This window comes from Dermacentor silvarum, chromosome 5, assembly GCF_013339745.2.
Source record: "Dermacentor silvarum isolate Dsil-2018 chromosome 5, BIME_Dsil_1.4, whole genome shotgun sequence".
NCBI classification, from domain to species: domain Eukaryota; kingdom Metazoa; phylum Arthropoda; class Arachnida; order Ixodida; family Ixodidae; genus Dermacentor; species Dermacentor silvarum.
The window spans coordinates 110,386,485-110,448,750 of NC_051158.1; the positions used below are offsets into that span (position 1 = coordinate 110,386,485).

The 62,266-nt window shown below is 44.6% G+C and overlaps 1 protein-coding gene and 1 pseudogene across 1 annotated transcript; one reads left to right on the forward strand and one right to left on the reverse strand.

The window, feature by feature from the left end:
• The first annotated feature begins 18,810 nt into the window (after window positions 1-18,810).
• Window positions 18,811-20,063, forward strand: LOC119454328 (uncharacterized; annotated as a pseudogene).
• A 17,322-nt stretch (window positions 20,064-37,385) lies between these two features.
• On the reverse strand, window positions 37,386-60,548 carry LOC119453715 (pseudouridine-5'-phosphatase). Its single transcript, XM_037715748.2, has 4 exons — window positions 60,324-60,548; window positions 55,243-55,461; window positions 45,596-45,828; window positions 37,386-37,628 (listed from the first exon to the last, which is right to left on the reverse strand). Exons 1-4 carry the CDS (start codon window positions 60,394-60,396, stop codon window positions 37,443-37,445), a joined length of 711 nt encoding a protein of 236 aa, XP_037571676.1. The 5' UTR covers window positions 60,397-60,548; the 3' UTR covers window positions 37,386-37,442.
• Window positions 60,549-62,266: the final 1,718 nt, after the last annotated feature.

Below are 62,266 nucleotides of genomic sequence, written 5' to 3' on the forward strand. Positions count from 1 at the left end.
GGCATTTGCTCCTGTCCACAGGTATACAAAGCCAAGGAGTGTCTGCTCTCCTGCAACTTTCCCTTTTAGCCATAAATGCTCCTTGCATTCCTGTTTGACCCTTTGCCAGTTCATACTTTTATGAATGAATGCACCAATTCCACCCCCTTTTCTGCTGCCTTCTGTTCTATTGCAATATTCCCATGCATAGTCAGGATTACAGGGAGGTTGCTCCATGTCCCTAAGATGTGTCTCCACAAACCTGTATACCATGAGCTTTTCTTGCCTTAGTTGCTCGTCTATCTCCTCCCACTTCAGCCTATTCCTGCCACCTTGCATGTTAATGTACCCTATGTCAGAATGACCTTGCCCCTGGTGCTTACGTCTATTTCTTCTACCGATTCTACGTTTCTTGAATCTTGCAGCCTCTCTGGGTCCGTCTTCGTCTACACTGGTGGTCTTAGGGCTCTGGGTCCCCCAAAAAAGCCGTAGCTTGGCGCCCTATCCTACTACCTACGCTCCCGCCCGTGGCACCACTGTAGTGAATGCCATCCTGTGCAAAAGGGTGGGAGCCAGACTCGTACACTTCCCGGTTTACCTCCATTGTGCCGTACCCAAGTGGTCTGCTCAGACCCCTAATGACCCGGTTAGCCTCAAGCACCTTCCATTCCATCTCGCTAGCCTGGCCCCGGACATGTGGTATTGTGCATATGGTCACATGCACATTCGCAGAGGTTTCTCTGAGTTTACGCAACCCAACCTCTAACTGTCCGTTTAGGTTCTGGCTCCTTCCCTTCAGCACATCGTTGAGACCAGCATGGATAACGACCAGATGTTCATGCTCGAGGTTGTCTGATACCACCTTCTGAGCTTTTGCCATTGCGTCAACCATGCACTTCCCTGACTGGGCCTCCACCCTCACCCGCCCGTCTGCCTTCACTGTTGTAAGGACGCCCTCCTTAACTCTAGCTACGTTGGAGTCCCCCACCACTAGGACCCTTCGCTCTACACGTTTGCCTCCCGCCTGCGATTGTCGTCCTCCAGTTCGCGCTAGCTGGTTCTCCACCCGCCGTGCGCACTGACACGTGACGATGTGCTCCCCTGCCGTTCGTCCCTTCCCACCCGTAGCCTGCCGCACTACCTCGCTGTAGAGTTGTGGAACCGCCGTGTTTACCCGCTGGCTTCTCGCCTGCTGTTCACGGCCCCTAGGCGTCCCTCCCTGCTCTCATGGCCATGCCCTCTGCCTGAGTCTCCGCGCTGTCCCCGCCGCCCGCCTGAGCTGACCCGGGATTACGCGCCGCCTGTACCATTAGCGCCTCCACCCGCTCTCCATTCAGCACGGCCCGCTTTTTCCCGTTCTTTTTGTAGCTCGCCAGCTATTCGCTTACCAGGACGGCCTCGGACCCCCTCCCTGTGAAGCAACTCGCCGATCCGAGTTTCGAGCTCAATTCGCCGCTCTCGCTCACCTTCAGCTCCCCTTTGAGCTCTTCCACACTGGCTGCCCATTCCCCTTCCATCCGCCGCACAGCTCCCTTAAATCCTTCACACGACCTGCACAGCGAAGCTAGCCTCCTCAGCGTCGGCTAAACTGGTGAAGTGCGTCTCGTCCAAATACACCAACGTTTGCACTCCTCGCACTGCACCAGCTCGTCATCACCCCTGTCCTTCCTAGCCTGCCGCACCATTGTCCACCCGTCCACCTAACGAGAAAAGCCCACCAAATATCTGAACAAAGCCCCACGGTAAGCCGTACGGCAACTCGCTATCCGGCTACTCCGCTAGCTTCCCTAACGCGGTTTAAAACTGCCGCTTAAACACTGCTTTCACCATGCAACACGTGCGCCACAACCCGCTTCCAAAAAAAAATTAAAAAAAAATTGAACTATTCGCTGCCTACTAACGTCCTACCAAACTAACCAAAGAAACTAAAGAAGCATGAAAAACAATATATATATAGATAGCTCGGGTACATCTAACACTTCTATCAACCAAATAAGAATAAACAAAAATTGAACTTATTCACTGCTCCTGCTGTGCTGAGCTCCACTCGGCCACGACCGTCCTGTTTGGCTTCACTCGAGAGAGTGAAGCCAAACTTGTGTTGACGCCAACTTGTGTTGACGCTTCGGCGCCATCTGTCGCTGAAAGCAGGATCGTGAGTGTGCCTGGTGGTGTAGAATATGTCTGGCAGGCCTGCAAAAAAAATGCGAGAACTGAATTGCCTCACTGTATAAACTTTGGCAGAGAAGATTAGCCAGCAGTAGAACACACACCACTTTGATTTATGTAGCTAGGCATAACCACAATCACAGATGCCTGACAACGTTGCAGCAATGTAGATGAGTGGGCTAGAGCTTCTTTTAATGAAAAATCTATTCTCAGAGGCCAATAGCAATTAAATTCAATCATGGCTAAAGTGGTTATCAGTGAGTGGTACGCACAGTCGAAGCAACGTTGAAAAACCTGCCGGGACTAGTAACTGCCTAATTTCTTAATTAGCAGCCTCCAATTACTACCTGGGCTGAAGTAGCAAGCAGTGGTAAGCGGTCAAGATGCAGGACCCAGAACGGCACATGTGCGGTGTTCTTGTGTTGTTCATGTGTTGTGTTGTGTGTTGTAATATCGCAGTCATGCCTGGCTGCCAAGGCAGGTGCAGCTTCTCAATGTTCTGGCTTTTGCATCGCTTCTGGTCAGTGTTGCCTACTAGAAATAAAAAAGCCCGCTAGTTGAGACCCCCCCCAAAAAACTCTAAAAGCCGCGATACGAGCACCGAAAGTCTTCTAAAAACCCGCTAAATGCAGACAACTATCATAATCATGTTCTATTGCATCAAATTGTTTTAATTAGAGTTAAAAACAAAACTACACTGAACAGCAAAGTCTGTTTGTTCTCATCCATAATGGAATAAAATATTACATTACCAATACTATTGGTAATTTAATTGGAATCAATTGGAATTATGCAAGTTGGAATCGGCTAGCACAAGAGGGGCTTTATGCTGCAGTGGACATAAAAATAGGAGGATGATGATGATTATTCATAAGCGCTTTTTTGCACAACTGTGAAGTTCAGAAATGTACAGCGAAACGAAATCTAAAAAACAGACGCTTCCGTGAACTAAAATCACTGGCCTTTCAGGTTGAAGTGCTTGGTAGCGATTAAAATTTCAGAACAATGTCATCTTGGTATGGTTGCATGTCCTCTGTGCGTATTTGTTCTCTGGTGTGGCTGGATATAGGGTCGGTTACCACAGACTTCTATCATGCCAATCTTACAAACAAAGTGCTTGTGCAGCATGTAACTGAAGCAGCATTTCTCTTTTCTTCGGAGACCAGCCGGCACAGTAAGGATGGGAGCAATGCAAAAATAGAAATGTGATGCACACTGTTTGTGCATGATGATTACAATCCCTTCTTACTTGCACAGGCACATGGATAAGCTGCGTGTTTGCGACACACGAAGCACAAATTACTGTCCAAAAATTAAGTTCTTGTACTCCCAAAAAAGAAGCCAACATCACAAGAAAACCGCAAAAAAAAACCCGCTGCCCGCAAGAGAACACATTTTCCACCTAGGCAGTACAAAAAACACAAAATTTAGCGGGAGAACTCCTAAATTGGCAACGCTATTTCTGGCGAGTGGTAATGCCAGTGTTTCTTTGAGTTTCATTACAGAAATGTTGATTTTTGCTAGCTTTCTCTGATGCACCTGCTTGGATTTCAAACAAAATTTTGCATGGAGGTAGCTTCGTGTATACACTATAGAAATGTAAGCTTTTTATGCAGTTTCAAATATCTTGCCCTTCAAAGGCTTCCAACACATTCACCATCGCCTTTTCACATCCCTGCAACAACACACACCATGGAGAGTTGGGTGAATTCACACACTGTTATTATTTGCATAAAATTAATGTATTGAGAAAGGTAAACAAGTGCCAAGTTGATGTCTTGTCCTATGTTCTTGTTAGTGTTTGTGTCTTCTGCTGGTTCTTATTGTGCAGAGGAGAGCAGAGTGCCATTAGCAACGATAACTGATAATTTGAGACACCTCTTCTATCTTTCACCCCTCAATTCCTGTCAGACATACCAGAATAAAAGTCCTATACTCATGAACATGTCTGGATCACAGAAGCTTTTGCTTTGGTCCCATCTTACGTGCATGCAAAGTACTTAAGCTAATAAGAGATTGTTCGTCTGGATTACAGCCAAAGTTGTGAAACAGGCATGCTTATTAATGAATGGACACCAGAATGAACAGCAGATTGCTCCAAAAGATGCCTCATGCTTGTAATACGTAGTTTGTAGAAGTCACCCTTGTAATGAGTGTCATGTCATGACAGCAATGAGTATTACAATTAGCTTACTGAAATATTAATGTGATATATAGACGCCTTCTGAATTATCACTGCTCACATTCATGATCAATGAGTGAGTGAAATTCATTCTGGTATTCCTGCTAAAGTGTTTGAAACAAATTTGCTAAGATATTACATTTTTTCTTGCCCTTTAATCTTTTAAATGTGTTGATGGATGTTGTTGAATTTCTATAAGCTGTATCCGCGTCCGTGTAATGGACCCTGGGCCTTCATCAAGCTGCTAGGACAGCATTGGGGCCTAGGAGTGCTTCAACATATGTACTGGTTAAAAAGGTGAAATTAAAGAGTTGATGTGCTAACATTCTCAGGGAATACAAATATAAGAAGCTGTTAAAAGTGGAGACACACTGTTGTTTAAAGAACCCTTTGTTCATACTGAGGTCTCGGAAAAAAACATGAAGATCCAATGCAACGTTGGAACTTGAGTGATGCGAAGCTTGTCTGAGTGAGCATGCCGTAGCGGCAGTAGCGGATGACTCAGGCACAGCCTTGCTGCCTGCAGCAGTTAGCTGCCTGTATGACAGGGATGAAGGTAATGTACAATACCTTTAGAGGGAAAACTGTCAATGACAGTAGTATGCAGAGAGAAGCGCATACTACTCTACAACACAAGTGCAGCACATATCTAAACACATTGAAGGCCTCATACCCACTGCATCACAGTGGTACATCTATTCTGGAGGCTTGGCCAGGAATGGGGACGTATCCACTGCCGAAGTTTTCTGTTCGGGCACATACCCAGTGATTCAACTTGCTTACTATGCGAGACAGTAGTCGGCAGCAAGTTGTCTATTCGGACAAATTCACAGTGACTCATGTGGGCTATATAGTATCATCATCATCATCAGCCTATATTTTATGTCCACTGCAGGACGAAGGCCTCTCGCTGTGATCTCCAATTACCCCCCGCTTTGCGCTAGCTGATTACAACTTGCGCCTGCAAATTTCCTAACTTCATCACCCCACCTAGTTTTCTGCCGTCCTCGACTGCGCTTCCCTTCTCTTTGTATCCATTCTGTAACTCTAATGGTCCACTAGTTATCCATCCTACGCATTACATGGCCTGCCCAACTCCATTTTTGTTCTCTTAAATTCAATTAGAATATCGGCTATCCCCGTTCGCTCTCTGATCCACACCGCTCTCTTCCCGTCTCTTAACGTTTTTCATTTCACCGTTCTTTGTGCGGTCCTTTACTTGTTCTCCAGCTTCTTTGTTGATCCCCAAGTTTCTGGGCTACATATATACCCACAAATATATCCGTCGAGGAAACGAAGATGAATGACAAACCTAGTAGAAGAAGCAGAGAAGGCTTGGCTTCATGAAAAGTGCACACTTACGACATCAACCAGTGCCGTGAGAGGAACCGTCAGCTTGGTCGTCACCGTGCACTTTGCAGGCTGCTGGCCAACCGAGTTACTGGGCAAAAGCGCTCCAGGCACTTTTGGAAATTTGCGAACGATGCTGAAGTACTCCCGGCAGATGTGCTGCTGCTCGAGGCCACCATTACTGCGGGCCTGTAACGCCCATCCCACTGGTTTTTCACTACCACAGTGCTGGGAATGCGGCTGATTTGCCGGAGATTGCTCCCACCTGCACTGCACAAGTGATAAAAATAAAGACTAGCACACACAGTTACTTGTGAAAAGACTATTTTGGGTAGCTATGCAACATGATTAACCACATGCCTCGCACGCTACTCCAGATGGAACCAACAATAAATGATAATGACATGCCAAGGGCACATGTCAGGCACGTTATATACGCACAAAACACTCCACAACGCAGAATATAAGGTATTTAGGGATTTCACTCATACGTTAGACAGAAAGGCTAGAAGAGCCCTTGAAACGGCAGATGAACCTCAGATCCGAGCGCATGTTATAGCTCAAAGCAGCATTTCTGATGTACATTCGCCGTGGGCACCGAAGTGGTGCTTTGGTGTGTGAAAAACGCTGCAATAGCAAATTAAGAGGACGCTTTCCCTCAGAAGCTGCTGTCTAAATACGTGCGAATGAAGAAATTGTTTTGCTCTAGTTTCACTGCACCGAATTCGACGAGGCTTGTTGCATTAAAAAAAAAGAAAAATGATTCTACTGACTGTAGGAAGCAGATCTTTCAATTTAGGCTGTCAATGCTTTTACAAAAATTCTTGAAAATAGGAAAGTTACGAAAAAAATTAAAGCATCATGTTTACAAATTTTCAACTCGGCAATAAACTACAATGTCACAATTCCGTAAATTGCACTCTAAGGTGGACAATATTGATGTATCATACACCACTCTGAAATATACCACTTATCTGTGAGTAGGGCTTTTGCAAAAGCCTAATAAACACTAACCATTCTGTGAAAGCTGTCGCCTCGTATTTATCTACTTATTTTGTAGTGGGGATGATCGAAGCAATGCACACGGCAGTGGGACACTGTTTTGGCTGGAGGTACGAGCGCAGAATGCGAGCTGTTACGCCGGCTGAGACTGTTTTTGTGCCCGTCATGCAATCCTTCCGCCTGCTTCTAATTTATTTGTTTATTCATTCAAAGTACCTTACAGGCCCAAAGACTGGGCATTGGGTCAGGGGAGCTTCAAAATTTTACATGGTATTGACCATTTTCGCGGTGCGCTGTATGTCACCTCAGCGACCACGCACGAATGCGAAACCATTACCACTTCTACTAGAACACGAAACCATTACCACTTCTACCTTACTTCTGTGCGATCAGCTGTCGGAAATGCAACTGAGTTTTCGCTAACGCACTGTGCTCCAATCATGCTAGATTGAAGACATGTGCAGAAGTTGGCTGCAAAAATAGTGACTACCATATTAAGGAATGTAATGAATATGTGTTGCCAAGTTCATGGACCGCTGCTGCAACTGTCCGTATGTGTTTCTGGCACTTTGAGATGTACGGCTTTCCTCGAGGACACAGAAATTTGCTCATCCACCACCGTTGTGTCGTCAACCTTCAAACAAAGGGCTTCAGCCCCGGTATGTCGGCAAGAGTGAGTACCGCTCGTTAAACAATGATAAAGGGAGTAGCACCGCTTCCTGTCATAGAAGGTTTCGCGCACAATATATATACACCCATCTACCCCAACTGGCATGGAAACTTACGCCCACTCTTTCTCCAACATGTTAAGAATAAGTGATTGGGCGCACACTTGAATATATGCGCACTATAAATGATGGTACTACACCAATAGCGCACGAATGGTCGAAGTTGAATGTTTCGTGATGGTCCACAAGAGTAAGCGCATTACTAGCGATAATACGTCTTTGCTACAAGGTATCACAATGTACAGAACAGCTATGTTTCAAGCGTTGTGCGCAGCAAGGACAAATATAATGAAACTGAGCACACCCGTGAGCGATTAGGCAGAAAATAAACAGATAGTGACTGCACCGAGGAACATTACCGAGTCAGAAACATGGCAAGCTGCTGCTTCAAAATATTTGCCAAATAAAGAATGAAGAGCAAAACATGCAAATCCTGACTGAATTCATAATCGGAAAGCTTGAATAGCTTGGAATACATATTTATCCCCGCTTTTAGAACAAGCACCATATATGCTGCTTGTGCCGTTTGGACATAGCTTAATTAATCAGCTCCGAAAGCGCTTTTGCATGTTCTCTGAAGCTGTGATCAAAGCTTCGTGTCGTCCACCCAGTCACCGTCTACGATATCTCCCCAGGAAGAGGTCTACTAAGCCGCATTGGTGCCTTATACACATTTTTTGTAAACACGGAGGCAGTTGAGGCAAGCAATGGACGCGTCACCACGTGATCAAACATGGCAGCGCCCACGGGATCGCCACGAAAAGGGTCAATAAGCGACAGCCGCGCAGTCATTCACAGCTACAGCAGGTCTAGGGCAGAAGACGCGTGCTCTCCTTCCCATTTGCTGTTCTCTGAAGCTGTGGCCAAAGCTTCATGTCGTCCACCCAGTCACCGTCTACGATATCTCCCCAGGAAGAGGTCTACTAAGCCGCATTGGTGCCTTATACACATTGTTTGTAAACACGGAGGCAGTTGAGGCAAGCAATGGACGCGTCACCACGTGATCAAACATGGCAGCGGCCATGGGATCGCCACGAAAAGGGTCAAGAGAGAGCATACAATTGAATTACACAAATCATAAGAACACTTTCTTAACAATTATACAATGAAGAATCAAGTGTACACAAAGCAGAAAATCCTCAGAGCAAGAGACAAAAAATACAGACACTAAGTATATTGAATTTGCCGAGTTTAGATGCTCTAATAGATGCAATTACAGAACTGCAATATGTTATCTGTTTTTGGTGCAGTAATACGAATCTGTCAACTTTCTGCTTCATTTTTGAACTTACTAATTCTGCAAATTTTTCTAAATACTACGAAGCCCTAGATCCACAGTCTGCTTCCTACCGACAGTAAAATTTAAACTTCTTATTGCTTAATGCATGCAAACAAATTATGTAATTCAAATCAGTCCAGCAGGTATTTAATGACAGCATTCCTGCATTTCACAAGTTTTCTAACACGAAAATCAGAGTTGGCCCAAACCTAAAGCTTCCTCTTAACTGGACTACGTCTTCCTGTACATTGCACCCAAGGGACATTGGTGACCTGCCTGCTTAATTCTAAACTAGAACTATATTGTGCTAGCAACATTCACACCGTGCGGACAAGCTGATTGCATTTGTGGAGGCAGCTGTATCAGGTATCAGTGTTATCACATTTTCTTAACAGAAGCAGTTGGAAAAGAATGCACACTTTCTCTGCTCTCAGTGTTCAAACTCACACTAATGAAGAGTGATCTGTGATGTTGTCCTCACTTGTCATCATGCCATAGTCATTATTGCATTTATCACAACTACAAGGCGAGTAGCTTAAATCATCAGCTTTCTTGTACTATAGCAACAACTGTTTTTTCATGTCTGTAAATCACCCCTCATTAATATCCCTCAAGGGTCTTTTTGAAGATATAAAAATGAAATGAAATAAATGTGCTCTATAAATGGTTTCAAAGGCATGTTGCCCCTTTTTTGAATTTTATCTGCAATCTTTATACAGAGTCATCATTAGGTTCTGAAAATGACCCACTGCCTTTGCTCAGTGGCTATGGTGTTGGCTGCTGAGCACGAGGTCGCGGGATTGAATCCCGACCACGGCGGCCGCATTTCAATGGGGGCGAAATGCAAAAACACCCGTGTACTTAGATTTAGGCTCAGGTTAAAGAACCCCAGGTGGTCGAAATTTTTGGAGTCCCCCACTACGGCGTGCCTCATAATCATATCGTGGTTTTGGCACGTAAAACCCCATAATTAAATTATTTTTTTTTTAGGTTCTAAAAATGACCTCGCTATGTCGAGAGACAACATTGACATGCTGAACACCAGAACTACCAGAAGGAGGAAGCAGGACAAAGCACAAATCGTTACAAGAAAGTTGCAGATCATGTCACCAATTTTGTATTTAGTTTTACCTAACCATTAACCATAAAGATTCAATTGATTTATGGAAGTACTGATGGGTGGGTACAAAACACTGAAGATAAAAATACAAGGAACAAAGTAAAATAAAGAAACCATGCTCCTACGAGCCAGATATTGTTTTGCACTAGATAAGCACATCAAACCTCGCGAGAAAAGGTGAAAAATTTGTAACGGACAACATTGGCTGCATACAGAAGTCAATGCCTGGTGTGCTGTACATCCATCAGTTACACATCTTTTTTTTTTAATTTTGGGATGATTTGTTACAAGGCATATGAGGAACAAATTAAAATCAAGTAAGAGCTTCCATCTCTGCATCGTGTAGAAAATGCAGTAATTTCTTGGCAAACTTATTGCCCGTCACCCAATGGGCAGTTTTCGGGCACCTCTTTGCTTCAGTCCAATCTTTCTCAAATTCTTAAGTCTGATCGCCCATGTTCCAGGGTATAGCCAAAGCAGATCTCGAACAACCGATGTCGCCAAAAGAGCCGAACACATTGGACAAGTTTCTTGGTCAACGTTCATCAATTTACAAGCCCAGGCAAGGATCACTTAATCCCAAAACCTCCGAAGACATACTCCTTGCACCCAGGTAAGGTTACAGGGAAGGAAGCAGACACACGGGGGAATAAGGCGCAGGTGGGTGTCCCATGGGAAGTTAGATGTCAGCGCTTTTTGGAAATCGTGGGGATCGCACGATATTATACATTGTCAATGGTGCCAGTGTGCATGTTCAATGTACTACATACATTCTCGCATTGTGGAATCGCACTGCCAGAATAATAATAATAATAATAATAATATTTATTGCATTCATTTACATCCTAGTTACAGATCCAGCCCGCATAAGCAACATTGCTTGTGTGCAGGCTGGGCAGTCGGCAGGTAGTACTAATACGTGTATACTAAACGGATTACAAAGCACAAAAAATAATGTTGAAAAGATAGGGGGAAAACACTGGGTACATAATATTGAAAACGTATACCATTTATGCCAGGTAGAAGAATAAATAAAGAAAAAACAGTGACATCAGAGGTTAAAACAGTACGCTCAACAGGTTCCGACAGGTACAAAAAAGAAAAAGTACATTGTATGATGCCTTCTTCTGCATGTGAACCGTGATTGTAGCGTGCTTACAAATCCTGCAGGAAATTTAACAGTTTTGGGCTTCATGTGTCGCCCATGACCTTAAGAATGCTTTTATTTCTTTAAATGACCCTGTGGTCTCATTATCATTCAGATTGTTAAAATTAGCCGGCACGTAGAAAGCACGGGTCCTCTTGCCATAGTTTGTGTACACACGAGGAACAATATATTTTTCTAAGTGACGTAAGCAGCGAGATTTCACGTTCAAGTTTTTGAATATAGGAGAAAAATAATTCTTACACATGATGTCAAACAGAACTTGTTGTTCGACAAACAACATGTCTGACTGGCGCATGCTCAACGAGACATCGTCCCCCTGACTAACTGTGCCATAAGAGAGGGTATAGGCAATTTTTTTTAGGATACGGTTAATTATCTTTAGTCTACTAGAAGAAGCAAAGCCGTAGATTGTTATTCCGTACCTTATGATGATTCACCTAGAGATTTGTAAACCATCTTACGGACATTTGCATCACACAAAGATTTTAGGGCATAAAAATGAGCGCACACAACTTGTAGACGCCTTGCGAGCTCTTCTATGTGTACTCTCCATGACAGCGTGTCGTCGAAGTGTAGACCAAGGTATTTAGCGTTTTTTACCGTAGTTACCGGAGCACATGGGCATGCGTCGCAATTACTGGCATGAAGATAAACAGGGAAAACATCAGGAACTACTTTATATGGGCTGTGAAAACATATCATATTAGTCTTCGATTTATTAATGAACATTTTGTTGTCAATGAACCAATCTAGTAGTTTAGACACGTCAGACTGTAGTACTCGAGCGGCTTCATTTACAAATTTGTTAGATATAACTAAAGCAGTGTCATCAGCATATAAATAAATTTTTGATTTTAGTGGTAAGCAAGCAAGATCATTCACATAAATATTGAACAAGAGCGGTCCCAAAACGAACCCTTGTGGCACACCTGATTTGACACACAACAAAGAACTATACGATTCCGCGACACGGACACATTGCTGCCTTCCTGTTAAATAACTTTTAAAAAATGAGTAATACGGGCCTCTGAAGCCACAGCTGCTTAGTTTAGAGAGTAGCAGTTCATGCTGCAATGTGTCGAATGCTCTTTGTAAGTCAACGAAAAGGGTCAGTACAACATTGTTCTTATCGATTTCGTTACATATGTGATCATTAAAATCTTCTAATAGGCCTATCGTACTCTGTCCTGAGCGAAAGCCATACTGCGCTGGGTTAATAAGGCTAAACTTATCACAGAATGAAACCATATTAGCATGGACTATTTTTTCCAATATGCATGCCAAAGACGAAAGAATTGATATTGGTCTGTAGTTCTCGTAGAGTTTTCTAGATCCTTTTTTATGAAGAGGTCGCACAATGCTAACTTTCATGTTTTCATGTATCTGACCTGTTGTTAATGTTTCATTTAATATGTAAAGCAGTGTTGATTTAAGAACCTCAAAATTCGCAGCAATATCTCTTATCCTAATTTTATCGAAACCTGGTGATTTTGTTAAACGCATGGAACGTATTATATCCCATAATTCGGCTTCATCAATTGTGGGCAGTAAAGCAGAATGGACGTTAGAGAACGCAATGTTGTTTCGGAGATTTACTGGTGTGCTCCCGTTCGTGATGTTGCTCACTGAATCAATGAAGTGGTTGTTAAAATCATTCGCTATCTGAGCAGCAGCTGAATGGGGAAAGGCGTCTGCAAGGGTATCATCTACACTCTTTTTTGAAGGTCTCCCTATTATGGAGTTAACCAAGTTCCACGTTTTACCGGTATTGCGACTGCAAGCTGAAAACTTGCTTGTGTGGTAGCGCTTCCTAGCTAGCCTTATTTTAGCGTTCACTTTGTTTCTCATTTGCCTAAATTCTTCTCTTGCAAGAGCATCCCCGGGTTTATCTTGACATTTTTTAAGAAGTTTGCTTTTAGCACAGCAAAGTTCCATTATTTCGTCATTGATCCAAGGGCTATTTCTGTTTCTCCTCTTAAGCTTTATTTTCTTTTGGGAGCAGCTGTAGATCTCATTAAAGGCTTCTACAAACAGTTCGTAAGCCTTCAGGTGGCTGTGCTGTGTTAGAGAACCCCAGTTAAAAGCTCTCACACGTTTATCGACTTCATTAGAGTTTAAGACACATATCTCTTCGGTCTTAGTTTCAGTAACAACATCAGCATCTCCTGCAACTGCCATAGCGACAAAGTAGTGGTCCGATACTTTTTCCGTAATAACACAGCCAAATGAATTATATTTAGACATTTTTGTGCTGATATGATCTATACATGACCTTGTTAAACGATCACCGAGTATTTCCTCGCGCGTATAACTCTGAATTTTGTTTTCGAGTCCGTAGCTTGCCAAAAGTGTTAGGTAGTCGGCTGTTGTAGGCTTGTTTGTTGCAGAAATGTCTATATTGAAATCGCCAGCCAAAATAATGCTGCTTCTGTCAGCATACTTTTGCAGGAAGCGTGCTAATTCATCTAAAAACATATTTATGTTAGAGCTTGGTGGCCTATAAACAGCACATACCATAAATTCCAGATCTGCCTTAGCCATTAGTACAGTGACCACTTCAGCATCCTGAAAATCAAAAGACACTCTTTCACAATGCCAATCACTGTTCACATATACGGCTACACCACCACCCCCTTTGTGCTCCCGGCACAAAAAGAATGGCTGAAAACCATGTAGTGCAAAATGGGCGCTTTCATCGTTTGAAATATTGATTTCTGTTAAAATTAAAACATGTAGTGATGGCAGTGCTTTAGCGAGGTGAATCTTTAACGTGTCCCAGTGTTTGCGCATGCTCCTAATATTTACATGTATAAGCTCAAGCAACAAGCTACTGGAAAGATCAGATGCCCACTCGTCTTTCCTTGATAGCCATTGTTCGGTTGAGTGTACATGATCAGCCATTTCAGATTATTTTATTTAAACCTTGCTCATTGTCAATGCGCAGCACCGACATTCCTTCTTGTTTTCTTACAAGTATTCTGCCGTTGCGCACCCAGACAAAGCGATATTGCTTATCTTTAGCCCGATTTTTTGTCATCCATAGCAGTTTCTTCACTCGTGAAGTTAGGTTATCGTTCAAGTAAATTTTTTCACATTTCAGTCTGTTCCGCTTTTCAATCCAGCGCTCCTTTATTTCCCGCCTTGAAAATCGCACTAGGATAGGTGGGACGGAGTTAGCTTTGCCTTTGATTCTGTGCACGGCTTCAATATCGTCATGTCTGGGCATAGGAAGTTCGAGTTTGGTTGCGAGAGATTCCACCACCCTTCGCAAGTCCTCGTTATCAGTGCAGTTGACACCATGAACTTCTAAGTTGTTCCTGCGTGAGTACCATTCAAGATCATCTACTGCTTGCTCCATAATCGACAATCGATCAGATTTGGCCAAAATCTCGGCTTCCAGTTCGATTACTTTTTTTTGCGTTTCTTTAAGTTCCTTTTCGTGCCCCTCCAACTTTTGAAGAATTGTGTCATACTTAGATGAAAGCAATTCCAATGCTGTCTCAATACCTTGAATTGCTGTACTTTGCACCAGCATTTCTTGGTTGGAAGACTCGAACTTGGCCAACTGCGCGTCTTGCCGCTTTTCTAACGCATCTAGTCGTCTCAGCACAACATCAAGTTTCGCCAGTACAAGTGTTAGTGACGGTTCGGCCGATGCATCCGCTGCTTTAGCCTTGTGGCTTCCACAGTCCCCGTCTCCCGCACGATTGGCGCAATTCAGACACACCCATTGTTGTCGTTCCTTAGTAGACAAATTTTTTAGGTTTGATTTCGTAACCCCTGAACACTTCTCCGTATGATACCGTTTGTTACACTCGGCACATGTCAGGCTCTGCAAATCATCAGCAATCACTTTCATGCACGCAAGGCAATCAAACTCAGCCATCGTGGAGCACTGGTGCAGTCCAGCGGAGAAACATGCAAACAATGAAATAAAAATAACACCTAGTTAGGCATTCTCACCTAGAAAGCAAAGGAGCGATCAGTCTGTGCTCTGCAAGTACTCCGCCGGACTGCAACAGACGCCCAGCTGGCAGTGCCTTTATGCCCTGCTGGTTCCGACATCTAGCGAGAGCTCGGCACCCGCTCCAGATAACGTGGCTGTAATCCTGGCCGTATCTTGCTTCCGTGGGTCCAAGATGCCTTGCTTGCTGTGCGTTGTGACGTCACGTGCTGCCTTTTCCTTTTCTGCCGGGAAGCTTGGTTTGGTCGATCTTCGCTTCGTTTGTTGAACTTCGGCGTTTCCTAGAAAGCAAAGGAGCGATCAGTCTGTGCTCTGCAAGTACTCCGCCGGACTGCAACAGACGCCCAGCTGGCAGTGCCTTTATGCCCTGCTGGTTCCGACATCTAGCGAGAGCTCGGCACCCGCTCCAGATAACGTGGCTGTAATCCTGGCCGTATCTTGCTTCCGTGGGTCCAAGATGCCTTGCTTGCTGTGCGTTGTGACGTCACGTGCTGCCTTTTCCTTTTCTGCCGGGAAGCTTGGTTTGGTCGATCTTCGCTTCGTTTGTTGAACTTCGGCGTTTCCTAGAAAGCAAAGGAGCCATCAGTCTGTGCTCTGCAAGTACTCCGCCGGACTGCGTCCGGAAGCTATACGACATGTCTGTTTTCAATGTTTTCAACAAACACTATTCACTCTCATGCACTCAACATTCTTTAACGTGCACCCAATGCACAGCACAGAGACATTTTTTGATTTCGCCCCCATCGAAATGTGGCTGCTGCGGCCATGATCTTGATCCTGCGATCTCGTGCTTAGCAGTATAATGCCATAGTCACGAAGCCACCACAGTCTTTCCCGGCAGAAAACATGCATCACTTACGCACAGTGCTTCATTACCCGCAGCTGAATATACTGGCGCAAGCGGCAGTGCGGACAATTAAAGTTCGACTACGCATGAATTTTACAGGCGCACTACAGAACTGCTTGAACTGAATTCTGCTCAATTATTGGCAAACTGAATAAAAAAATGCCGGCTACTGTGTTCGTGGGCTTTTTAAACCTTACTGCCCGTCTGATAACATTGTGTCGCATCTGCAGGAGCCGAGTGCCCTACGGCCCATTGAGCTGGAAACCCTGTGTGATGCAGGAACTATGGTGCAGGAGCCAGCGTAAGGCCAGCCAGGTCTCTCAAAGCTCCTGCACGGCAACTGTCAAGGCAGACAACTGTGAGCTTCATCAAAGACACGAGACCAATTGAAGGCTACGATGGTCATACAAACTGCATCCACAGCCGGTGACTGGAAACTCTAAGCACGGCAGATCGAAGCTGGCCTGATCGAAGCTGGCACACCTGAAACCCAGCATGTTTTTGCCACCATGCTGGAGTCGGCACTCCAGCTGAGAATATGACATCCGCAGCGAAGATTGTCGCAGTGAATATTGCCAGTAAAGATTCTGATCCTGGCCATAAGATGTTGTGTAGGTCAACCAGGAACCAACGTTTGTGGGACCATTACGAGCTTCGAGAGGAAAGAAGGCTGGTACTTACTAGTATTTTTAAGCACCATGATAGACGGGGACACGCAAGTGGACACATACAAGCACCGGCCACTTGCTGTTCCCTGTCTGTCACTGCACATACAGGAACACTAACGAGACACAATAAATCAGTTTAGATTGATAAAGTATTCTTGAAGAACAAAATAATTCAAATGTCATTGATTTTGCGGTGATAGGTTGATCATTACAAGTGAAAATGATGGTCAAAGTTTTATTTCTTTAATTTCACCCGAAGCCTCGGAGCTGGTACGTCAGTCTAACGTGACGAATGGCAAAGTACTTTTTTGCATTTCTGCCATTGAGGTTCAATAAAAGTTCTTGAAACTGTCAAGTAAAGTGTTTGGCTCCTTTAAAATGCAATGCAGTGCATTTCTGCCAATAAAAATTTAACTAGGACCGATAAGACGGCATCCAAAATCCATGACATCATGGCGAGCTGCTACAGGAACTTCAAGGCATCGTCGCCACCCGCTTTTCATTTTCGCGTCTCTTATGCTTATCAAGTGGCTTCTCACAGTAAGAGCGGCTGTTTTAGTATTGTAGAAGGGTAATTTACTAACACAGCTCTAATAATTTTTCTCTTTAGCATTCCTCAAAACAATCCAAGTATGTCTTTACTAACAAGGCCAAACCTCCACACTTGTCAAGGCTGGTACGTCGTCATCAGCACCATCACACATTTTCTACATGCTTTCTTGCTTTGTGGCATTGCATCACCAGAAGACACAAAAAAGTAGCCATTTTAAACATTGGTCACTCCTACACTGGGCCCTTGTTTCAGCCTATCTGTTTTCACATTACACTAGCCTATCGGACAAAAGATGCTTCACACACAAAGTTTTACAAATTCACTATGAAGCTCTGAAAGGAGTTGACTTCACTTGATGGTAAGATGACATTTTGTACTCACTGTTATGACTCTTTACTTTGCATGTCCCTGTCTCACCATCTCGTAGCTTGAAGGTTGTTTGTACCACAATGCCTAAAACTTGTGTCAGCGATTACGAAGATGTGCCCTTTCTGCTGCCAACAGAAAGGGCCGCCGCCGCGACAGATGAGAGCATGTAACCTCGTCTGCTAACCACATCACCACTCCACATTTCTCGTCACCATCCAACCACCAACCATGGTTTCGAAAAGTTACTAACTCCATACAAAAAAGCTTCAGCTTAAAAGTAACCACGTGTAACCAATGTAACCACTGACCACAGTATCAAAACCTGCTATCCAACTCGACAAAGAAGGATTCGCTTTAAGAGAGCACCGCCAGAAAATTTTTGTCTTGCTTTTATTTGCTTTTTTAGGTATCTGTGGACTCCATAATTATGGTACGCAGCCTCAATTCCTAAAGAGCCCTTTTGTGCACTTACTACTGTATTATTGCATACTTTGAATACTTGCTTTGTACACTTTGTTAATCTCATGTTAATTAGAAAATTTTCAGCATTTTTTTTTCTTTTTTTCCCCTTTTTGTCCACATTGTATGTGTTTCCTTGTCTGTATCTCTTTTTCTTTTGTTCAATACCAGTTGTCTATTTCATAATTGCTCTTGTTACGCCAGTTTCTTGTAAGTCTGTATGTAACTCTTATTGTGTCCAGTCTGCATTCAGTTACTGCATTTAATGTTAGACCCCTGTCTAACTGTATGGGCTCAGGAGCTCATCAAGCTGCGGCTTTTTCTCCTGTAGCCTTCTGCTTATTGTGATAGAAAATAAATATTGATTGATTGATTGATTTATGCGACCCGTTCAAAATACACACTAAGTGTTGGACATCACGTTTTTCTCGCCTGACGTATGTGTTTTTTTTTATGTTAGCATTATTTTGTGGACCAGATTACAATATAAGCTTCAGCTTTATTTCGTGCGGTAGTTCCTCCTGTCGGCTAGTTGCGCTTGCGGACATTGAACAATTGAAATCCAAGCTGTCTACTGCCTGAACTTCGGAAGTCAGCACATGTTAGGTCAGTTGGGAATAGCATACAATTCGCAATCTGGTGGGTCTGGCTCTGGTCCACAGCATAAAGCTAAAGCGCTGAAGCAAGGGGTCTGTTCGATTCGGCTGCACCACTTGAACCAAGTTCACGGTGATGCACGGTGATGCACGAATGCCAAGGTGCAGCTGTTGTGCAGGCCTTCTGCATCGTGTCTCCCATTGTTTACGCGCTGGTGAATTTGTATGTGACGTGTTATTTGCGTGGCGCTGTTTGTTGTTGTCGTAGAAAACATTGGTTAGATCTGTTTTGTGTGTGTGTGTGTGTGTGAGCATCGCTGCTGCACTGAATGACGACGATGAACTGTTACACACTGTCAACTGTCGTTCAAGAAGCCATGGACCTTGTGGACTCGGACAGTGATGAGGAGTTCGATGACTTGGTCGCAATGTTGGCCGTAAAGCTGGTGAGGAAAGACCGAAATCGTATTCCACGATACCATGAAGACGTCGTGGGCAGCTATTTTGAGTTTGAGTTTAAGCGGCTCTTTCGACTGTCACGCGAGACCTTTAACTGTCTTGCAGACCGCTATCAAGCATCTCAGTTCTTCCCAGAAGCTCGTAGAGGGCGCGCGCGAATCAGTGCCGAAAAAACGTTTCTCATCGTTTTGAGCTATCTCGGGAGCCAGTGCAGCATGTACTCAATTGCAGACAGATTTGATGTTACAGAGTCATCTGTGCACGCATGCATCGAGAGGATGCTGAACCTTTTACATAGCATGAGTGAAGAAGTGATCGCGTGGCCGGACCAGCAACAGCAAGAACGTAGCAAGGGTGGCTTCTTAATAAAGAGCGCTGGGAAGGGACCACGAAACACCATTGGCTGCGTGGATGAAAGCCACACAGAGATAAACACCACGACCGAATCCCCGCACTCGTACTTTAATCGAAAAAAGTGTCCTTCTTTGATCCTGCAAGGCATATGCAACCATGAGAACAGGTTCATAGATGTGCTGGTTGGATATCCCAGCTCGGTGCACAATGCCAGGGTGCTCCGCGAAGGCCCCTTTTTTGAAGCTGCAGCAACGAAATGCAGCAATGGTTACATCCTGGGGGATTCAGCCTATCCGTTGCTACCATGGTTTATGACGCCTCACAAGGATATACACAGCGGAGCTTTCCCTCCTGGAAAAGAAATATAACAAGTCCCATTCCCAGCGGCGAGTTGCCATTGAGGTGACATTTTGAATACTTAAGCAGCAATTTTGCAGGCTGTACTTGGTGGACGCAGCCAGCATCAAGCAGTGCTGGCTTATAATCATGGGTGCATGCGTCCTGCACAACTTATCCAATGAGGAAAGAGATTTCTTCAAAGAGCTGCAGGAACTCTCTGATCTGGAGGAAGTTTGAAATGATGAGGACAGTGGCCATGGTGTTGACCGCAGTGTGGCAGGCTACAGTGAGTGCCTGCGAAAAGCAATTGCCGAAAAGCAGTGCTAAAACACAGAAGTGCATATCTTTGTGCCTTTTTCGATGTGTAATAGTTATTTCATTTGTGCCACTAGCAGTACTTACGCAGATAAGTTTTGCTTCACTCTGTGTAATGCTTCAAATATACTTTTTGAGAAAACGTTTGTGAAAGATAAAGAATCGAGATGTTTGGGACCTGCAAGTCAGGGGCGTAGCCAGGAATTTTTTTCGGGGGGGGTTCACCGGCCCGACCGGGGGGGGGGGGGGGCAAGCTTCTGCTTTCCTCTAGGTCACGTGATAAATGTCGGTAGTTTAAGCACACACTCTACATGTTTATCAAAGACATGGGACCCCCCCCCCCCTCCTTGCGTGTGCTTGTGAAGCAATTAAGTAACACGTAAAGTAAGCTCAGTAAATACAGTAAGTACGACAGGTACAGTGGGCGTTTGGAGCAACGGTCTCTCATCGCGCCACTGAATGGACCAGTCTTCGAAAACGCATCATTGAGACGACCCGTGCGATCGGAGAAGACATCATTAATTGTTAATTTCCGTTAAGCGTAGATGGCGTCGTCCTCGTCGGGGCGAAGTGCGTTTCACAAGTCAAGGACGGCTATACGCGTGAAAATGCACGTGTGACCAGGCTATACCTACTCCCATAGCAATAGCTTGTTCGCTGCGTCTTTGCGCTAGAAAACTTAAATACGCGCAAAAACGCGTAAGGCTTTTTTTTTTTTTTTTTCGAAGCTTTCGTCGCCCTGCTCCCTCATACGAGAGGGTTGCATTTCCTGCGGCAAGTGCATGGGCCGCTGTGTCTTCCGCTGTGTGCGAGCGTGCAGCCGTCATTTGCCTTTACGTCAACAGATTCAGAATTGTGCAGAATATTTCACCGCGCAGCATAGATATGACATGTGTACGCATTTTAAGTAGTGCGTGCAACTCATTTCTGCTTCACTTACGCCGGTGCAAACAGGAAGCGGCTTTGTACCTCACAGAATCTCGACTGATTGGTGTACTAGTGATGCAGGAATGAACTCCGGTATTGTTCAGTACATAGTGCACATAATCAATTTCTCAGGACGCGTGAACTCCGACGAGAACTGTCAGCGCCTGCAACAAGAGTTTACTTACGCTGTACTGCGCACAGCAGTAATTCATGCTTGTCGGCTGTCTGTTTCGTGCATTCTATTGCGAGTCGGTGGAATTTCACTGCTGTCATCAACCCCTACGTGTGTACATTGCTGGTTTGGGATTCCACAACTGAAACCGCAACTACCAGCCTTCCGTAATTGCTGGTTTGTGATTCAACAACACAACAGTAATTACCAGCCTTCCGTAGGGGCGCAATCGCAAACAAGAGACGTTTGTCGCGCAGACTGTGCCTACGTTCACACTTGGGAAGCGGCAAGCGGGCGGAAAGGCCAAAGCGGCCGGAAAATTTTTTCCACGCCTGTCCAAGTTCACATTTGTTTTGCTACCGCCGCGGCCGCCGCTGCCGTTTTCGTCCAGATCCATCTCGTCTGCGTACGTTTGTCGGCGTGGTGGCGCTGATTATCGCATTATGTCTAGCGGTATGTTCATCCTTTGACCCACGTACCGTCATCAAAAGTGATCATTTTACGCAACTTCGCGTGTCATCTGCGACCTTCGGTAAATTCCTCGTTGGCGTTCCGTAATTCTCCGCACACGGGCGCGGTAGCGCTGAGTCACAGGTTGGTGCCTAGGCGTGAGAATATTTCTTTAATAGCTTTTATTTACAAGTTGTAATAACATTTCATCATTTGGTATTGTCGGCGCCTCCAGGACACCAAAGGGGCAACGGGAACACCACAGCTGAAACCCGAGCTGGCCCTTCCCAGTGAACCATTAATGTACCATAGATGTCCATAGAACATCATGTTTGAGACATTGCACACATCCTATAGATATCTATATTTCTCCAAACAACGTTACAAATACGTACCATGGATAATCTAAGTCCCATCCAGATCACGTTGCTCTAACGTTGAAAGGATGTCGCAGCTGGACATAAGTAACCTCTAATAGATGTTCTTTTAGGGGACGCAGGAGGTCCATAGAACATCTAGTGGATCTTTCCTGCTGACGCTATAATGAGCTGTATACCTGCGAGTGCCACAGTAGATGTACTATTGAATACAAATGAAATGCGAACAGCAGAGTGTGTGGCCAAAACGTAACTAAAAGCACAGTGTGGCGTCGGTCAGCGATGATTGTACACATGCATGTGGTTTCGATGCGGAGTGCGGGGCTGCTTGTCCTAGTGCGTATTAGGTCACCTGTATTTTGTTGGAAGCTTGTATTCTCACCCCGCCATTGCAGTGCCATTCCTATCTGTGATTACTTTTAAGGTGGCTAGCACTGTTGTTGCGCATCCAATGCAATACATTTTTCGTGCCATTCAAATTACGATTAGACACTGGCAGCTTTGATGGTGGTAACAAAAGCAAAACAATGCACGTTAGCAAGCTGGGTGCATGTCAGCTGTATCACGCTACAGATGTAGCGATGGTGCTAGTCACCATAACACTGTACTGCCAGGTGGGTATGGCACTGCCGAGGAGAGATGAGAAAACAACTTTCGGACAAAATACGGGTGACGTTTATCGCAATAGGGCGAGCAGCGCTGCACTCTTCCTTGAGAACTACATCCCCACGCACTTGCACAACGACTGGCCGACGACATGCACAGTATACCTTTAGTTATGCTTCGGCCACACACTCCGCTGTTCGCATTTAATTTGTCCTCGATGGTACATCTGCTGAGGCACACTAATGGCACAGTTACCCCCATTGTCGGCATGTAGCTGGTGACTTTGCTTGAAATGTTTTGTTAACGTGTAAACGTGTGAATGTGAAAATATAAACTGCAACACTTAAGGTGAAATCCTTAGATGGCTCAATGGTCGAAAAATCCGATGTCCAGCGTCTCATCACCAAAATTCAATGGCACCAAAATTGGGGATTGAACCTTCGACCTTTGGTGTTAATTAAGTCGAAGCGAATTAAGGCACAGTTCATTAAGATAGAGTTAATTGAGGCACTCTAACCCACGGCCTTTGTTGGGAGTCGAAACCACTTGGAGATATGGGCGAACCGGCCACATCTCCAAATTATCTCCAAGTTGGATTCCAATTGACATGGTGAAGGTAGAGTCGAACCCACTACCTTGGGTGTTCATTAGAGCGAAGTTACTTAAGGCAAGTTAATTACGGCAGAGTTAATTAAGGCACTCGAACTTTGGTGGAAGTCGAACCCACGACTTTGGTGTTAATTAAGACAAAGTTAATTAAGATACAATTAAGGCACTCAAACGCTCGACCTTTGGTGGGAGTAGAGCCCGCAACCATTGGTGTTAATTATGACGAAGTTAATTAAGGCACAGGTAATTAAGGCACTCGAGCCCACAACTTTGGTAGGAGAAAACAATAGAAGTAACAACGCATGCGAATGACAAATAATTTAATTAATGCTTCGTGAGTGCGCAGGCTTCTGCCTTCATCCTCTTCAGTGTTCGCTAAAGTGACTGTCAACATTTATATATAGTTCTAGCGCTCATCAAAATGCGAAAACTGTGCTAAGAAAACCGTAAATCCGCATTTTGATCATTATGCATCATTACAAATCCTGCAATGGATAAATGAAAAATAGTGAGTTCAGTAAGCACTAGGTAAGCACACCAGTGAAACTCACAATGTCATACCAATGTTACTTTTTTATTTATACAACTGATAAAGCTTTATTACAAAATGATCGGCCCCCAGCCACGCACATGTATGAAATTATTCATTACATGTTCTCGCTGTATACCAACAGGTTAAACGCGGATCCAAAAAAAACACGTAATCAAAAACAGATTCTTGAAAATTAAACTTTATTAAAACACAAGTAACGAGTAGGCACAAAATGACTAGTAGGCACAGTGCCACAATTATAATTAAAAAGAATAAAACTGATTAGTAAGAGGTAGTATCACATACTAATTAATGACCAAAAGTGCATGGCCTGCTTGCCAGCACCTGCTTCTGGGGCCATCGGATTCAAGATATAAAGCCAGGTACTTTCTCGCTGCATTGAAAAATATATGGTAAAATAAATTCCACGCAAGCAGAATCCAGAGATGGAATGTTCATCTTGATAGGCAACTTGGTCAGGCAGCTTCTCAGATCACAAAAGTGCCAATAACATAATGCTGCCAGAGACTTAGAGATAGGCAGTGCAAATGAGAAATATCCCTGACACTTGAAGAGGAACGCTGGAAACCAAGCGATACAAACATGTGCGAAAATTAACCATCAAAACATTGCCTCCAGAACATTCCCGTAAGCGCTCCGCAAGGCGAACAAACGTACCACAAATAGCAGTCAGAAGCACAGCTCTAAATTTCAGCACGCAACTGTACAGTTCTGCCTAGTATATACGTACTTGGGCCATGGTCAACCACACAAAAGTAGAAAAGACACAAATAAAGCATACGCTGCTCTCGCCAGGAAGCTATTGCTGCGCACTTGCATCGAGGCGCGTGTTGCTGAATTGATATCAGTGGCGATGCGAAGTCAAAGCTATTGCGAGTTCAAGCTTCTTTTTTTCTTTATAAACTGTCGTAATACATCAGCAAGTTAAAGGTTACGTATTTTCAACAATGTACTAATAGATATAACTGAAAAATAAAGCATCTTTGTATGAGAAAGAAAATGACGTAACCGAGACCGAAAGCATAGCGAAAAAATGGCGAAAGTATTGGCTTTTGCGCGCGGTGTCCGGCAGCAACGTTACCTAGACCTCCAGCAGTGCGTGCAAAGGTCGTGCTAAATTGCAAAATAATTAATTTAATGCTTTTGGTCTCCTAGCTTCCCATTGTTAGGCATTAGAGACAATTTGCTTGTATTTCTGCGGTATAGTGCGTGCATCGACTCATAACGCACAATGTACGATCCATGCACGAGAGCTTTGAATGTGCAAGAGATGTCCAAATCATAAGGACATTCGACGTCCTCTGGATGACCCTTGACTGCCACGTACTAGTCGAACATACTATAGATGTAAACTGGACGTCGTTAAATGTCTTGGATATTTGGTCTTTTGTGGTACATCCAATGGATATTTGTGGTTCACTGGGTTGTGTTGGGGCTCGCCAAAGCCTGCGCGTCCTACGTGAGACCTACGCTCCCAATCTATCGTCGCGACGAGAAAAGCACCCCGCGACTTCTGCAACATGCCGTACACGTGCGAGGAGAATTATGGAGCGCCAACGAGGAATCTGCCTAACTATTGTCTGCCGTGGAAGTGGAAGAAGAAATGGCTCTTATACTTCTACCTACTTGTTTTCTAGAAATGGACAATGAATAAACGGAAGACGCGGACACCTCGGAAACGGCGGTGGTGGGTTCGCCTGGCTTTGCAAAAGCGCGAGAAGTTGGCTCACGCCAAGGCTTCGTTGCCGCACCTCCGGTCGCGCGACATTGAATACTATCGCGAGTATTGCTGACAGTAGTGCCACTCTTGTCGTAGAGCAAGGGCTGGTTCTTGATCGCGTCGATCAGCATTACAGCCTACACTTCTGGTGCCATGTTCAATTTTACGACCAGTTGTTTACATGCAAGTGTAGCTTGCAGTGAAGCAGAACGACTTTCCGCCGCGTTTCCGCTTCGCCATGGCGAAAAAATCGGCCCGAGACTGATTTGGCTCGCAGCCTGTTTTTCTGCCTGTTTTGCCGCCTAGGCGGGCGGATTTTTGCAAGATTTTGCCGCTTCCTACAGCTTCGAGACCAAGTGTAAACGTAGCCTAGATCCTGCGCGAGCGCGGCCTAACCAGCACCTGAAGGGAAGCGGCGGAAATGTATACCGGAGATTTCGACCACCTGGGGTCTTTAACGTGCACCTAAATCTAAGTAAACGGGCCTCGAGCGTTTTCGCCATCATCTAAAATGCGGCTGCCGCATTTGTTGCTTCATTTGTTGCACATTTGTTGCTTCAGAATGCGGCCGCCACATTCTCGCCCAAAACTTCACAGAGTGTCAAAGCCTTGACAAACACCGTGACAGTTTTTTCCATATGCAGACATGATTCGCTATAAATTACCAACCAAACGGAAGCGCCCAGGAATGAAATTGTGATAGTAGCACCGGTTTCATGAATTATGTCAGCGCGAAGCGACGAAAACAAAGGGCGGGTAAGTAGGGGGGGGGGGGGGGGGGGTTGCGGAAAAAATTTCGGGGGGGGTTTGAACCCCCCCAACCCCCCCCCTTGGCTACGCCACTGCTGCAAGTACCAGGCTACTTTGTATGGTTGTCTTGTGTTATCTGATAATAATACACAATATGCACACACATAAGTATCAGTGTTTTTCTTGGAAATTTTTATTCAGAAGCCGTTGTGGCAGGCAACCTTCTCGACAGCTGTTACCAGCCGCTCTAACAAGAGCATTTTCTTGTCAAAGCGATCGGCCCGCTCTTTCTTTGCCTCCTTAAATTCAGTTAAAAGAGCATTCAATGATGTGCTGTCCAATTCTTCCTTTTTCTTGTCAAGGCATCCGCTGGGTTGGCATTTACAACTGCAGCTGATGCAGGGCTTGGCAAGGGTTTACCCGTTGAAAATAGGCTTGGAATGGACACTATGGCGAAAGACAAAGTTCTCGAAACCCAATAATAACTGTACGACGGCAAAATGCCTGCAGCCATTTTCCAATTCATACCTGTATTTTGCCTCTGACACTGTCTACAGTGTTAAAGGTACAGCACCCCTCATCACAGGCATATGTGTATTCTTCAGCAATGATGCAGGGACGATACCTGCCAGCGCGGCCGTGCACTGCATCCAGAATGCGTTCCCCCAGAGACGGCTTCACTAGATGCGAAATGACTAGACAGTTCGTACGTATGTAAGCGCAGATTGCGCGGAACTGGGATGCATGAATGGGACAGCATCTTACTTGACTCTGCGGACGGCATCGGCCCACGCTCGTCGCCACTCCCGTTCATACCACCTTCCCGGGAAACGGTAGAACCTCACCGGTGGATCTCTACCTTTAATCTTGTGGAAGCTGTTGTGGCAGTCGACGACGCAGCAGTACTGAGCGCCCCTCTTCGAAGACGACGCTGCCGCTTTTACCATTGCGATTTGCGAATAAAGAGAGAGAGATCAAGAGAATGAAATGACACTTGATTCTGCAACCCCTGAGGGAGCACGGTGAAGCGTCGAGTGAATAGTACAGCCTAAAGTCGCTAGATATTTTGTTGCTTGCAGAAAATCTAGGGATTTTAGTACAGCCTACCTCGTAGACCTGCGTCTGACCGCTAGGAGTGAGCGGCGCTGCTGTCGAAAACGAAAACAAGAGCCAATCCCGATTCCTAATGCGAAGTGGTACTTTCAAATAGACTAGCTGTGCGCGAGCACGTAATCATCGCGTGAAATAATTGTAACAAGGCCTTCAATTTGCACTATCACGGCCACTGGATCCAGTGGCCGTGGCACTATGTCCGCTTGTCATGATACTCCGAGTGATGATACTCCGAGACCAGCTTACGGCTTCCGAAATTGTCGCAGGTCTGAAGCTGGTCCTTGGTTTACGTGCGAGGTGAAAGCTAATCCTCTGTCCACCGCTAATTACGCACGACTCCAGCTTAAAAATATCACTGATAATTAGCGGTGCATAATGGAAATACCCTCCTCATTTCATTTTTTTTTCTATCTGTACGCACGGAGTTTGTGAGGGGGCACGTATATATGCACGCATGCATGTAGCTGTTCATCGAGGCTGGCCTACGGGCACTTGATTAAACAGTTTCCAGAGTGATCGAGTCTACAGACATCAAAGGTGTTCTACTGTCCAGGGCTGGGCTAATACAGGGCTTATATTATTTTGACGCCCGTTGGTGAAGAAGTGTTAAACCAAAAAAAAAAAAGGCTACGAGATGTGACGCCGTAGTGAGGGATAATTTTGACCAACTAGGGTTCTTTAACCTGCACCTAAATCTATATACAGGAACTTTTTCGCATTCCGGCTCCGTCGAAATGCAAATGGAAAGTCAAGCCCAGCAGCCGAATGAAACGTGTAAGGGGATGCTGATAAATAGGGATAGTGCAATGGCAGAAGATATACACTAACAAATAATTTGTTCGACAGGTATTTTCCACGTGGAAATCACCGCATTTCTGAAAATGGTGTTCTAGGTTCTTTAAATCCCCGAAATAAAATTTGGAAGGTTGGGCAGCAAACCAATTAAAGCATTTGCAGCTGTCATACGGTCTTGTCGAACCTTTCAGATGTTTCTTCAAAAGGACCTGAAATACTTTTCATCTATCTATCATGCATCGAGTAGGAATAAACAGCAATTAACAAGCTTGAATGAGTGTGACGCCTTCAACGAAATTCTGGAAAAACATTTTTTTAGATAAAATTAGCTTATTAATAGGGAGATTGTGAAATGTTTACTTTTCCCGTTTCTCAACTCATATGGTTCCTCGCACCTGGGGCAGTACCAATTGCAATGCCCTAGCTATTTTTAGCCCCTTTCTATTTCTGCAGATATGCTTATGGTAACCCTGCACACCTAGCTGCGATCAAGATGCTTCTTTTCCGGCTGCAGTCTGGTGCTTTGCCCCTCACGCCAGACGTGCCAGAAAAGTTGCACATTTACAGAAGATGCCAAGCAAAGGCATGTCATCAAGATGTTTACGCTGACAACTAAACATGTGGCACTCCCAGCTGCGGCCACAGCTGCCCCAGAGTGCAAGCAACCTATATGATCCATGGCCAAGAAGACCGTCTGGCACACAATGGAGTGGAGAAAGCACCTCCGCCAGGAAGAGGTGCCGAGCTTCCAGGAGCAGATCTGACCACTTGGTGGTGGTCTACATGGCCGCACCGCACCTGCCTAGAATCACTCTTGGTATTTGCCAAGGAATCGTGCGGGCTATTGCAGCAGTTGTAGAATGTGCTCCTCACAGTACGCCTTCCACTCCTGGCACACTTACTTACCTTTCTCATTCCTCGTACTAGGCCAAGAGGGCAAAAAAGCATTCCTTTAATCAACAAAACCTTTCGAGGCTGGCATCTGACAAAGGTGCCCGAGTGTGACCAAGGAGAATCGACAGAACAGGCAGGACATGTCAAAATTGACAACCTCCACTAGATAGGCTTAATCATCACTTTGCTTACTAAACTAGAGCATTATGGGTTTCGGGGCATTTCTTTGAAGCTTTCACAATCTTATCTTAACCACAGAAAACAACTCGTTTCAATTTCATCACAAGACACGTCTCCAGGAAATTACACAGGGCGTTCCCCAGGGAAGTATACTAGGGCCAGTATTTAATATATATGTTAACGACACTGTCAACATATCTAATGATGCGAACTTCATAATTTATGCGGACAACACCAGCCTATTTTTTCAGTCTTGTAATCTCGGCGATCTCTCGTTGTTGGCAAATGTCACACTGAAATAATTGGCCGAATGGAGCAAGGTCAACGCTCTCAAATTAAATACAACAAAAACAAAAGCTGTTATTTTCGCATCTCCACAAAAGCATCTGAGTGAAGACATACTGTTGCAGGTTGGCTCTGAAGTAATTGAACTTGTTCCTAAAGTCAAAACTTTGAGTGTTATATTTAATCAAAAATTAATGTGGAATGAACATGTGGAACTTGTTGCATCCCGTTTAGCCAAAGCTTGCGGCGTGCTTTGTAGACTCCGTGAGACGATACCATCTAAAGCTAAGCCGATGCTTTATAATGCACTATTCTCATCTCATTTAATGTATTGCCACCTTGTGTGGGGTACAGCGTCAAAGCAAAAGATTAGTAAATTATTACTGCTACAAAAAAAGGCTGTTCGTCATATCGCAAACGCACCATTCGATGCACATACATCTGAACTATTTTCGAAGTTTAATATAATTTGTCTACCAAGTTTATATGAAGTTAACCTTGCCCTTAAATGGCAGAGGCATTTTAAGTATAACAATGAAGCGTTCTTGGGTTTGTGCAACCTAACAGAACCAACAGATTTATCCTACAACATTAGGGAAAGAAAGAGATGGCTGCTACCACTCTCCCGTACGAATTATGGATCGAATCATTTAACCAATCGCGTCCCATTCTTAATAAACTACATGAAAACGGTGTCGATATATCTGAAATTACTCGGAAAACAATACGAGACTTCCTAATTCAAATTGAGTTATTATTTTCATAGCGTTCCGTTGGCTATGAGAAGTCACTACTTACCTCCTTTAATTAAGTGGTTTTAGGTTTTTAATAACATGCAAGAATACTGGTGCTTCTATGTAGTTATACATCTGTATCTCAACAAGAATTACAATATTTCTTTTCCCGTTTTTTACCATGTGTAACATTTTCGCATAGAGGATGTAACCTGCAAGACAGTTATACACACCTTTATTTGCTGCCTGTGTTTTCGTATGTTAATAGAATGTAATATGATAAATTTTAACCCTTCAGCAATCGAAAATAATTATGTATATCTGATATATACTGCATATTCATATATGTCATTACTACTGACTAAACACACTGCTTTGTAACACAGATTGTGTATTTTACCTTACACATTTTCACTTAAACTCTGTCATAGATTGTACATTGCACACACTAAAGTGTACAACCTTATTTTATTATGTCCCCGTTGTCATGAATATGGGCAAGAACCTTGTCAAGCTGCAAACAAGCAGCTTTTAGTTCTTGTCCCAGCGTTCATTTTTTATAAATGAATGAATGCGAAATAAAGATTGATTGATTGATTAATTGAGCACTTCCCTGTTTTCTAGAAAATCTGGAAGGGCCTGCACATGTGTACCTTATATGTGGCATCTATGGACTATCACATTTCATGTAAGATCATCACACGTTGCCTAAGGCGGAAAAAGAGCATGGGTTTTGAAAGCTGCTTGAGAGACCACTTGATTATGGGTTTCGGGGCATTTCTTTGAAGCTTCATTCGCACCTCCACAAAAGCATCTGAGTGAAGACATACTGTTGCAGGTTGGCTCTGAAGTAATTGAACTTGTTCCTAACGTCAAAACCTTGGGTGTTATATTTAATCAAAAATTAATGTGGAATGAACATGTGGAACTTGTTGCATCCCGTTTAGCCAAAGCTTGCGGCGTGCTCTGTAAACTCTGTGAGACGATACCATCTAAAGATTAGTAAATTATTGCTGCTACAAAAAAAGGCTGTTCGTCATATCACAAGTGCAAGTGAGCACACATGAGGTTATAGGGTCCCGGCAGCATGCAGCAGATTAACATATGGCTTGCACATTCATGGCAGCATTGTGTACAGATTGGGAATTAGTTTTTTTTACACCAAGTTCAAAAATCTTTCAGTTCCCCTTTTAATTTGGAAACATGTGCATGGCACTCCAAAGGGGCCATGGCGATCTGGTGATTACATCGGATGCCTGAACACTGAAAAGCATAATTAGCTCATTTCTGCTGAGAAATGATCGCGCTGCGAGCTGAGGCAATGCTCAGAATGAACGCCATCGAATCGAACACGAACGAAGTTTTTTCACGCATTAATTTACAACACAGAATGCAATTTCAAAATTTTATAGCACGCTAGTTCACAAGGCGTATCCACTTGAAGAGAATTCACAGGATGACACCAGTTTCAAGACATTCATTCCCAAAGTGTGCGAGAAAATAAAGTGGTGCTCCATTTATTTTTCGAGCTTCAGTTCATAAAAGAACACTTAGTTTAAAAATTCAGAAGGACAACAGTACATTTTTACTGGAAGTTTGATGACGCACATCCTGAAACAGGAAACAGAATTTGTCACAAGTGAATATGCCTTGCAAACTCACCAGGTATAACTCGTAACTTGCAATAAATGCCACAAATTAATGAGTTATCAACTAATGAAATTTCTCATCCAGTCCAAGAACTAAGAACTACAAATGAGACATCTGCCAAAGGCGATTTTTAGATCTTGTATAGCCCCCCCCCCAAAAAAAAGATATATATATATATATATATGGTATAATGATCCAGCCTTCTATAGGTTGCCTGCAGCATTTCCCAGTTGGGGATAATTCAGCAAACCGGCGACTTCAGGTGCAAGTGAGCACTCTCCTTTCAAGATGTAAAAGAAGTGCAAGGCCGGGGAGGAAGCAACTTCATTAAACATAGGAGGAGGGAAAGGGGGATGCCAGGCCGGGGAGGGAGCTAGGTTGGGACCCATGGGCCACCCATTCCGCCAGCCTGACTTGTTCTTCATGAACTAGGCTCCTTAATCTCTTCTCACACTCTTTGGCTGAGTGGGCTCGTCGCACGAGGTTCTTGGGTGGTGGGTTATGGCCCCCCCCCCCCCCCCCCCCCCCGTAATGTGTTCCTGGCCAGCCTGTTCTAGGCTACAATGCCTGCAGCTCAAAATGCTACTGTCCATGAGAATGGCATCGAGCTGTCTAGGGCTCAAGATGCATCTAGTTTGCGCCCTTCTTATGGCGATTGACTGTTCCCTATCAAGCGCATTGCAAGGTGCGGGGTACTGCATGGTGTCTTTCCTCTCAGTCTATTGAGACCGTCTCCGTAGCTTAGGTACTCTTCTTCTTGGTTCCCTGGTGAAGTCTGCCCCTCCGCCCGGTTTGTGGTTACGCGGGCTGCGGCTTCATTACCGGGGTTATTTTTGCAGCTAGGCCAATGCAGCCAGACCAGAAGCTATTGGTTGCCCGACATGGAGTCTGTCACAATAAATCTGGTGCCTTCAATGCGGGTCACACACGTTACGGCCGCCTCCTCGACTTCCACTATGGATCCAGCCCTTATGGTTGCGGACCATAGGGTGTTGCCGCTGACATCTACCACCACTATCGCATACCTGTCTCCTCCGACGGGTGGCGTGTCTGTATATGCCGTTGGTTTATCTGCAAGTGATTTTTGTAGGGCTTCTGCTTTTGGCTCGCCGACAGCCAGCAATATGAACATCCATGTTCTTTGGCAGGGCCAGAATTTTGATTTTATTTCTAATTTCCTTTGGGATCTTCACTCTTTTGCTTGGGCCGGTGTGTGGGGTGAAGTTTAACATCCTGCTCGGAGAGAGAGAGGCTTTTGATTGAGAAATATTCTTGCCAGTGTGCATATGACTACTGACAAACTCCTTTGAAGGGGATTAACACTAATTCCCAACGTATTGTACATGCTATGCCGAGTTTGATATCTCGGAATTCTGATTTAAGCACAAAAAATTAGATGCATAGCCCACATATCGTTTCTGATATGCTGGAATTGTGGATAGTTCAGCCAACCAATTTCTTATTACTTATATTACGATACTCACTAGGGCTTTGACTTAAATAACATTTCATATTCATCCTTTTTTTAGAAATGTACTCTTTGTGGCCAGAGATAAAGGTAAACCAGTCATTCCAAATTTATTCCAGAGTGCGGGAAAAAAGATAAAATAGCTAAAAAATTTTTAAATGTTCAAGTAGACCTGATAACAATATTTACAGGTGAGACAATGGCAAAAAATTCAGGCCCTCCTGTACCATGAAGCAAAATTTGGCTAACGCGAGACGGCCAATCTCAGAAAGTTAAGATTAAGTTAAGACTTTGTGCATGAAAACAAGAAACAAACAATATATGTGATCTCTGAAGTCTCACCAACATACAACACTGCATATATTGGTCACTCAAACCAAGATAGGGAAGTCTGACCCTCATTCTTTTCCTGCTAGCACTCAACCTGTTTTGACCAAATGATTGCAAACAGTCTTGAAAGGATATCGGACAGTTGAACCGAGTTATCGTTGTCCATTAAAGTTTTTTTCTTAAGCAACGTAAGGCACAGCTTAGGTATGCCACAATTGAAAGTTGATTGAAATGCTGTGTGGTACAGAAGTACAGCTGCTACTTGCAGCCCTGTGCCATGTAGGCACTGAAGAAGGTATGCTGAGCTTAAAAAATCACAAAAATTATTTATTAACATGTTCTAATGAAAACAAAAATAGGCCACACAGAGGAATTAGTTTTTTTCTTAAGCAACGCAAGGCACAGCTTAGGTATGCCTCAATTGAAAGTTGATAGAAATATTTGAAGTCTTGTATCCTGGCTTCTTGAGATCATACTTTACCTGGATTGTTCTCACTTTAGTTGTTGACAACAGTATGTCTTACACAGAGGTCTCAAAGAGTTGTGCCAATGAATTATCAAAAAAGAAAGCACCGTTTCAACTGTAACATGAAGCAAGCACATGAAAGCTGGCGAAATGTAATGCACAGTAAGCCTTAGACAGCTTCGTGGGGTGTTCATTGGAGTGAACACTCACAAGTGCAAGTGAGCACTCTCCTTTCAAGTAAAAGAAGTGCAAGTTGCGCCTCCTGGTGATGAAGTGGAAAAACTTGAGTTTTCCTTCCTCCTCTTACCTATATGGACTCAGTCACTGGTCTCTAACAAAACAACCCTTTAGCTTCTTACTGCTGGATTTGTTCCGCTTTTCTCAAATTTATAATGCTTATGTTTCGCTTTTCTCAAATTTGGTAAACACCAGTGGTTCGCAAATGAGGGTCCGCGAAGTCATTTTTGGGGGTCCGCGAAACCCACGCCCGCAAAATAGGGGTGTGCGAATATTCGAATATTAGAATCAAATCGAATATATCGCTGGTTGTGCGGGGGCTAACGCGGTTCTTAGCATTTGTTTCTATCTCATCTAAGAATATTGGGGCGATACAGTGTTGAATTTTGTGATAATTTCGTGCTGCTGGTGAAATTTCGTCTGTAAAGCACACTTAGCCACTAAATGTCTAAACTTTGCGGGAAAGCCAGCCTCTCAGTGGCGAGGGGCACGGATTTGCGGGCAGCGAGGGTGCACTTTTTACAGCGAAAACTGTATATGGCTAGGCGATATTTGGCGCTGAGCCGTGCTCCCTCAAGGGCTGCAGAAGATAGCGCCAACCTTTCCCTTTCCCTCAAGAACCACTTATCATCATCTAGGCGAAACGAAAAACCGTTCGTCCCACGTTTCTCTAAACGTCTCCATTGGCTGCGCCGTCAGTTAAGTCGTTTTCTACGTCGCACCCAAGCGCGCGCGCCATTGGCAGCGCCGTTAGTCTGCGTCGTACCTGCTCTGCCCCCAACACCGGCTCCTCGACTCGCCGTTGTCGCATGCGTTCGATATCTCGAGTTTTTTTCGAAAACAGCGACTTTTTTCTACCTTTTGTTTAATTGAACCTGCCGGATACTTCAACCACTTTCGTTGGACCCATCAGCATCGAATCAATGGAAGTCGACTGCACAGTTGAATGCCTCTACAACGAAATGAGCAGTATAACGAAGGAATAATTCTGTCCCAGTTCTGTTATGAGCTGTGCGGTGTGCGACCTTTACAACGAAGTGACTTGTATAACGAATGATTTCGGAGGCCCCAGCACTTTGTTATAACTGCGTTCGACTGTATATGGCGTCCTGTACCTGTGTAAGAGAGCGGTGCGGGTACAATTACAATGAATTTTTAAATGCATTTTTTGAAACCTGGTCCCGCCTCATCTCAGAACACTTTTAAAGCTCTTTCACAAAGAGACTATTTTCTGTAATAACTGATATAACATTTATACAAAATCAAAGAATCAGTAAAAATTTGTTAACTTTACAAAACGGTTCGAAAGGGTTGGCCGGTATGGGACAACCTCCAGATTGTTCGGCATGATACAACTCATTCACAGGTTCTGTAAATACGTATAGACCACTTATAACGTAACCGCTTATAGTGCAGGACCGGATATAGTGCAATCTTTTCAGACTCCCGTTAATTTCCCCAAAGCACTCCATGTATACACGTATCGCTTATAGTGCAGTTGCAGGAAACTAAATACCGGTTACAGTGCGGCTGCCTGGGAGTACGGAAGTCAGCGGAGACGGCGAACGCTCCCCTCAAACGGACGCCCCAAGGAGTGCTCGAGGAAGAAAGAGAGACGAAGTGGAGGAGAAGGGCACGTGGTGCGAACGAACAGCCAGTGAGGCTGAAACCAGAATTTTGAGTGCGAGTCGTGAAATGTCATGGCACGAATAGCGAGCGAGGGCCACGAAACTGCCAGCGCCGGCCAACGCTCGCTTTACGATAACGGCAGTAAATGAAACTTCAGGGAGCGGGCGGCGCCGGCATGGCACGGCGAAGGGCGCACGCGGAGAGCGTGGAATGTGCGGGAGGAGGGTGGCAGGGAAGCGGATTTCGCCTCGGTAATTCCGCCGCTTCGGTGGCTCCCCTCGCCCTCCCTCGTAGCTCCCTCACTTTCGACTGTCACCGTGCGCGCCCGCCGCCGCTCCAGACGGCCCGGCGCCAGCTCCCCGAAGTTTCGTTTTCTGCCGTTACCGGGAAGCAGGCGTTTGCCGGCGTGGGCAGTTTCGTTGGCCGTCCTGGGACAGCGCCGCTGCTTCCCTTTGCGCCGTAGCCGTAACGTGCAAGGTCCACACGTGGCTAGAAAGTAGATGAAGCATAAAGGAGAAAGAAGGGTTCACTGCCATTTCCTACACGTGGCTACGGTAGCGTGACTGAGACGTCGGCACGTACACGCATGTTCCGGCGCAACGCAGAATCGGCGACCTTGCCATTTGAGAGAGCGTGAAATTTCCCGCATTCTTTTTTTTTTTTGTTCGCGCGCGACATTGAGGGGTCTCTCCTAAGCTTTTACTCTATGGCGGTGCCGGAGCAATGCCGGTTGGAGGCGCCGCCGCGTGATTTGGTTAGAATTAACGAGATTCGACTGTAAATTGAATGCAAACGTTCTAGTCGCATTCCTCGAATGTCGCATACGCGAGGTGGCTTGGTGCACATGTTTTGCATATGTGCGGGCCTTGAAAATTGTTGCTTTGGTTATAGTGTGGTACCGCTTATAGTGCGGATATTCGCGACTCCGGCGACTTACGTTATAAGCGGTCTGCACTGTAGTACATGAATAGATAATCCCGAAGGCCAATGCACTGGGTGAACTGGGCTGATCCCAAAGGTGTAACAATGTCGGAAAATGACAATCACAATAGCCTAAAAGTGGGTGGGACTAGGCAAAGGCTTGTTCACATTAAACATAGCAAAAAGGCTTGTTAGAAAAAAAAAAAACATGGGTGATATCTAGAAGCGTAAAATTGTGATGCAAAAAGATGAACACGACAGCGTTGGCAGCTTTGAAGGACCACATAAGATATTACATATGAAAGGCCATTGCCTACACTATGTGTGTGCTGACGCTGGCTGATGTACATTTACAGTGGTAAAGAATCACGTCTCGGAGTCATCACACAGTACATACAGTGCAAGCGTAGAAATAGCGGCATTTACTGGCATTATGATGCACATAAAGCTTTCCTAACCTGTCAGCGGCCTCCGGCGTTCCTCTGACAAGCAGTACATACAAAATACATTCTATTCCCAGCACAGACTAGGCATAACTACCACCACCGCGCTTTTGATATTCCGTGATGCTCATACCACGGCCCAAAACATAGAGGTCATTGTTCCTCAATGTAAAGGTTCTTCTTCGAAGAGCTAATGCCATGAGCAACAAACAGACTAGAAGATCATCTATCCCTCAGTTACAGTGGTTGTATGGTGGGAGACCGAACAACTCGGGTTTAAAGTCTTCCAGTGAGGTCAAGCACAGCGTAGCACTCTTGCGCGAGTCCTCGTCAACACGTGGATCTGGCACCATGACCACCTGCATGCCAGCAGCCACGGCTGCCAGCACACCGTTGGGGGAGTCCTCAAACACCAGAACCTGCAAAGGCAAAAGGGTGCGTCTTGGGATGCAAGTGCAAACAAAAGGGCTAGACAGACTGCATAGTGTAGACACTGCGTACCTAAATGTACTTGTAGAATACGCAATAAATAAATTGCATCGAAATGAGCAAAAACTTGAAGGACGCTGAAGCACGATGTCTACTACACTGGCACATTCAAATTATCTGATGTTTTCCTGTTATCCCTGGCTGTTATGAACGTTCCCTGTCTGTCTACGACACCGTAGATTCAGGCGCAAGGGAAAAAAGGGGGTGATTTACAGTTATCTAAGTCACTATGCCCACCCATAATTTTCAACAACTACTGCTAGTAAGCTGTATAAAAGGTGAGGTGCGCTATCAGAGTAAATTTCAGGATATTCCGACCACCCAGCCAGGCTCACAATCAGAAAACCAACAAAAGGCAGAATTATTTGCACATTGCATTCTGTTGAAAACCTCACTTGCTTCTGGCACGCCACTAGCTTTGCATAACCACTGTAGGCCCCAATTTCCCTGATTCAATGTAACGGGTGAGCAAAATTTGTTTTCCCCCCAAATTTTTCAGAACTGACAAATTCCCTGAAAAACTCTAGGATTTCCCTCAAGGAGACACCTCGTGAAAGTGAACACTACCTGTGGCTATGGCAACATGCTGCTAAGCACGATGTCATGGGCTTATTTATTTATTTATTTATTAATTAGAAGTACCTAAAACACCAGGAGGCATCATTGCAAGAGGTTAGATTGCTACACTGTTGGGGAACAAAAGTGACCAACATTTCAAACTGAGTAAAAAAAGAAACAATATTAGTGAATATTAGTGAAGAAAAAAGCGAGTGAGAAGGAAAACAACTGCTTCATTTAGAACACAACTCCTACAGGAGTAAAAAAAAAATTGCTAGCAACAACCCCTTCCTGTGCTAATGCACTCCATTCGTTATTCGTGTGAGAAAAAATGAATACTTATAGTATAAACATGTTAATGCACTTGCACATGTTTTCCTTTCTGGGGTCTCTTCCAGTTGAAACATAATGTGGTGGTTTGAGATGAATGTTTTAATCAATTTCTGTTGGGTTGTGGTAGACCTGAAACAAAAAATTTCAAGCGTAACGACTGCCTACGTGAGGCTAACGGTGTCCAGCCAAGGTCATTTCCAATTTTAGAGCTTCTGATGAATAAGATAATTACCCATGACAAACCTAGCGGGGCGTTTTTGAACCCTCTCTAATTTGTTTACAAGGAATCCCAAGCATGACAGCTTCATCTATCTCGTGGTGGGGACAGCGAAGAAAAAAAAAAAAACTAGAATTGAAGTGCACACAACGTGAACATATCATGAGCCCGCAACACCGAGCTTGTCTTGTAACTTAAGCCTCGTTTTTTCGTGCTGTTGCCACAGCAGCCTTTTGCAGCCTCATCTAATGGCAGGCAGAATGCAATAATGCTTTTGTACCGTGCCTTGGGCACATGTTAAAGGTCCTCAGATGGTAGAAATTATTACAGAGTGCCTGCTATTGCATTCCTCATGGCCAATATGCTGCTTTGGGATGTTGAACACCTTGATTTTGGTTCGACCTCAATGGTGAATGTTAAGTGAGAGCCGACTAGAAGATAGCTCTCTGCAATAGGTTGTCTCTCCTAGGCATTTCCCCGGGATGAACCGTGCCTCCTGAAAGGTGTTGTCAAGTGAGCTTGCCCGCTCAGATAGGACTGATTCTTTTACAGCAAACGGTTCTCCCCGGGCAGCTGCAAAAGCCAACATAGGCCGACAATTTCATGGTCGGCATCATGTGTCCAAGAACAGCCAGGAACGCAGCCTGCGTCAGCGCTCCGAAGCAGCTGTATGACCGTGGCATCATTGATAACGCGCAGCTGGATGCATGTGTCAGTAATAACATACCACCACAGTGGAACCCTGGTTATGCGACCCCCTGATTTTGTGACATCCCATTTTTTATGACGGATTATTGCAGTCCCAGTGAACTCCCCATAAAGACAATGCATTAAGAACCTTGTTTATAGACGCAAGATTATGCCCGTTCCATCTTGTATGATTCATCCATGCGAAGCTGCGAACCCAATGGTGGACGTGTGAGAAGGGGCGTCAGCTTTGGCAGCTGCTTTGCGACGTCATCCCCTCAGTCAGGAAGGGCAGAGCGCTCATTCGCATGCAGAAAGCTCCGACTGGTTTCCACACTCCCCAGGCCCCTCACTCTCTCAAGCTCCAAAGATCGCCACAACAGATGAAAAAGTCAACTACAGCGCGTTCCAGCGTGAAGCGCATGCAGTGGATCTACTGAGCTCTCGTATATTGAGAGGTCCCGTCACTGAGCTCTCGATCGACTGAACTCCCATCATTCGCGCTGTTGCACGTCGGTGCAAACAAAAACTTTGTTGAAGTCAACGAAGACTGTTTCTTAACATTGTCTCACACATAAATTAATCAAGCTGCCGTTTATACAGTCTCTTTTTGTTTTTAGATACTACGGCACATCTCTTTCATTAACGGTTCTTGCTTCAGCTGACTCTTGGTCATCAGCGGCTTACTGACATCGATCTGTTACATGAAGTCATGGTTTGGTTTGCCAATACGACGGTAGAACGGTGCAAAGGTTTGTGGTTCCTCCGCGCAGTTTTACGTAAGCTTGCACTAGATTTGTTTTGTTAAAAATATCTCAGTCAGTTTGGACACTGCGTTTTTGATAGCCACTGCCACTGAGGAACTAGGTTTTAACCTGTTGATTTCGACTAGTTCAAAGGCTTTGGCAGAGTGCAGTCACCTTGCTTCAGCGGAACGAAGCTGCCTTCGAAATCTGCTGCTAGCGTTAACACTCGGTTTGCAGCATAGATGTACGCACCGGCGAGCAAAACACACACAGCTTGCGCTTGGTATCGTTGACTTTCTTTGTGGACAACATGGAAACGACGCATTACAGTCATTAAGTTTTGAATGTGTGCAACTCTGTCGGCCATCGCTAAAATCTGTGTTTCCTACAGCAACATGGTTTCGCTTGAGATCGGGTTCTTGGTTCCACAAACGTGTATCCTCGAAAGTTACTGCCTGTTCAGGCACTGTCAAAAACACCGCATAAACCAAGTCACTGCGTTAAAAGGGGCGCATACACATCTAACATCTTGCATGCTTGTTCGTACACATACATCAGTACACAATGCATACAAACTGTCAAGTTTGTAATAGATTAAAGTAGCTGCACTTGAGAGGCAAGGTAAAGGAGCCTTTTCCTACAGCATGTAATTTTGTGACATATTTAGTATAATGAATGCGTTTGTGGTTTAGTGTAACAAAGAAACTAGCATTTTATTCAAGGCTATTCTTTTTTTTTTTTTGCCACAGCCTTCTGGCCTATAGAGTCAAAATCTGAACCACACTCCCTGTGAGTGCACCTCAATGCAATGGGCCTGCCGCACGACATGACTTCTCAGGGAGCTACCTCGAGCATCACATTCCTTACTAGGTATGCTTCCATATATGCATATTAAACTCCATTTTATTGACTTACTATGTTAGTTCTGATGCAATTTGGTCTTCGTACGTCATGCTTATACCTTTCTGATGGTTTCATTATTTCTATCTTAACAAAATTTCACGACTAGTCTTGAATGTACACTCTGCAAGCACTGTGAAACTGTTCGACATTTACAACAAAAACAGGTCGTCCTGAATTTCATGCCTGCCATGTTGTGCCCATGGATGGTATTTAAGGCACCTCACAGAGGGGTATTGGTGAGGATCCACAAACATCAGTTGTCTAAAGTCATGTGTGTCATTCTGTGAGAGGCACCTCGCAAGTTCTGAGGGAAAAAAATTAAGAGAAAAACCTCGACCCACTCTAATCCCTGCATTTTTTAACGAAACGATGACGTAATCTGGCGATCACCTGGTGAATAGAGGCAAGTGGCTTACGACAACCAAACGCTACAAAGGATCAGGGCAGTGAAGAAAAGTGTGAGTCCTTTGGACACTAAGGTGTGCCTTGCAAGATGATTTATAAAGCAAGCTGTTTCTTTTTCTTTCTCTAATTGATAACTGTGCTTAAATTTAGGAGTTAACAATCAAGACGAGCCCACTTTCAGAAGGCTGTGGCCTTTGCATGTGTGCAACAGGATATTTGCATCACAAAAACCACAGATTGTGAAAGTGGTGAGCTGCATGCAGGAAGTGTCAAGTATGTTTTAACATGCATTGTTTAATTAGCAGGATGACCCAGATTGCGTTCATGGGATGTGCCGGTGTTCTTTGAGATAGGGCAGAAATGTCCTTCACCATTTATGCGTTTAAGGATTCCTACATCTGCTGCTCCTGACTGAATGAACATTTCGCCTTCTTAGTGCCTGCCCCTACTAAGCTGAACAGGCTATGAAGTCAGAATCAGTACTGTCAGGCAACAAAGGCTACAAAATTGAAGAGGTAGTGAAAACATATGAATATACCTCATGCCTAGCCACACTGTGCATCTATTCATATTTCAAGTTGCAGCTTGCTTAAGTGCGCACCTAAAATTAACACGGAGAACACGCTTCATAATTTCTGCCTCCAAGCATAAAAATGGTGAAAAACAAGACAACAAAATAAACAGACTAGTGACACAGCTGAATTCTATTTTTTCCAGCATTGGCACAACTTGACTATGTGCCTGAGTTGTTCATTTTGTGTGCATGTGTTTGATTTAGAGTGCACAATTCGTGCAGACATGTTTGTGTATTGTTAAAGCTGACACATAAGTTGTGCTCATGGCTAAGTGCTTCTTTAGAAATAGTTCTGTGCAGACGACAAGGCAGATTTGTATTGCCATGCCTAAAACTCATTTTTCCTGAATTGTGACTTATGAGACCGCCAGCACTGGGCTTGTTTCTGTGCATTTCTTTAGCATTCCTGTTCTCTTCATACTTTGCAGAATTACAGCCATCAATCATACTGCTTTCACAATGTTCTTTGTCTTAGCAGCTAACTGCCTCTACACTGTGAGACGACTACTTGTGTCAAGAAATTCTAGCTGTGTCAAAGCATCTGTGTAACTAAACTACGATGAGGAACAAGGCAAGCATGAAAGAATTTTTTGCAAACCTGAAACCTAACCGCTTTTAGTATGGGCTCGGAGCTGACCATTAAAATTTGAGCATATCCTGTTGCCGCAGCGTCTGAAACGATTAATTTCTCGCGATCCTGTCTCTTTGTGACGTAGTCAAGCTGAAATCGTTGAATGATATACAGCACGAAGTGTGGAAAACAGCACTGTACACAACCCCATTGCTTTAGGTAGGATTAACCAAACACAGCAGAACTGACTACAGTCAAACACCTGTACAACGAAGTGCTCGGGACCTCCAAAATTCTTCATTACATTGCTTCGCTTCATTGTTAAGGTCGTGCACCATAGATTCAACAAAAGAAAACCATTACTTAACATGAATTCAAGAGAGACTTGGTAAAAATAAGGCGTTATTTTTTTTTTGCCTACTTTGACAGAATGTGTAATTGCAGTCAATCTTATTGCACCAAGGTTCATGCTCTGCAGCAAAAATGCAGGAGCTACACAAAGTGTAAAGCTGCAGATGGTTGAACACCGCTATCGCCTCCCTTGGCGTCGAAATGTTTAGTTCGTTTACAGCGTTTTATTCACTGTTGCATCCATTGATACTCGCATTGTTTTCGCTCTAGCTAACGTTGAAAACGTCGAATATCAGATACGATTACATCATCACGTCGTCATCAACTGCGACATATTTGTCAGCCATCACACCCACTGATACGCTACAACAAGCAGTGTGCGAGTCGAGCGATTCCTGGAGCTGTGCAGCAGGACTACTTCATGAACTAGCACAGTCAAGTGCATCGCTAATGCTGCCATTAGCACTAGCACAGAGCTCACCTTCGTGACGTCTGTGAAGTGCAGTAGCGGCACCGCAACATACTGTTTGTTGTAAACCAACAAATTAGCTGCCGGAAACACCTAAACGTCTTTGTTGTACAGGCGAATTCGTTGTGGAGGTCTTCGTTGTATAGGTGTTCAGAATACATATGAAAGATGGGAATTCTACTGGGTCATAATCAATCCTTCATTATACAGGTCATTTTGCTGTATAGGCGTTTGCTGCGGAGGCGTTACACTGTACATTGTTCTTATCAGGCCATCTGCTAGTTATGCGTGCATTTCCCAAACTGCGCCGTGCACAGCACTGTCAGCCGACGCGTCCAGTGCCAAGTCTCGAGACAGTGAAACCATCTCCAAAAGTGATCACCCGAGAATACCAGCCTAGCACATATGGAAAGTGCGGGAGAATGTGCAAAGTTCGAACAGATTAGCCACTGGAAGGCACGTAGATCGTATCAGACACGTGTGTTGATGCATGGAGCTTTCCGTCTACACGTGAGCACACAAGAGTTCTCATACATCCGTTATTAGGTTTCTGGCTTCATGCAGGTCGTCGGGGCATGTGAGGAAGCATTGTCTGATGCTGGCACTGCTGGCTGCCACCTCGGACAAGGACGATGCCACAGTTGCTGCCATGCCTTGCCTACATTCGCAAATGTGCTATGCAACATCGACAACTTTTGGAGGTTTGCCTGTGCAGGCATTGCCGTAGATGAACCCCTAGTGGACATTGCTGTGCTCAAAAGAAAGCTCTTGCTGCGTGGCTCAAAGAAAGTGTATAGGAAACTGACCGATTTTTTTTTAGTGCGTGAGCAAAAAACGTATGCATGCTGACGAGGGTGGATTCTTGGTACACGGTATGATAAATTCCTTCAATAAAGCGGAGATTGGCAGCTGCACTGCCGTATTCTTCTTGCATTTACTTTTTGGTGGTTTTCGTTTTAGAGTCCTGCAGAGTATAAGCGTATAGTTTAAATTGAAGCTCCTCGCAACTTCCTAGCGCAAGACCGTGTATACCCTTTCAGAAAAACCTAATTCACTCATTAGAAATGGTACAAAATAACTCTGCTCCGTTTTATTTTTTCTAATTATAACCGAATTACCAGCACTTTGTAATGAAATTCCCTTCTTGATGAACTGATCTCCCCTCCTCAATACATTTCATCAAGCTTAGATCCCAATAACAAAGTTGGAATTTCATTATGCCAAACCAATGTCATGTCTCATTCATTCCCTCCGTGTACATCTGCTGAGTGGAATCGCCTAACCGCCTCAACCACTACTATTGTTGACCATCAGCACTTCATGGCAGTATTAAGGTAACCTTGTATAAACAGGAGCATTTCATTCATGTTTTTCTACTGCCAATTGTATTACTGTCTTGTATTACTGTAACACTGTATTACTGCACTGTATGCACCGTATTTCAATTTATTAACCAGCACTACAAGAAGACTTAGATAACATTGTATAACCGTGAGCCATCTATTTCTGTACTACTAACCATTTTGCTGCACTGTACTTTTTCTTTTCTGTATTTGATGTAACCACTCCCTTCTTTAATGCCTCTGGCCCTGAGGGTACATGAAATAAATAAATAAACAGACAATTTTTTTTTGGTAGGATTAAACGACGTTGCACGCTCCCAAGAAAGTGGTATAATCTGGGTTCCATAGCAATAACGTCCAACCACGCAGCCCCACCGGGGGCCGTCAGCACATGCTGCCAGAAACCAGTGATGGTAGAGCCGGCGAAGTATATAAGAACATGGATTTGATATAATGGCTCTACATGTAGAGTACAGAAGTATAAATCTTGAATGTAGTGAACCATATGAAAAGGGTCAGGTATAGCAAAGCAATTGCATTGGATATATTGAAGCGCTTGCAAAGTCTTGGGTAGGCTTCAGGGAGTTGCGAGAACTTGGGTCGGTCGGTCGGTTAGAATGTTGGTCAGTTGGTCAATCAACCACACACGTAACCTATTCTTCCTTACACCCTACCAAAACTCCACCAGAAGCCAGCAACGAAACAAGCAAGTCCTACCTCTCAGGGCTTCACCAACGTACCTTTTCAGGTGGAGGTGCATTCTCAAACTTTCCAGCAGCCACGAGAAAGATGTCTGGGTGTGGCTTGCCCCTTGACACCTCTGCATCATCCCCGCCACACACTATGTGGTGGAACTTGGCAAACAGCTCTTTGTGGCAGCTGGTCTTGAGCACAAACGAGTCTCGTTTGGAGCTGGTCGCCACGGCAATGGGCACCCCGCACCGGTGGAGATGACTCACAAGCCGCTCGGCCCCTGTAATCGAGATGCACCAAGTGCAGCTGTAACAACTGAGTCACAGTCTCAGTGATCACTCTTCACTCCAACTTTCATCTGCAAGAATGTACTCGGCGGGTTAAACCTAGCCTAGGATAGCACAACATACCAAAACCTAGCATCGCAACAAGAGAAAAATGCTGCAACCTGATGTCACACCTAACCCAAAAGGTACAAGCATGAGCAAGTGTGAAAGGAAAAAGAATGAAAACAAAGCTTTGGCAGTGTTTACAGAAACCACGGTGTAGTCCAGGAAGTTAGAAGGAGATGGGGCCGATACTTACGGGACTAGCGTGTGCAAGGTACTGCTTAGTTGCACATTTCTTTCTTTTATATCGCCAACACTTGGTAGTGATCAGTACAACTAGAGCAATTCCCTCCACCAATGAAAGAAGAGGCAGAAAAAGGTTTGAATGCTAGCAAATGCAGGGACTTTTAGGCATAATCCTTGACATATGGATTATTCACACGGGATCATTCATATGCATGCAAGGAACCATAAGCTTTAAGGGGAGGAGAGAAAGGCACCGATGCAGTCAATGGTAAGTGAAACGAAGCAATGTAGGCAGCCTTACTCTTTCCTTACCATGAGAAGGAATGACCCTTTTATGAAGGATTCAATAAGGATTTTTTTAATTGGATTTGTTATTATAACCTTCGTTAAGTAACTGGCAACATTGATGGACAGCTAGAACATGTACTCCTCAAAGATATAAATTTTAAAAACACATGTTAGGGCGTGACATGTTATGTAATTTATGAAAAGCAAAGTTTATTGATGATGTTTTTAACGAAAATAAATATTCTCAAATATATTAAAAATGCTTCCACTTTAACTGCCCTGCAGCCCACTTCAATTTTCAATGTTTCATTGTTCTAGATCATAAGTGACATCAATAGAGACCAGAAGTTTAGGCACTAAAGCTGTCATTTCAGGCATACATAGGCACCAAATACTGTATTTTGGGCCTGTACCGGCTCAATTAATAGGAACTTCCACTGTGCATTTGAGGACAGATTACAATTTTGATTTATTGAAATGATAATTAAGAACTAGTACTTAATGCCACTGAATGCAAATAACGTACATTCGGAATTTTTATACATTTTTCTAAGGCATTCGACCACATGAACCACAGAACATTACTTCCTAAACTTGTCTCTTAAGGATTCCGTGGCATTTCTTTCTCAATAATTAGGTCATAGCTTCTTTCTCGCTAGCAACAAATGGTAATGAATAATTATTTATCTGACATAAAACACACTGCCGCTGGTGTCCTCCAAGGAAGTATTTTGAAAGCATTGCTGTTTCTTCGATACATTATTGACGCTTTCGTTATTTATTGCTCTCCAACTTTTCTAATTTATGCTGATGACACTAACTTGATTTTTTAGTGCACCTGACATGTCTAACTAATAAAAAGTGCTATGAATGCTCGAAAGCTACTGCAAAAATGGTCCTAATCTAATTAATTACTAATAAACTTTGAGAAAAGCAAGTCCGTCCTCTTTAGACCACATAAGAAGCTAATGTCTGGTACAAATATGACATAAAAAAAGACTCCTTTGCTGTAAAAGTTGTTCCTGTCACAAAAAATCTTGGCATGTTTTTATTTTGAAGAACATTTAGCTAGGAATAACCATGTTCAAATGGCCACTGACAAGGTGTCAAAAGTATGGGTATATTTATCAAGCTTGCAATACATCCTACCTCAACACATTAAAAAGACTACATAATGCTATGTTTTGCTCGATTATTAGTTACTGCTCCTTAGTTTGGGGCACTACCACTTTTATTAACATGAGACAATTACACGCAATTCCGAAGCATGCTTATTCGCCATATTCTCTGTATTCCTTACGATGCTCATATTGCAAAAAGCTTTTCTAATCCTTGGCTCAATACCAATCACACAACTATATAATAACATACTAGCAAGAAAATACAAATTAGGGGTCAGGGAAGGCAACTTATTTATTACAATGTTGGCAAATTTGAGACACTAACACGTACCATTAACACAACGCTTGCACCGGCAGCCAATGGTTCCCATAAAAAACCCCATCATAAGTATGGTCAGCAGACATTGTCATATAATTTGCCTCTCGTGCTTAACACTGTACATAATCTTCAGAAAAACACAACGATGACAGTGCATATTTCTCCCGTTTTGCAATGCAATTGTTTTCTGTGTTCAGAGTATGTGTGTATATTTGTATGGATGCTGCTAATTTTTATATACGGTGAGTAAATGGTACGGCAGCTGTTGTATATAAATTATTATGGAACTTCGTGCTATTGCTTTACTGTCTGCACCACTTGACATTCCGGTGGTGTATAATGTGTTTGATCACAGCCCACTAAACCTGTATTAAATTTATTTCCTCGATAAAACGGAATGACGCAAGTTGTGTAGGTTACAAGATTTACCTGAAATTTAGTATGACTAAAGACCACGAGAAAAATTGTGAAAGCAGCGACAAACGAGCGCCATCTCAAGACCTCTAGGTTTAATGTTGCGGCTTTTATCACCGAGTATTATAGTTTGTATGAAAATAATAAAAAGAAATGCTCAACATCCACTGAAGCTTGTGGCGCATAATTGTACTTCAGAATATTTGCGGTTCTTTCAATACTGAAAATCCCAGATTTTTGTCAGAGACAGATAAAATTTTCAAACTCTATTAGCAAGAGGTCCATTAGGGATGGTCGCGAACTTTTCCCGAACGTCCAAATTTATTTCGGGTCAGCGCTGCGTCCCATCGAAAAACGTGAAGTGGGCACAAGGCACGCCAGGTCACCTTCAAGTGTATCATTTCACAGCTGATCTTGAGCCCATCTCACAGTGATGCTACCCTATTATTAAGGTGGCGGTCCCACTACGGTGGCAGGCACTCCGCATTGTAGACATTGTTCACGGACGCACTGTGCTTTCTGCATGCAATGCACAGATGTGAATCGTATTGCATTAGAAAGCTTACTTTTTGTGCTTTCCAATGACACCTAGCAGCATCGCCTAGCATGAAGCGTTACCGAACGTTAATGAAAACAGGAGGAGCAAAAAAACTGTTTCTGCTGTACTAGCCTTCGTTGTACTGCATTTCTGGCAATACTGTTCAACGTAACAAAATGAAGTTTGCTGGGCCTTTAAATGAAACGTTATACAAGGTTTCTATCAATAAATATTGCGTGTAAACCAATTAGAAGTTTATATAGGCTGCAATGAAATTTGGCAAAACAATAGATGCTTATGAATCAATATATATATTTTTTTCATTTCCAACGCAGAACAACAATATTTAGTGGTCTTCTAGGCTACAGTGTACTCTATGCGACGTGTTTTTGTGTTCTTATGAATAGTTCACGAGTTATTATTTTACTTCAAATTGGCAATTTATGACTATACTTGGTCATGCATTACGGAAGAACGGACAAAACTATTCAAGCTGCAACTCTGAAATTCTATGAAGAGAAAATTGTCTAATGTTTATTGGGGAATCTACAGGGGAGCAGTGAATTTAGCTAATTTTTCTGCCGGCAAGGTCCGTGCAAATTGACATTCTTTTTCATGTACATGCTAATTCGCACCGAGTGTTGCACATTAATAGTAGAGCCATACAGTGTCTCGTAATTTAGTAGCACGCACGAGTTTTTACTAAGCAGTGCTTGAAACAAAACATTCCCAATAAATAATAAATCTCACAGGCGATTTTTGTTGGTGGCGCCATCTGTGCAAAAAGCTATCAAGCTATTTCATGTCAGTTACAACATTTGTTAAATGCGGCGCCACTAAACATTACAAAGCGGGCAACACTGAGATGGATTCTTTTTCCAGATTTCAGTGTTTAGCTCAGTCTAGTCGCCGCACCTACCCCACATTCCTTCAAGCACACGTGTCTGCAACCACGCCTTCAACCTTGTCCTACGATAGCTCAAGAAAAAAAAAGAAGAAAAAATGAAAGAAAGAAAGCGCCATGCATGGTACATCATGAGTGCATGCCAGCTAGCCAGCAGGCTAGGCTATAGTGCCATTGTGCCCAGAAGAATTGCTGATAAAGTAAGATGCCAGAAATTTCATAGGTGCTCGTTTTTGTTCACAGGTGACTGTGAATGCGTTTTTGAAGTGCACACAGAACTTGCCCTCGCTTCCTCCTAGTTACACTTCTAGTTCACTGCATCTGAGTTCAATATATGACGATACCTGGAAACTTGCTTTCCCACGCGGTGAGGTGCCATCGTTTGACAGAGTACTGTGTTTGCCCTATTCTACGCGACGCCAGTTGAATGATAGGATTAGCAGCCAACAATGAGTGAGCCTTTATTTTCCCGAATCTGCTGTAGGGGAAATGAAAGCTCGAAAAGTGCGGATGGCTGTGTCACCTTTACTTGGGAGTGTGGAGAGTTGCGTGCATGCGCTACTCTCGATGGAGGAGAGACACGACTGGCGGCACAGCAAACAAGGATTTAATATGTACAGGGACGGTGAACACACGCGAGACACAACACTAAAACCACAACTAAACAACTAAAGGTGTGCAAAACTAGACATAACTCAGCGAAAAAGCTTATTTAAAAGAACATCCAAATCTCTAACTAAATACAACACCACTAGAAAACCACTATCTCATTTCCGGAGCCTAGCTACGCCTTAAAGTCTCTCGGTCAGTCTTAGCTTTTGCTCGCCAAAGTCTGGCCACCTTGGCCCCGGCCTAACTGCGTCGTAAATCGGAAACGGGATCGTCTCTTACAGATCGTCGTCTTGAAGTTCTCGTCGCGTCCGTGTCGGGCTCGTCTGAAGCGTTGAGGATGCCGTAGGTGCCGACGCCTCGCGTTGTCTCTTTTGTCGGCGGTGAGCTCGTCGGTGATGAACTCGTCAGCTCGTCAGCGATGGCGCTCGGCGTTGCTTAGGCCCACCTGGATAGGCCTAGCGTCGGGATGCATCGCAATCTCTTCGTGAGTGCCGACGTGGCGTCCCGAGGAGATTCGAACGTGCGGTCTGCCGCAGAAGGGGGATCCTCTCTGGGGTGCCTGGTCCTGCCGTGAGAAGCTGCAGCCCGTCCAGGAGCCTCGCCCGAACTTGCCGAGGTCGACGGCCACACCTTGGACGGCCAGCGTCGCGGACTCAACCAGACCCCCAACTCTCCCGTCGCCAGAACATAGCTGGAGATGCGATCTTCCTGACCCGGTGCCACGTTGAAACTCCACGGACAGCGCCGTTCATCCCTCGACTATGCCTCGGTTCGTGCGCCTCGCGCGCTCGCGCCATTCGGAACCCCGTGTTTCTCGTGCTCCTTTTCTTTTTCGCGCCACAGGCGACCTCTTACATGTGACAGGCTGCGTGATCTGTAGGATCCGAAGCCGCACAAAACAAACGGAATGTCACGTGTTTCGACGACCAGTGAAGTTTTTAAACACGTAATTTCCAGTAGGTGGTCGTCTCGTACACAGCTATATCGTGTTTACCCGTGAAATTATGGCACTCACATAATGCTCGCACCCCCACATTGCCCACTTTCTTTTTCGAGTAATCATCGTACGCTCGAAAATTACTGCAATGATGGCAGTCTGCCTGTCGCGGTGCCTTAATTCCACCTGATCGAGCAGAGCTTTCCACCATTTATTTTTGCGAAACTTTTCTGTCATAGCATTTGCAATGGCGGAAAAACGACACACATGCGCTTGAACGTCTCTAAATTCAGCAGGGGGAAAAAAAAAAAGAAAGAGCATGGACAGCGCAAGAAAGGCAGACAACACATGCACAATTTACGCTATGTAGACTGATGACTTTTAGAAAAAAGTACTTTCAGCAAATCTGTTTATGCAGTTCCTGCTTCTATAGAGCCTGTGACCTTATTCCAAAGGCCACTGTGAGGACTTGGCATTGGACGCTTCTGTCATGGGGAGGTAGAGAAACAGTCCTCTGCAAGAGCAATGAAAACACCGGCTGGCAAAACTTGGAAAAATCTGAGGGCTGTGCACAAGGCTATGCGCGAGTGCTTGCAATGGCCATCGAGATCATAATGCTTGGGCGATGAGTGCTAGCAGTGCTGCTGTCTGTGCCTCATCCGTGGGCCGTACAGACCGAAAAATCTCGGCTAGTAATCACATCTGTACTCTGGTGCCCGAGCACTGCAAATACTGATCACAAGCATTGCATGGGCTTTGTCAGCATGCTTCGACACGCCGACGAGTGCCAAAAACCATTCGGCCGGCTCGTGGGACAAAAAGAAACACAACGTCTTTCAAAAGAGGGAGAAGGCAACGTCCTGCGTACGCGACAAGGAAAGCAGGCCATTGGCAGAAAGTAGAGCGCTTCCCGGCTGCGTCGTCCGCTTACCTCGCCTCGACCTTTGTGTGGATAGCGTCTGCTCATCTTCCTTTAGCTACTGATGTATTTGTGATGATCAGGAATTGATAGGGCAGTGTGGGGGAAGGGGACATCCCTCGCCGCTGTTGTCGTAACTGTATCGCACAAGGGGAACATTTGAACTATTTCACGGCAGGTGGAGCTATCATCAATCGACGTTCCTAGAAATGGTCTCCCTCTCATGCACTCGCTCAGATCAACGCTGCTTAGCTTCGGCGATTGCAGGAGCCGGCACTCTCCCAGCGAAACATGGCTGATGACCAAGGAACATTCGTTCGCCACCGTAATCCCCATTCATGTTCATGCAGTTTGCCAACAGCACGGAAAATTTTTTTAAATACAGCGTCCTTTACATAAACGACGTCTGTTTTGAGAAGCATGAGGCTAGTGCTTCAGTTGGCTACATGCAAAGCCTTTCTGTCGCGCATGTATATAAAAAGCACCCGTTTGACGCACTGCAAAGCGCGCAGAAGCATTTCTGCATAGTGTTAGCAACTTAGCACAGAAGTAATGGAAACGAGCTTGATGAGGGGCTTCTGAGCGTAAGGAAATAGGCATCAGGTCGCGCAGTCGCAACAAACCTGGTTTCAGCGGTGCACACAACTCTAATTTCTATACACGTGCACATGGTCCGGGATAGCTTTACAAAAGCACTGCGACTTCTTCGAGCAGTCGGGCCTTGCCACTCAGCTGCTTCATGCGACGGTGAGCGGGACCGGTGACAAAGTTTCTCGAAGAAGTCACTCCACAAACTGTGTTTTTTTTTCTTTTTGCTTAGTCGCTCTGTTGTCAATATTTTAGTTTTTACTGTATACTCTGAACTAACCTTTACCCCTACTCTTTTACCACCTTTGCTCCTCTACTGCTGACCGCTGTCCAGGTGTCAGCAGACAGCGCTGGACAGTTACCGCAGTCCGTAGCAATTTCCTTCCCTTTATTAATGTATCTGTTTATAGGCACAAAGCTATATTTGCCATTTCAAGCCTAGAACCTTCGTTTAGCGGGCCCGAACTTTGCAGAATGCTAAAAAGAAAGAAAAAGAAAAGTAGACACTAGGAAGAAAAAGAAAGAAAACTGGTCACTCAAGCTTCTGCACAGAGCACCGCAGTCTGCAGGCCATCTACCGAGACGGTTTTCGAAGCAGCAGCCCGCACTCACATGACAGCCACGTCAAAAGCAGCAGTGACGAACCCCTTGCCACACCTATAGCCACCATCCACCAGCACTGACCATTTTACATAGAGAAAGGTTTGACCGTGCCATTGTTGAAGGTATCAACGGGCAGAAGGCCACTACGCACAGCAACAAAACACCAATGCTGCCAGGCACAAGTCCTGAACAAAAGGGGGAGGGGGCATTTCCCTCAACTACTGCAGATCACATGTCACAGTGTCGCAACAGGGACAAACCTGCATGCTACGACAGCAAAGAGCAGGTTTTTTGTCCCTTTTTCAAACATGACTGAGTGGCGTCGTCCGGTCAGTACTTAGTACCGAGTGGCGTCACCATCATAATGTCAATGCTTAAACACACTGCACAATTTCCTTTGCCCATAACTCTTAGATGATTTTAAAGTTATACCGTAAAATTCCTAGCAAGCGGGGGCCCCCACCCTTGCAAGAGCCCCCCCCGTAACTTCACTGCTAATTTCAAATTTCCACGCCGTTCCGGGAGAGCGCCCCCCCCCCCCTCCCGCTCCGCACCAACACTGGCCTGCCACATCCAGTCCACGAAAATAATGGCAAATTCGGCAAATCGCACCGGTGCACATCGGGGCGCCCCGATGAGCCATTTCATTGAATCATGGTCGTACTCGGGCGCCCCAGTGGGCACACGAGTGCATCAGGGCGAACTGCGGCTGGCGGTCTGTAGTTCACGGACCGCCAGCCGACGGCGAGATCTGCCTCTTGCACGGCACAGAGGAGTTCCCTGCGGCACAGCGACGTGACCACTCGGCGACAGAGGAGTGGTCACGGCTACGCTCTGGCATCGCAGGCACCGCTGCTATCACTCGCCACCGATATCGTCGCTAGGCCTTTTTGAGTTCACTGCGAATCTGTAGCGGACGGCGCTTCAGTACGAACCGCCGACGCTCCCAAGCAGCAATGTTTTGTTACCGTCGTTGCCACTTTACCCTCTCCTCGCAATAATTTCACACGATGAAAACATGCAGATATTTGCGGCGCCACCAGCTGCGATGCGAGCATGGCCGAGCTGCGGTTAGCTGTCCGCCGTCGGTAGCCATGCACTGCAGCTGAACTTCACTTGTATCGGAACTCTCATTAGTGCTAAACGTTTCACCGTGGACATGGTTTTTGATAAAGTGAACATTACGCGTCACTTTACTTTAGCGGACATAATTTTGCCTGGAATAGAAGCTGCATAACCAATGTTCATGTCGCCGGTCGCGGCGACGCGCCGGTGCAGCGTCGATGCACTCTTTCTTTAGTTCTTTTGGTGGTTTTGAGAGTGATAAGCACCACTAACACATCTTTGGCTTAATAAGGTTCATGTTCAATAAAACTTTAATGCTATTCCCACTGCGCTTCTTTTTTTTTTTTGCGGGAAAATTTTGTCCTGGCCATCTTGAATTTTGGTGCCGTTTCGGGATAGCGCCCCCCCAAATTTGCCGGTAATTTCGACTTGCTCGAGGGGGGGCGCTTGCTCGGAATTTTACGGTATAATTAAAGTCGGGGAATTCCCATGCCTAAACCACAGCCAGATTATGAAGCATGTCTTAGTGTGGGAATCCGAATCAATTTTTACCGCCTGGGGTTCGTTAATGTGCACCCAAATCTACACACACGAGTGTTTGTGCGTTTCGGCTTTACTGAAATGTGGCCGCCGTGGCCATTGAGCTTAGCAGCTCAACGCCATAGCCAGTTGAGTTACAACGGCGGGGATGGACGGCGCTTTGACAAGCGGCATTATTCATTGTCTCACCATTCCCCCGTTTCACCTGTGCAAAACATGTAGAGGAATGAATACCGATTGACTAATTGATTGATTGAGTGCTTCCCCTCACCAGGCATTAGTTGTGCAGTGGGGAAGAGCTCTGCGTGCATCTGGTGCAGCTCGGCCTCGAGTTGCTCCACGGTGAGCGGCAGCTGCAGCTTGTCGATGATGATGCACGTTGACTCGGACCCAGCGGTGCCCATCACGGCTGCCTTGATTTCCCAAGTGTAGTCCTTGCCGTAACGCTGCGTCACCCGTTGCGTGGCCTCCGTGTACAACGACTCTGTGTCTGAAAAAAAAGAGGAACAGGAAATCAATTCAACCGCAAGAGTACTAATATGAAATTTCAGCCCACGCAAGTCTGGCTAAACAAACAAGAGGGAATCGCAAAGGTATTGGTCATTAGAACATCCTAGCCACGCCAGGAAACCCAGAACAGCCTGGCAGGCTGTACGCAAATGTCCTAGTGACATTTAAGAGAAGCAGTAAACCAGTTTAGTGATGAAGTATTCTTCCAAAACATCGTTTTCATTAATTTCACAATAATACGTCCACTATTAGGACAATTGAATGAAGGTCAAAGTTCTGTCTTTTGAATTTTGCACTGAAATACCAGCACCAGCACGTCAGTGTGACAACACAGATTTCAAGGGATTTTTTTTTTGTACACTTGGGTCCTTGCGGCTCGGTAAACCTTCTTAATACTGGTCGAGTTCAGTTCTTGGTTTTTTTCAGAACACAGCGTAGCTCATTTCTGCTGACAAATATTTAACTAGTCCGTAGCAGGCACTGTCAAAGTGCATGACGTCACAGTGAGCTCGTGGGAACTTCGGTGTTTCGTTTTTGTGCCTTCTATGCCTTACCTAAGACTTTTCTCACAGAACAAGTGATTCTCTTGGCATTGAAGAAGGGCAATTTACAAATGCAGCTGAAATTAATTTTTGCTTTAGCATCCCTTTACGGTCATTTGCTAGACCAACCTGTTTTTACTGGTCTCTTTTGCAACACATGGTGTTATGAGTGTGCTGCTTATTTTTCCCGCGGAGAGCCCTTAGAGATGTCCAGTGCTCCTTTTGTTCACTTCTTCCCTTATCTTCACGTCTTTTAGCTAGTTTTGTGTATGCAAGTGACAGCAAGTTTCTGATAAGATGGCGACCGCCTGCCGTCATTTCTGAGGGCCTGGAGTGAGGTGGGCGAGTAGGCTGGTAGAATGGTTCATGCAGGCTTTCATAGCACAGTCTGCTCTGTTCTCTTATGCAGTGACACACAGTCATAAGTTGATCTACCAGTTATATCCAAAAGGTGGCGTTGTAGTGGAGCTGTAGCTTAATATTCATTCATGGGCTAGGTCTGCCCACAGATGGTAACAACCTTAAAGATTGACCTTACAGGAGAAAAAAAAAACGATGTGTGCTGTGCTCGTAAATTACCCAATCCTTAAGAGGAAGCTCGGGCCCAACTCCGATGCTGCGTATTCAATTACACGTAAAATGCAGAAATGCTTTTTAGAGATAACCACTAGGCCGATTTTTAATGAAATTTGTTGCACTTGAGAGAGATAGTTAAATTCTAGTGACTGTTGGAAGGAAAATTTTGATTAGGGCCAGAATTTTTTGAAAGAAATTTTCAAAAATTGGTAGGTTAGAAAAAAATAGGACGAACTTTACAAATTTGTAGCTAGACAGCAAGAACAGATATCGCAGTTCTGTAAGCTGTATCCAAAAGCAGACAAATCTGACATATCAATTTATATATTACATGAATGTGCTACACTGTTTACAAGGGTTTTTCAAAAGTTCTACTCCCATATTAGTGGTACATTTCAGAGCCATGTATAATACATTGATTTTGTCCACTTTAGATGTACTATTAGATGGAATTGACAGAATTGTGATGTTGCTAGTCATTGCTGAGTGAGAGTTGTAAACCTGCTGGTTTTTTTTTTCCTGAAAATTTGCGATAGTCAACAAATTTTAATTAAAATATATGGCCTAAATCAAGAATTCGCTACCAGCGGTCACTTTAACGTTTTCTTTTAGATGCAACAAACCTCATCAAGTTTGGTGCAAGGGTTGCCGAGAAAAATTATCTATCTTTTCCCATGTATTTACTATATAGGAGCCCCCCGAGCTAAAGCTTTCTCTTGATACCAAAACAGCCAATATTACCTTCAGAAGACGCTTGGTAAGCCAGGAAAGGCAGAAAAATGAAGAATGGGTGAACGCCGCCTCGAAGTTCCTGCACTAGCTTGCCTTGGTGTCATAGATTTTGGGCCTGGTTAAATTTTTATCGATAAAAACGAAATACATTGTATTCTAAAAGATCCGAAAAGTGAACTTGGGGGTTGCAAGAACTTTTATTGCACTACAACGGCTGAAATGTTAAAAAATACCTCGTCATTCATGACGCCACAGTGACAAACCACTCTGGGTCCTCTGAGCTCTTCGGGTGCTTCCATAATTCACACAGGCATAGTGTGCACAACAGCCTGCTTGTAACTTCACTCAAAAGCACATACTTGCAACAGTGAAAAAGCACAAGTTATGATGCCTGAATGTAACTTGTGAAAAGGAGTCCACCTGTCGCGCCTTTCCCATCCAATCAATCCACAGAGCTAAAGCAGCTAACAAGAATATATTCTACGTAATAGAAGTACACCACCAAACAGCATGTGTTAAATGTTAATGCCCCGAAAAGTGTGTTGCGAACTATAGAAAAGAACAGCATCGCTCTGCATATCATCGGATTATTTGGTTCAAGTAGACCTGTGCTGGCCTATATGGTCTTCCTTGATCATCTTTCTCGGCAGCCATAGTCCCATCCGCTATGTCTGGTACCGTGATACCCTGGAGATCTGCTTGCCGTGCGCAGACAGCTGACGATGCAGAACACGGCACCCTTAAAGAAATCGGCACCTGACATGGAGCAACCAGTGGTGAGCCAGATGTAGAGACGCAAGCTCACCTGCCTCAAAGCCATTTGTATCATTGTGGAGGTGGTGGAGCTACTGTGGCCCTTGCGGCAACGATAGACTCAGTACCAGCAGAGTCCTTTAAGACTCTTTTTATTTTTCTGGCCACAAGTCTTGTAGGAAAAAGCTTGATATGTCACCCAATGTAGCTGCAATGTGGTGCAGCGTCATTTGAAGTTTGAATTTTATTCTGGTAAGACACTTAGCCATCGGCCAGGAGAGAATGACTTCAGCAAGTTACGCGTTTCCTGCTGCAGTGTTGCAAGAAAATGCAAAAGAAGTGGTGCATACATGTGAATACGACTAACAGCACAATTATTTTGCGTTGCTAACGGCACCCAACAGTGGTCCTAAAAACAAGGCAGAAAACGTGCGAGCAGCACCTGACACAACCGGATTCACGTCGCCCACTCTCTGACACACAAATGTTTTCTAGCACTTGAAGACAATACAACTCAGTCAGCAAAATGTGTCAGATGCAAGAAGCGGAATCACATGAAGACATCTGCTGCCAAAAGACTCATTTCAGCATGGTCTGAGTAGAAAACGTACAATGTGAAAATAAAGTCAGGCCTCTGTGTAAATATTGATATAAACAGTGGAAATTGAAGAAGAATGCATCGCAGTCACCACCTGGAAAGCATGGCTTTCAGGATTCCAGGAAGAATCAATACGAAGTGACTGACGTGTATGAAAACAGGTGAGGGCTTAAGAACAGAATAACACAACAAAACACAAAAGCACCTCTTAATAAGACAGCACAGCAACTCAAAGCTAGTTCATTATTTGACTGGGTTCACAGTTCTACACCAGTGTAGACAGCGAAACAATTCTTCATCTTAACAATGCCATTGAGAAAGACTGTTACAAAGAATCTGCCCAGATGCTCGAAGTACCATTGGAGAACGAAATCTCAATCTACATCAAGAGCTCACCTTGAGCATATATAGATGAGGTACGATCTACAACCTTCATTGAAGGAAATTAGACGTTGGAAAATTTTGCCTTCATAGATGCTGGTGTGCGGTGGGACGTGATGTGACCGGAAACTTAAGTGCGAGGCATTAGACGCAATAGCAGTAGACTTCAAATGCTGCGGGAGATGGGCTAGCCTCGAAGGGCACTGGCTTCATCAGACTGGCGAAAGGCAGCTCTAAATTCCCGCCATGAAACAGCTGGAACAGAAAGTGGGACACCACAAGTAGTCCACGACACTGAACCTGGACAACGTGATAGGGCACGCATGTGAGTACTGCAGCGTGCGACAATGTGAGCTATCTTGACATTTGCGTTAGGGGTGGGAATATGTTGCGAATTAGAAGAGGATGGTGGTGTCGCTTTCCTAATCATTATAATATTTGCTTACATTAAACCTGTAATGGACTCCATTGTCTTCCTTGAGCGGCTTTCTCAGCTGACATGGTCCCATCCGCTACAGTGAGCGTATCACAACATATATAGCACCGTGTTAATCGTGAGTAAAAGCGTTAAGAATTCTACCGCATGTCTTTTGCAGCTAAGGCTTGACTAGCACTATTTTATCTTGGTAGATATGTTACACACCAGAGTGACAGCATTACAGTAACAGCACTTGCAACTAATTGTCAGGATTCCACAAAAATGCATAGTTGGAAACTCAATTGCTATAATGATACAGCGGCTGCGCGCCCATCTGCTGTACTGCATATTTTCTCAGTCTGCCGAATTTTATCGCTACTTAGAGCTTTATTTCAGTTATTTCCCGTTTCCAACGCACCGGAGCGAAATCCTTAGTGCGGATATCTGCGCGAACGGCTCGCTGTGATAAAATCATAAGCGACAAAAATCCGTAGCCACGCTATACCTACGATGAGCAGAGACCGACATCCATCACCGCTGATTGATCGCTGGCGACGGTTGCGCGTTTGCAACCGGTTGTAATAGTTAAGGAGCGTGAAATAACTTTAACAGAGCACTGTCAGGGCTTGCAAATTCAAAACATGGTTTGACCTGTCGAGTACGATTGCGATTCGACTGGCGCACAAGTCACAAGGCTGTGTGAACTACAAGCGTTCACACCCGGTGCATTTCGGCGCAGCCGTCCCTGTTATAATGGTATTGCAAGCCTAACAACTGGACTCGCCTTGCAAAGTTTTATATGATTTGCTACGAAGCAAGCAAGATATGCCATGAAATCTTACCCAGGAGCAGACCATCCATGTCAAAAAGCACGTGTGTAACGGGCTTGAACGCGGCCTTTGAATCGGTTGCCATATCTTCAGTGTTTCTCTGACTACTTGACGCTAAGCTCAGCGCTACCCAAACAAGAATGTTTCGTCAAGTTGACTCGACCCTATCGAATACCAGGGCAAAGGGCGCGAGGTCGCATATATTCGCCAAGGATCCCTTCAGACTGTGCGGCACAGGTAGCGTAGCACAGGTTGTCGAACTCAAAACACCGCCATTCGGCTTTGTCTACGTCTCGTTATGACTTGCGGAGTTTCGGAAGAAATACGCCGTGGCTGGTGTCGTGTCCATGCATAGCACCTTTTGTAATGTAAGAAGGCAACCCTGGTAGAGAGCAGGTGAGGCGTGCGTCTAAATGTCGTACAAAAAGGCAGCGTCTCCTGTGCCGCAGTGCACTCTAGACGAGTCCACACAGACACGGCTCCAGCAACGCACGGAAGTGACGTCACTTTAATAAATTAAACTAAAAACAAACAAAATATATAAAATCTTACTAGACAATGCGTTGAACTTACATCGATATGAAAGAAAGTTGTCTTACACGTTAATTAATATACACATTTTGATTAAGGACATCATCGCAAAATGTTTTCAACCATACTAGTCATGGGTTCCTGTATAATAATAGTTAGCGTTCAGTATTACAAGACAGCAAAATATTATATTAGCTATTAGGTGCCTGCAGAGAAAGAAAGCAATTTTATTGACCATCTTGCGCGTTGTATTCCCCGCGCGGCACCCGAGAGCCCTAGGGAACAGGCACGCTTCTCCCCCGTTTCCGGCGCAAGTCACTTGGCGAGCGTGTGTGCAGCAGACGACAACAAGCGCTGCAAGCGTACACTACATGTCGACGTTTACACAGCCACATTCTGTGTTTACAGCACTCACCGAATGCCGCAATATAGACTTACATACAGTGTGACGGATACGTGAAACTGCAGCCCTTGCACTGTCACTCGAATGTTACCTCAAAGGGTCGGGTCCATATTGGCTAGCTGTCTACCTTAGGAAAGGCTGTCACCGCGAGTCGTTTGCGAGATCGAAGCAACCAGTGAAGCTATTCTTGTGTAGTATGATCATCCACTGGCCTCTTGACACCGCGTTTGCTGCAGCGCTGTGCGTCTTATTGCCATCATAGCTGCGCAAACATTACTGACTCGGACCGGGGAGAAACCGATGCGGCAGCCACCATTGCGCACGCACTGCACCACAGCTCAGAAGCTTTATTTTCCCGCGTCCCCGGGATTAGCCGCGTCCTCGTGCGTATCGTTCAGTAAAATGAGCCGATTCTCGATAGAGTAATAGTAAACTGGGCCGATCCCGGAGATCTTGAAAATGCATTCAAAACTGTACTGAAAGGTGACTCAGTCGTACGTGGGTCTTGTTTGGTGGTCTTGAAAGGCTAAAACGAAAACGAAGCCGCGCTTTGCCATTGGCAAATTATCAATTAAGGGAACACATTATGAGGCCAGGCAAAGAATTCACCTGGGAGGGTGGGAGCTGCAAATTTTGAACATGTTTCCTAGTAACGCACATTATAAGATTCTTTTATATGAAATGGCTGAACAAAAACAACTCAACTGCAAGTATGTTCCACAATGCCATTATCATTCTGAGCTTAAAGCTTCCTTAAATTTCTGTAATAAGTCTGACCCTGGATCGAACTTGATCGATTATAAATACACGAGACATTAAAACACTTGCACCCTGAAACACTATAATGATCCTTTAAATTATAACAAAATCTGTCATTGCGGGCATCTTCGTACTGCATAAAAAAAATCCATTGTAATTCCTCTTCTCAAGGAAGCAAGGGATCCATCTTCGGCAGCTAGCTACATGGCTGTGGTACTTATAGCTGTCTATGCATTTCTATAAATTAAGCTACTTAATCCTT

Bases quoted from the DNA above. Each gene is read 5' to 3' on its own strand.
- LOC119453715 (XM_037715748.2), bottom strand. From the start codon at position 60,396: ATGGCAACCGATTCAAAGGCCGCGTTCAAGCCCGTTACACACGTGCTT. The intron at 55,462-60,323 runs GTAAGATTTCAT...CTTTTTTTTCAG, and splicing joins CATGGATGGTCTGCTCCTGG to ACACAGAGTCGTTGTACACG. The intron at 45,829-55,242 runs GTGAGGGGAAGC...TCTCGATTACAG, and splicing joins CACTGCACAACTAATGCCTG to GGGCCGAGCGGCTTGTGAGT.